General features: G+C 38.3%; 7 protein-coding genes across 12 annotated transcripts; 4 read left to right on the forward strand and 3 right to left on the reverse strand.

The window, feature by feature from the left end:
• Window positions 1–503: 503 nt before the first annotated feature.
• LOC125219345 (propionyl-CoA carboxylase) lies at window positions 504–4,946 on the forward strand. Its single transcript, XM_048121296.2, has 13 exons — window positions 504–591; window positions 684–885; window positions 1,300–1,374; window positions 1,482–1,583; window positions 1,668–1,699; window positions 1,942–2,055; window positions 2,253–2,367; window positions 2,476–2,666; window positions 2,761–2,877; window positions 3,041–3,121; window positions 3,305–3,537; window positions 3,877–3,916; window positions 4,136–4,946. The coding sequence occupies exons 1-13, from the start codon at window positions 538–540 to the stop codon at window positions 4,691–4,693; spliced, it is 1,914 nt and encodes a 637-aa protein (XP_047977253.1). The 5' UTR covers window positions 504–537; the 3' UTR covers window positions 4,694–4,946.
• An 838-nt stretch (window positions 4,947–5,784) lies between these two features.
• On the forward strand, window positions 5,785–9,015 carry LOC125222769 (uncharacterized). Of its 2 annotated transcripts, none has more exons than XM_089062654.1 (5): window positions 5,785–5,973; window positions 6,753–6,821; window positions 6,919–7,025; window positions 7,852–7,886; window positions 8,751–9,015. In XM_089062654.1, exons 2-5 carry the CDS (start codon window positions 6,819–6,821, stop codon window positions 8,816–8,818), a joined length of 213 nt encoding a protein of 70 aa, XP_088918780.1. In that variant the 5' UTR covers window positions 5,785–5,973; window positions 6,753–6,818; the 3' UTR covers window positions 8,819–9,015. The 2 variants fall into 2 exon arrangements, with proteins under 2 accessions (XP_088918780.1, XP_047981522.1); XM_048125565.2 differs by having other exon boundaries at window positions 5,787–5,973; window positions 6,775–6,821.
• Window positions 9,016–9,070: 55 nt separating this feature from the next.
• On the reverse strand, window positions 9,071–10,617 carry LOC125222768 (LIM domain-containing protein PLIM2b-like). 2 transcript variants are annotated; one of them, XM_048125564.2, is made up of 5 exons: window positions 10,382–10,617; window positions 10,203–10,302; window positions 10,089–10,114; window positions 9,729–9,818; window positions 9,071–9,652 (listed from the first exon to the last, which is right to left on the reverse strand). In XM_048125564.2, exons 1-5 carry the CDS (start codon window positions 10,520–10,522, stop codon window positions 9,284–9,286), a joined length of 726 nt encoding a protein of 241 aa, XP_047981521.1. In that variant the 5' UTR covers window positions 10,523–10,617; the 3' UTR covers window positions 9,071–9,283. The 2 variants fall into 2 exon arrangements, with proteins under 2 accessions (XP_047981521.1, XP_047981520.1); XM_048125563.2 differs by having other exon boundaries at window positions 10,089–10,117; window positions 10,382–10,614.
• Window positions 10,618–24,918: 14,301 nt separating this feature from the next.
• On the forward strand, window positions 24,919–33,614 carry LOC125200219 (K(+) efflux antiporter 2, chloroplastic-like). Of its 3 annotated transcripts, none has more exons than XM_089062655.1 (21): window positions 24,919–25,064; window positions 25,612–27,273; window positions 27,484–27,655; window positions 27,780–27,870; window positions 28,205–28,341; window positions 28,445–28,504; window positions 28,591–28,710; window positions 28,801–28,869; window positions 28,990–29,055; window positions 29,324–29,413; window positions 29,639–29,743; window positions 29,871–29,999; window positions 30,301–30,510; window positions 31,220–31,369; window positions 31,685–31,738; window positions 31,839–31,897; window positions 32,466–32,532; window positions 32,616–32,792; window positions 32,980–33,036; window positions 33,120–33,194; window positions 33,320–33,614. In XM_089062655.1, exons 2-21 carry the CDS (start codon window positions 25,688–25,690, stop codon window positions 33,440–33,442), a joined length of 3,597 nt encoding a protein of 1,198 aa, XP_088918781.1. In that variant the 5' UTR covers window positions 24,919–25,064; window positions 25,612–25,687; the 3' UTR covers window positions 33,443–33,614. The 3 variants fall into 3 exon arrangements, with proteins under 3 accessions (XP_088918781.1, XP_088918784.1, XP_088918783.1); XM_089062657.1 differs by lacking the exon at window positions 24,919–25,064 and adding an exon at window positions 25,168–25,192; XM_089062658.1 differs by lacking the exons at window positions 32,466–32,532; window positions 32,616–32,792; window positions 32,980–33,036; window positions 33,120–33,194; window positions 33,320–33,614 and adding an exon at window positions 32,054–32,433.
• Window positions 33,541–42,168, reverse strand: LOC125220056 (phosphomannomutase-like). Its single transcript, XM_089062661.1, has 11 exons — window positions 41,840–42,168; window positions 41,527–41,571; window positions 41,306–41,397; window positions 41,156–41,207; window position 40,940; window positions 35,455–35,489; window positions 35,241–35,296; window positions 35,065–35,164; window positions 34,838–34,933; window positions 34,675–34,764; window positions 33,541–34,574 (listed from the first exon to the last, which is right to left on the reverse strand). The coding sequence occupies exons 1-11, from the start codon at window positions 41,906–41,908 to the stop codon at window positions 34,458–34,460; spliced, it is 753 nt and encodes a 250-aa protein (XP_088918787.1). The 5' UTR covers window positions 41,909–42,168; the 3' UTR covers window positions 33,541–34,457.
• A 132-nt stretch (window positions 42,169–42,300) lies between these two features.
• Window positions 42,301–49,792, reverse strand: LOC125220055 (NAD(P)-binding Rossmann-fold superfamily protein). Of its 2 annotated transcripts, none has more exons than XM_048122175.2 (6): window positions 49,552–49,791; window positions 49,183–49,339; window positions 43,460–43,647; window positions 43,092–43,215; window positions 42,772–42,902; window positions 42,301–42,650 (listed from the first exon to the last, which is right to left on the reverse strand). In XM_048122175.2, exons 1-6 carry the CDS (start codon window positions 49,768–49,770, stop codon window positions 42,507–42,509), a joined length of 963 nt encoding a protein of 320 aa, XP_047978132.1. In that variant the 5' UTR covers window positions 49,771–49,791; the 3' UTR covers window positions 42,301–42,506. The 2 variants fall into 2 exon arrangements, with proteins under 2 accessions (XP_047978132.1, XP_088918786.1); XM_089062660.1 differs by having other exon boundaries at window positions 42,529–42,657; window positions 49,552–49,792.
• Window positions 43,643–45,542, forward strand: LOC148933573 (uncharacterized). Its single transcript, XM_089062659.1, has one exon. It carries the CDS (start codon window positions 44,298–44,300, stop codon window positions 45,540–45,542), a length of 1,245 nt encoding a protein of 414 aa, XP_088918785.1. The 5' UTR covers window positions 43,643–44,297.
• Window positions 49,793–69,712: the final 19,920 nt, after the last annotated feature.

Below are 69,712 nucleotides of genomic sequence, written 5' to 3' on the forward strand. Positions count from 1 at the left end.
GGACAAAAGGTTTAACTAAAACAAAAAGGGAAAGACAATATGCTTTATTTTCTTTATTCAATATGTATATCGATATTTAAATGTACTCCTATAAAATATGTAATGGATATTAATATCTCCGTCTAAAAACATTCTTATTTTTTCATTTAAAGTTAATCTGTATTTATAAAATAGTTCTCAATTGTGAGTCTCATTTTCTATTAATAATTATTCTAACTATTTTTTTCTTTATAGTATCACTTCATTAATTTTATATTAAAAATCATATTATCCATTGATATAATACTAGTATTATTTATTTAAAATAGATATATTACTATTATTTATTAAAGCGTGAAGAAACTTCGACATGCATATTGAGAATCAAATTAAGAAAGATGAAATATTAAAAAAAATACTCCTAATTAGTAATGTGATTAGTTCGTAATGATTGCTAGTGTTGGCATCATTAAATATGGATGAGCTGAGTTGGCATCCTTCCTCGCTTCTATAAGTTCAGCATTCACCATCATACCACCAGCGCACCTTCAACTTCAAATGGCGGAATTCGGAAGCGAAACGCGGGAGTCTCACGACTGCGTAGTCAAATTGGTTAGTTCAACTCTATGATCATCAAATCGTAAACGTAATAGGTAAAATGTTACCGATTTATTCTTTTAATCCGATAATTGCTTCAACTGCAGAGGCGGAACCCGGCGAGGCGTAAGGAGAAGGTAGTGATAGGCTGCGGAGCTGGTTTCTCCGGCGACCGGCCCGCTGCAGCGCTGAAATTGCTTCAGAGAGTGGATGAATTGGACTATCTGGTACTCGAATGCTTGGCGGAACGCACGCTTGCCGACCGGTGCAGAGATGTAAAGTCCGGTGGCCCGGGCTACGATCCTCGCAGTATGTCTAGTTTTACAACTGAATTGTGGCTATTTCTTCATTTTTGCTGGTCAATGTTACTGTAGTTTACTTGTTTACTTTTGTTTTTATCGATAGCGGATGGTGTTGCTTCCAGTTTTTGTAGATCGTGTTTCTGAATCTTCTGACTGTTGTTTATGTGGTTTTCTTTCTATGATGAGTGTATGGAAAATGGTTTAGAACAAATATACAAATAGGAATGCATGATAGTAGAAGAATTCTACTGCCCGTGTAATCGAAACGACTAGTTTTATAATTAGTTGATGACGTCTTTGTGTTTTCGGCTAATAAATGTTCTGGTGAAGTTCATGCATCCACCGAGTTTGTGATGTAATTATTCAATGTATTTAAAAAATTATACAGCGTATATGCTGAAAGTTGTCAACAATTGCGCAGTTTCGGAGTGGATGCAGATGCTTTTACCTCTAGCTGTGGAGAGAGGTGTTCGCATTATTACCAATATGGGTGCTAGTGAGTATTGAGCAGTTTATCATTCACTTCTTATTGAAGTTATTTACTCTGCCATACATACCTGTCTTGGCTAACACAATATTATTTGTGTTTATACTCGTGAGCAGAGTCTCCATATGGTGCTCAAGAAGAGGTTTTACGAGTTGCAAGTGAGCTGGGGATTAGCGTGAAAGTTGGCATCGCTTATCAATCATCTGTTTTAGAAATAGGTAATGATTCTCATGAGAATTTAACTGGATCCTTGAATATCAGTAAATGCTTTATGGTTAACATTTCCTTCGGGATATTCTCAGGAGTGGACAATCGATCGAAGCTTGTTGATGATGTAAGATTCAGAAATCCTTGACTTACACTCCTATTATAGAATGATTTAATTTCAGGAGTTCCCCTGAAATATTAATAACAACTCATAGATGTAATGAGTTTATAACTTTCTCCAAACAAAATTTGGAACCTGTAAGATTGTTCTGGTTGATGTGAAGATGAGCATTTTTGCTTGGAGTAATCAAGACCTGTCTTAGGGCTCCTTTTTCATCTCTAATCTTGAACTGGCGTTGATATGTGCAGGATGTCAGTGTTTATATGGGAGCAGCCCCAATTGTGGAATGTTTGGAGAGGTACACACCAGATGTTCTAATAACTTCACGGGTTGCCGATGCTTCTTTATTCTTAGGTCCAATGGTATAAATTCATATTTCCCTCTTACAAAATTACTTGTTAAGTATCTATTCAGATTTTAATCATGTATTACCCCTTTTCACCTCATGTTTTCTCTCTGTCGGGTGAAATGTGTTCTGTTCCTCTATATCAACCCTTTCCCCCCTAAACTCCAAGTACTTTGTCTTGCCACCTCATGACGAATAGCTTCTGGTATACAGATGTTTGAATTAGGATGGAACTGGGATGAATTTGGGCTTCTTGCACAAGGTACTCTGGCAGGTCACCTTCTGGAATGTGGTTGTCAGCTAACGGGGGGGTATTACATGCATCCAGGTAATAATCTACTTCTGTTTCGTATAGTTTAAAACCTGTGCAATTATAACTGATTTGTGTTACCTTTCTATATCAATTGTAGGCATAACTTTGGTATAACATTTGTAGGTGATAAACATCGGGACATGTCTTTTCAAGATCTCCTTCAAATATCTCTTCCATTTGCAGAAATTACTTCTGATGGTACAGTAAGTGTAGCTAAGGCAGAAGGTACTAAAGGTGTTCTCAGCTGGAGCACTTGTGCCCAACAACTTCTGTACGAAATTGGCGATCCTAGTTCATACATAACCCCTGACGTGGTTAGTTGGTTTATTAAATTTTTGCTACATTTTCTTTGATACCTGGAAAAGGGTAAATTCAACATCAAATGATTAAGACACCCTCGCCGAACAGATAGTAGATCTTCAAGATGTTACATTTCAATCATTGTCAGACAGCAAGGTTCTCTGCTCTGGAGCCAAGCCTTCTACTGGATATCAACCTGAAAAATTATTGCTGCTAAGATCAAAGGTATCTTCCTGCTTCTTACCACTAAAATTAATGGAAAGGATAGCTGGGGAATAAAAAACCGTCATGCATAAGATACATTTTGCATTTTTATGTGTTTTTTCCTGGTGACCATCCCTTTGTTCAGTGACAGTTTAGGTTCAATGCTTGTTCTTCTTGTTCACAGGACATTGGATGGAAAGGCTGGGGAGAAATATCTTATGGTGGTTATGGATGCGTGCAACGAGCTAAAGCTGCTGAGTTTCTGGTACTGTGACACACAATTCTGAAAACTTATCATATGTTTTGAGTTTTTTGCTAATCACATAATCTCGATCTCTTTTTTTCCTGGTAATGTTGAGAATGCAATGAAATTTCCTTTCTAATTTATTATCAGTAGCATCTGATGACACAAGTGTCACCGTAGCTTACTGTAGTTCTCTTGCATCAGGTAAGGGCATGGATGGAAGAATTATATCCTGGTACTAGCATCAATATCGTTTCCTACATTATTGGTCAGGATAGCCTTAAAGCAACCTACACTGGAGATATATTGTCAAAGCCTAGTGAAGATATTAGATTACGAATGGATGGCTTGTTTGAGAAAGAGGAGCATGCACTCCAGTTCACCAAGGAATTCATAGCTTTGTACACCAATGGCCCTGCTGGAGGTGGTGGCATCAGGTATTTCCTCTGTTTACACTTTCTGAAGTTTCCATCAGGTTCTTTTACTGTTTTCAGTTTATATTGGTTAAAGACTGATAGCTTCACCTTAAAATTGGGTTCGTAATGGTAGTTTTTCATCCTAATACCCCCTCTCCCAACTCAATAGAAAAAGCTCGAGCCTTGGAGCTCTCGACTTGCTATAAATGATATAATTTAGCTGTTGTGTATATTATGATCTATTTTACGAAAAATTAAGATGTTTTGTGTACACACACTCACAAGCGCATGCACACGCACACATACATGCGTATAGTTTAGTGTTTGTGGTTTTCTTAACTTTGTTTTCACTTGATGCAGTACTGGAAGCAAGAAAGAGAATTTACTGGAAAAAGAATTGGTACCTCTCTCTCCCTCTCTCCATATGCATACCTGTATATGCGTTCTTGTGCTTTTGCATGCGCTTCTTTGGCAGACTGTAATACACTCATATGCTACATTTGTTTTATTTGTAATCAACGTTTGTCAAGTTATTGGGGAATTTATTTTATGGTGTTTCTTTAAATGAATAACACGATAAAAAATGGGCACATAACCATAGGGTTTGGTCAATATACAGGTGGGACGTGAAAACGTTCATTGGCAAATTTTTGCAGCCCAAAACAACCTAGCTATCTCAACTGATCACAATCCTAGGCGTGCCGTTGCAGAGAAGAAACTGGCTGTGCATGAAAGTACACACGATTCGAGCAAAGATTCAAAAATCACAAGTAGCCAGGTCTGTGCTGCTCCAGCTGGCCAAAAGATCCCCCTCTATGCCATAGCTCACAGCAGAATCGGGGACAAAGGCAACGACCTCAACTTCTCCCTGATCCCACATTATCCCCCGGATATCGAGAGGCTTAAGATGATTGTGACTCCAGAGTGGGTGAAGGAAGTTGTGTCACCCCTCTTAAATCCATCATCCTTCCCTGGTCAAGATGACTTAGAAAGAAGAGACAAGTGGGTTGAACAGCACGTTAAGGTCGAGATCTACGAGGCCAGAGGGATTCACTCGTTGAACGTTGTTGTCCGCAACATCCTGGATGGAGGAGTGAACTGTTCGAGAAGGATCGACAGGCATGGAAAGACGATATCCGACGTCGTGTTATGCCAGCAAGTTGTTCTGCCACCATGATGTTGATATATCATATATATATATATGCAGGCGGGTGTGGCAATGGTGAGAAGAGGCATCTACATCTTTTTAAGACTACTATTAAAGTACTTATCTTTAAATAAATTTTGCTCTCGTTCCATCAAAACATGGAATCTGTGGCCTGTGGGATGGCTTATTTGCATTATACCCTTCTCCAAATATATAAATGTATCCTAGAGCTAAATCTCTACCAGAACTACTATTTCTCTTACAAAAATATCTTTTAAAACCACCCTCTCCCACCCGTAAATTATATAGATCAATAATAAATCCATTATCTTACTGAAATTCACATTTAGCTCCCTCTGTTGATTTGATTAACAAAATAATCTAACTCACTCAAATGTTTAGTTTGAAGACTCGTGATAATAATTCGGCTAGCACTTAATTAACTAATTAGATGATTATATTATCACTTAAAATAATTTATTAATGCAGTGAGATGTTAGATTTTATACAAAGAAAACTCGTGATCTATCACTTTGGGTCTATAAACTCTCTCTTCTCAGGTAGAATCTATTTTCATAATTTTTTTTTTGAATTGGACATAATTTTATAAATTTAGCCTATAAAAATGAAATTATTTGTCGTACTCTAAAATTTTTAAAAACAGAAATGTGTATATATACAACATATTATGTAAATGATTTATTAAGTGTATCCAATATATTACATACATACTACAATATATTCGTGGTACGTGAGTATCAGATTATGATTTAAATTCAAATTTGGAACAAGTAAAAATTTCAGATACTACTAGAGTAATATATTGAAAAACTGAAATGTTTTTTAAAAATGTTTTAAAGATCATGTTACATTGTTACGTGGAGTCAATTGTATTTTTGTATGAAGAAACTTATCTTATAATAAAGGAATAATAACCTACAAAGTACTAAAATCTTACCTATTTTACTAAAATCTGATAATCAATGAACATTCAGTCGGTGGATTATGATTGGATTATGATTTATGACCACATGAAAATCCGAGGTGGATTCGTCGTTTTCAATTGAAATTGAACACGATTTAACTAGAATCAATTTTGAACATGACCTCGTTAATTAAAAAAATCGTCATTGTTAGCAAAATTAGAGAAAAATTGAAAGTCAAGTAAATTTTGAGTAGATTCTTAAATTGGTACAGAACTTTTTCCGTGGCAAAACTTGATCTGTGTGGGGGGTTTCTACATTCAGCTACGAAGAAAAGTTATCTTCAGTCATATAACACTCATAACTGGAACAATTCTTCAAATTCTGGTAATCCCTCTCAGTTTGATTTTGGTCTCTATTACTTCGCTAGAAATCAATTAGATTGCATTAGATTCAAGAATGCTTTCGGGTGAAAATTCCCGTGTATTTGCAAACGATGATCGCTGGATAATTATGCATTTTAATAGTTAGGGTTTTGATCTGCACTGTCTTAAAACCTTAGATCACTTTGCTTTATGAGTTCATTTACTGCCTTTCGCTGCTGCACCGATGTGTTTATCGTCCACAATTTGGAATTTTGCTATCTCGTTTCCGTGTTATTATTTTTTTTTTATATTGGAGGTGTATGTATCCAACGTACGCCTCTTTTGACTCTGAATCCCTGACCGAAATGCAATCTTAAACTCATGCTTGTGTTTGCACTATTAATCCTTTTTCATATTGTGCGAATTTCAATTTTGAAACAGATTCTTTAGTTTTTCCGAAACTATGAGGGTAAGGTGATGTATGAGCTATTTTTGACGAAGAAAGTACTTGAAAATGATATTCTCTCCCATTTTGTGCTAAGGGGTTAGTTGAACTCAGATATTGATGCAAAGCATTTGAAGTTCTCACTTCTTAGTTGTTACTATATCCCAACAGAAGTCAGATGATGGAGTGCTCCAACATTGGCATCGTTTTTAATTGAGTCCAATTATGCATAGTAATTTGTGAATGTACGTAACATAACTAAAAACAAAACTTAAGAAACTAAACAAAAGGGAAAGTAAATCTCATAGACTTATTTATGTAAGAGAACGTTCGCCAACAGTGTACATTTGAAGTAGTGACTGCATCTTGTCTTTGTAGATTAACTGGAAGATTTTGCAGCTGTAAAACGAGGTGATTAAGACATGGTAACACATTTCTGGCTTTGGATACCGTAACTTGATTTGTTCAATGAATTTATTCTCTTGTAAATTTTTACTGATATTCTTGTTAATGAATTTTCAGTCAGCGCTGTTCAATTTCCATTCATTCCTTACAGTTGTTTTGTTAGGCATATGTGCCTGCACATATGTGAAGATACAGTTCCCTGCTCTTCTTGAACAGAGAACAGGGTAAGACCTTGTGGTTCTATATTCTACTTTTCAAAACCGTTAATATATTTTGTTAGTGTGAGGATGTAAATTGTTTGTTTTAAGAAATGAACTTTGAATTTTTTAAATTGGAATTTGAGATGTTTTACATGGAAACTTCGAAAACACAGTAGGGTAGTGTGCTGTATGGGCTATGGACCAACTTGGTTGTAGATATTTTGATTTATTGTACTTAGGTAATTGGTTAAGTGATAAAGCTTCCTGCCAAATCTCCAAGTGATAGATCTTTTTCTAGTTGTCATTTCTGCCTTGTCATGAAAACAATATATATTTTGGCTGAAGTTCATGATAACATGAAACTTGATGATTACCTTGGGGCAACAGTCTTTTTTCTCAAGAGACTAGTCTACATCTTCCTCATTGCAAGAAGCAGGAACTTGTGCTGAAGAATCCTGATAATTGATGATTCAGACAAGATTCGGTGCTTTTTCTGAGCCACAAAATGTCCTAAAGCTAACCAATTGTTTACTATAATTACCAACATTTCATAACCAAGATATGATCATAAGCAGACAGAAGATGTTGATACAATGAGCTGATCTTAATTCCTGACTTGCATGTCTAAGAATACTTGTTTTAGAATTTGGTTCAACTCCTGTTTCATGCACAAAATTATACACCCAAGAAATTTTGCAAGGAAAATCACCATTGTGTAAGTTTGTACCTGCTTGTCTGCTGTGTCTCTTTTCTATGATATGAATTTTCACAATAAAATTCATGGTTACTTATTCAGCCTTTTTATTGAGAAGCCTAATACTTGGATCCTCATTTAAATTCACTCTGGCAGGTTTCGAGGTGTATTCTGGAAGGCTGCTAGAATAGGTATCACTTCCTTAACTGTGATTTGTATTACTATGTTTTTTACATGGCTTTTTTGGTTCATTTTGTATTTAATGATGTCTAGGAGCGTGCACATGATTCTATAGGCAACCTTTAGCAAGCATGACCTGTAGACTGTAGGACGAAACTGCCAGTTTCGGAGAATTACAAACTGATCATCCTTCTTCATTACAAAAGCTTTTCTTCCTGCCTTTTCTAGTAACTGTCACACTGGCAAGTAAACAAAGTTTTCCTTTTAGTTAAACACGTTTAGATTTCATGGTCGAAATTAGATCCATTTGCCAGGATAGATTATGTACAGAACGCTTTCAGCAAGCCATGTAGGATGTAAATGAACAGGTTTTCATGACCAACTAAACTTCTGGCCACTAAACAGTAAACAATTCGTGGAACACAATGCCAGAGCGGAATAATTACATTTTCCTGGGTAGCAATCTTTTATGCTATTTGACCCTATGTAACTTACATATAATGTAAGAGTAACATTTTTAATTGTTGAAGTAATAATAAAAGAAGTTATGTCTTTTATCCTTTACTCCATAGGCTCCACCTTTTACTTGTTATATTAGGAGGCTTGTTTGCTGAGGGGGTACTTATTTTAGGTGAGATATGTTAGATAGATAATAGTAATATAGGCTAATCCACCACATACATTGATGGATCAAACAAATCTGAGCTTGTTTGATCATGTATTCCTTCGAAACTCCAATCTTATAGTATTTGAGTGATTAGTTGGATATATCAAGATGTATGCTGTAAGGATTCTCCATTTCTTGTTTGCTTTTGCTTCTCGTATTTTTGCTTTCTTACGAGCTCTAACTCAGAGGTGGCCAATGCCTGTAACAGGGGAGCGACTGAGTCCTTGGGTGGCTGTTGGATGTTTCACAATGGGCGTGTCTATCATATTCTTCTGAAGAAGATGCATTAGGCTCCAGTGACAATGTTAGATTTTTGAAGTCTTCTTATCATAGTTGAAACTTTTACTGCATTCTCTCTCTGAGTTGCACACTTCACTTGGCTTTCAATCTTGAATCATCTTTCTTGGATCATCAAACATTGAAAACTAATTACGTCTAAATTGAAATTATATGCATGTGTTACATCTCTTAAATTGTGGGACTGGCTTGACAACGTCTCAAATATATTGGTTTTTTAATTAGCAGGCATGCTATTCCAATTGAACAATATATATTGAGGTGTAGAACTTGTCTTATTTCACTATAATATACTACTAGTATACTCCTGCAACTGCATGCGTGCATAAGACTTAACAACATTTATACGTCATACATATATAGACTAGTGCTAACCCATAACCAAAACTCAGAAGAAAAAAGAAAAAGAATAGCTCATATATATATCCAGTGGAAATGAAACATCTAGGATTCCTCTTTTGGCTTGTCAGCATTATCGTCATCCGCCGGTTTGTCCTCGATGGCGGGTTTATCATCATCATCATCTGCAGGTTTGTCCTCGTCGGCAGGTTTATTGTCCTCATCTGCAGGTTTGTCTTCGTCGGCATCTTCGGTAAGGCCGTCGACGTCGATGGCCTCCATGCTGGCGGTCTTCTTGTGTGAGGTGGAATCGAGGACATGCTGGTAATTTCCCTTCTCCATGAATAGCTGCTGGAAGTGGTGCTTGCAGTAGAGCACCCCATCTAGGGCTGCGTAGTTGGAGTGGGTAAGGGGGCAACCCCCATGGGCACACTTGAAGCATGACTTGTGGTATATTTGTTCCTCCATTGTCATCTGCATACATTTACCATCATTTAACTTGTTTCAACACAACTCCTACATATCTATGACTATGTCTGTTATTGAGTACCTTGTCAAGTGGGTAGACAGTCTTGGTGCAGGCAGCACATTTGTCTTGGGTGCCAGAGAACATGGCAGACATCTTGCTGGGTGCCCTTGTCTGTCATCAACAATAATATCAACATTTTTGCACACATCTTCATTCACAATTACATATATCTATACTGGGAGTGGTTCAGTTGAGAACTATCTTAAAATTAGAACTTGAAAACTTATCAGTTGGAAGCACTAAACATTTTAGTTGGTGATACAAACCATATTAGTTGGCTGGAGCATATATGCTTTCTGCTACCAACTAATGATAAGTTCTGAAATTCTAATTTTAAGATAGTTTTGAAATGATAGAGATATACTACATATAAAATCTTACAAGTGAATTTTCTCTGTCTCCTTTTCCTGCTGCGTGAATGAATAAATGAATCATCAGCAAATTATGGAGAAGATGCAATAGTAGAAGTATAAAAGGTACATTGAGATTTCAGACCAGTTTGAAAATTCTTGCTGAAATTTCCAGACTCCTTGAAAAGCTGTTCAAAATGAGTCTTGCAGTAGAGTACGCCATCCATGGATGAGTAGTTGCTCATCTGTGAGAGATACAATTGTATCAAGAATCATAGAGAGAGATATGTATATATGGAGTACTCCTACAATATAAATACATACAACAAGGGTGCCCTTGCAGTGGCTGCATTTGAAGCAGGCTTTGTGGTAGTTGGCGCCATCAGCAGACAAGAGATCGACGAAATAAACAGTCTTGTCGCAGGCCTTGCATTTATCCTGAGTTCCTGTGAATGATGATGCCATGGATTAATTAATTAAGGCAAGGCCTATTCTATCAAGAGCTGGGAATTTAGGCATTAAATGGGAATCTGATTCAAATTATGTAAAGAAATTCCTGGTTCCCAAACCACACACATGCTTTTATACCCACCTAATTATTCTATTTCTTGTGGTGGAATGTTGATTGGACATCCCATAATCCAGGGAAATGGATGGAGCTTGCTACTCATGGTAGTTACTCTTTCTTTCATTTTTCCACTCTTTATGTAATTAAATTATTGTATTTATGAGTACTTTTTTGACATAATGAGATTAATTATCCTCATACCATATGATCAATACAATGGTTAATATGTATCAATATATATAACCGTAGGTTCAAATGATATGGTTAGTATCAATTTACATGAGCATAGGTTCAAATGAGATCTTTGTGAGAACTTGATAACCATAATAATCCGGGGAAATTACACCATACATACCAAAAATTTCATCAATGTTTCAATTGAGTACAAAATGTTTTAAGTTAAACGTAAATCATACAAAATGTTTTAATTAGGGGTGGGTAAACGGTTTTCGGTTATTCAATTAACCGAGAACTGAACCGAAACCGGTCGGTTATCGGTTCGGTACCGGTTTTACGTTTTGCTCCAAATTGGTTATCGGTTATAACCCGATAATCGTCGATTATAACTGATAACCGAATTAAATTCAATTTTAATTTCAATTATATGTTTATTTAACACTAAAAGAAATTATAATTTACTTTCAAACTTTGTCACAATGGAAGAAATTGTAATTTATACTCCCTCCGTCCCGGATAATTCGGGTCACTTTGACCGGGCACGGGTTTTAAGAATTGTAATGAAAAGTGGGTTGAAAAAGTTAGTGGAATGTGAGCCCTACCTTTATATATTAGTTTTATAATAAAACGTGAGTAGGAATGAGTCAGTGGAATATGAGGTCCACTACCAAAAATGGTATGAAGTGACAAATTATGTGGGACGAACCGAAATGGAAAACTGGGACGAATTATCTGGGATGGAGGGAGTATCTAAATTTTGTCAAAGTCTCGTATTGAAATGTCAAAAAAGTTCATTTTAATTTGTGTCACTATCCATGATAGTATTATACTTATAAATGTATATATCTCAAAGTCAATAAAGTGCTTAAGCATTAGTTTTATTTAAAAAAAAGAATATCCCTTCACTTATTATTGGAGAATTTTTTTTAAATTATAGATCATGCAAATTTTAAGTCTTTTAAAGCGCCTAAACAATTTATGTATTACTTGTAAATAGGAGTATAATAATAATAATAATAATAATAATAATAATAATAATAATAATAATAATAATAATAATAAAAAAAGTAGATGAAAAGTTAAAAGTTAAAACCATAAACAATTTTAATTTCAATTATATTTTAATTAATAATAGAAGAAATTGTAATTTACTTCCAAATTTTATCAAAGTCTCATATTGTAATATCAAAAAAGTCTATTTTAATTTGTGTTACTATTAGTTATACTTATAATATCTCAAAGCTTATAAAGTTTCTAGATATTAGTATTTTATAAATAAGATCTCTCAGATTCAATAAAGTGGTAAAACATTACTACTATTTTAAAAATAGGACTTGGAAAAAAGTTTTTATATTTTAGATTATTAAAAGTTAAGTCTTTTAAAGTGCATAAACAATTTATGTATTACTTGCAAATAGAAATATAATAATAATAAAAAAATAAAAAAATTAGAGGAAAAGTAAAAACCATAAATAATTTTCATTTCAATTCGGTCAGTTCGGTTATAACCGATAACCGATCGGTTCTAACCGAGTCGGTTAATTAAGTAACTGAACTTGAGATCGGGTCGGTTCCGATTAGTTTTTTAATAAAATTTTGGGGTCGGTTAACCGACCGAATAACCACCCCTAGTTTGAATAGAGTTTCAAATTAATACATTATGTATCGTCCTCTTAACACAGTTAGCTTTTTCACTGTCAATCATCCTACTACAGATTCTAGGCCATAAAAGTGATATTCAAATTAAAAAGGCAATGTAGCCACAAGGTCATTAGTACTAGCTGCCACTCCAGAAACGAGGACGCCGAAGGAAACAGAGGGAGGCTAATGGAGGAGAGAGAGGAAAGAAGCCTATATTATTTCGCTAATTTCACAAGAGATCTTCATTGCATAAAGACTAAGTTTCTCAAGATGTGGAATATGTGAGCTCTCTGTTATCCAGGGTACTAAATGACACCATTTGAGTTCCAAGAATTCAAGCTTCTGAAGAAGATATTCCTATTCATATTATCATAACTCCGATGGGACTCTAGCTAGTTTATCCATAGACTTAAGATTTCCAACTTCTCCAGCAATTGCTACCAATTCCTTTATGTTGGGGATATCCAAGTTCAAGCCGGCTTAGCTGAAGTAGATCGCAATCAGCCTCGACACCGTCGGCCATGATTTTGTTTTAGTCGCGAGGGAATGTGATAGGGATCCAACCAATTACCAAAGCCCAGACGTGCCCATAACCCAGGGGACTGACGAGAGTGATCAGCCAAGAAGAGGGAGACGCAAAGAAAGGTTAAGCCCGGTTCAAGCGAGGAAGGATCGACCCCGAAGGAATGCGCCCCGGCCCATGAAGTTCAAGGACTTCACGACATGCTAGCTTTAGGATTTACTTATTTCCATATTTTGTTATTTTTTTTGCTTTCCTTATTTTTGGAACAATTGCCTAGTTTAGATATTATTAAATCTTTTCGGGTTTTCTTCTTGATTCTTTCCCGAATCGTAAGTCGAATCAAGCAGGGTCCGAACTCTATATATAGAGTTCATTAGAGAGTCAAAAGACATCGAGAAATAAGAAATAAAACTCTTTTCCTCGAAACCCTAGTTCTCTTAAACCCTAGCTGCTGCTGGGTATTCTTTTTTTTTTTCCCTTCAATTCACGACAAACAGGTGCTCCATCCCCTTCGATCAGACCTTAGGGTCTATCAATTTGGTGCTTTCATTGTGTCCTCTTCTCCCATCGTAGTTATGTCGTCCTCGGGCACAAATCCAACCGGCGATGACGAGACCCAGCCGAGAAGCTACACGAATGAAGAACTGACGGAACACCTATTCGATATGAAAATCCGTTACGCCAACTTCGACAAGAAGTTGTCGTCCAACCAATTCGATCTTGAGGCGTTCACGCGCCGTCAGGAATCGACAAATCGCAAGATCGAGGAGAGCCTGGCGTTACTGATCGACGCGAGCCTTCAAAACCGGCCGCCTGACCCTACGCGACCGCAACACGCGGCCAAGGGCTGGCGCCTCCCTCCATCCATCGTCCAACCACCGGAGGGCGTCGAGCCGGACATCATTAAGCGTGTCAAACCAGAGGCACCGCGATTCAACGGCGAACATGCAGCGGATTGGATCCGAGGTATTCAGCGATATTACAATTTTCATTACACGCCTCTTAAGGATCGTTTGCACCTCTCGACCTATCTGTTCGACCACCCGGCAACTAGTTGGTTGACTTATTGGGAAGATAATTGCAAGCACAAATCGTGGGAACAATTCCTATTAGCTGTCAAACAACGTTTCGACCCAGATTTGTATGTGGATCATGTAGGGTGCCTGGCGGAGCTGCGCCAGACATCGTCAGTGGAATCCTACCAATCAGCCTTTGAAGAGATAATGCAGAAGACTACCAACGTAGGTGAATCGACACTGATTTCCCTATTCATAGCAGGGTTGCAAGAACCGGTTAAGCATGAGCTGCTGACAACACGACCGGTGTCTTTGGAGGAGACTTTTGCGCTGGCTCAGCGCTCGGCAGCAGGCCACAAATTAGCGACGCAGAAGCAACCCAACAACAGGCCCAACTGGACCGAAAAGGATAACCGGCCGCGACAGCCCCAACAACAAGCTCTAAACGTGCAGCCGCAGCCTCGGCAGAACCAAAGCAACAATCTGAGACCAAATATCCCGGTGGTGAAGATATCAGCGGCACACCGAGCCGAATGTAATCGCCTAGGGTTGTGCTACTGGTGCCCGGAGAAATATACCAGAGAACACGTCTGCCAAAAGAAATTTTATGCGCTAATTGGGGCTGATGATGACGACGAATTGCTCGTCGATGACCCCACCTATGAAAACGAAGATGATGGGGAGAATATGGTGATTACTGGTGATGTGTCCTGCATCAACGTCATCGGACCGAAGCTGCGACCCCGATCTCTACAGTTGCTTGGCCATATTCGTGATTCTGCGGTGTCCGTACTGATTGATGGTGGCAGTACCCATAACTTCATCAAGCCCACCATCGCTGAACAGCTAAGTCTCCCAATTCAATCTGTAACTCCTTTTCGAGTATTTGTTGGCAATGGCGCGTCTATGCGCTGCAATTATGCTTGCTTGAAAACTCCTATATCATTGCATGGCCACGATTTCGACATCGATCTATTTATTTTACAGGTGGAGGGCCCTGATGTTATCTTGGGCGTTCAATGGCTACAGGACCTCGGGAAAGTTTCCATTGATTTCAGAGATCGCACTATTGAATTTAATTGGAGGAACAAACAGATTTTGCTAAAGGGCGAGGATGCACGCCCTAGAGAAATCTCAGTCCACGGCTTGTTTTCACTCATTGGGTCTGACCGAGAGTGCGAGTTATTTGAAGTAATCCAGACTACCACCGAGAATGAGGCGTACCCAACTACACCGAGCCCTCTCCATCCGAACACTGAACTAGCTTCGGTCCTGGAGTCCTTTGGCGCGGTGTTCGCTGTACCTGATGGCTTACCTCCACCCCGGATATGGGACCATAAAATCCATCTACCTGAAGGAACCCGGCCGGTTAATGTCCGCCCATACCGATATCCTTATTTTCAGAAAACGGAAATCGAGCGGCAGGTGAAAGAAATGCTACTGCAGGGGGTCATTCGGCCGAGCACTAGCCCCTTCTCATCCCCCGTCTTATTAGTTCGCAAAAAGGATGGGTCTTTCCGGTTCTGCGTTGACTACAGAGCGCTGAATGCAACCACCACTCCGGATCAATTTCCGATCCCCACGGCAGATGAACTTTTTGATGAGCTTAACAAAGCTAGAATTTTCTCCAAGTTGGACCTGCGTTCGGGATACCACCAGATCCGCATGCATGTGGCGGATATTCACAAGACGGCATTTCGCACACACGATGGGCATTTCGAATTCTTGGTGATGCCTTTCGGACTAACGAACGCACCGTCCACTTTCCAGGCAGCAATGAATAGTATTTTTCGCCCTTTTCTCCGTAAGTTCGTGATCGTCTTTTTCGATGATATATTGGTGTATAGTGAGACGATGGATGCCCACACAGGCCACCTCAAGACTGTTATGGGTATCCTGCAGGAGAATTGTTTTTTTATTAAAATGTCCAAGTGTGCTTTTGGAGTGGATACTATTGATTATTTGGGCCACATAATTGCGGCAGGCGAGCTACGCGCGGATCCTGGAAAAATTGAAGCGATGACGGCATGGCCGACCCCGAAATCAGTGAAACAGTTGAGAGGATTTTTGGGTCTCACAGGATATTATCGTCGCTTTGTGAAAAATTACTCGATCATTGCAGCCCCCCTTACTGACTTGTTGAAGAAAGGGGAATTCATTTGGTCTCCAATGGCGGAGGAGAGTTTTGCAGCTCTTAAAAAAGCTATGACGGAGGCCCCGGTGCTCCACTTGCCGGACTTCGATGCATTATTTATTGTGGAGACGGACGCGTCAGATTCAGGTGTAGGGGCGGTATTGTTGCAAAAGGAACATCCTTTAGCGTTTTTTAGCAAGAAGTTGGGTCCAAGACGTCGCGTAGCGTCAACCTATCATAAAGAGTTGTACGCGATTGTCGAGGCGGTTCAGAAGTGGCAGCAGTACTTGTTGGGGCGCGAATTTGTAATCCGGAGCGACCAACGTAGCCTGAAAGACTTGCTGTTACAGATCGTGCAGACACCAGATCAGCAATTCTACATCCGGAAGTTGATGGGATTCAAGTTCAGAATTGAGTACAAATCGGGAGCCTCGAACCGCGTGGCCGACGCTTTGTCACGTCGCGAGCACGAGCTGCTGCCTACGGAATCCAATCTGCTCGCTCTATTTGCGCGACCTCTCCCTGCTATTTTGGAGACTATTCGGAATGAAAACTTCCGCCTCACTGATCTGTTGAGCCTCCACGAGGCTGTTTCGTCCGGGTCGGCTCCTCCGCACGTCGCTGCAGCAGATGGTCTGCTATTCTTCAAACGACGGTTATACCTTAGCCGTGAATCTGCAGTCCGTTTAGACATTTTGGCAGAGTGTCATGGAACAAAGGCCGCCGGCCATCCAGGCGAGAAACGGACATTCGCACGCGTAGCTTCTTCGTTTTATTGGCCTGGAATGCGTGATGACGTTCGTCGTTATGTAGCAGCCTGTGCAGTCTGTCAAGCTACCAAATATGTCACCGATCGACCGTCGGGTTTAATTCAGCCCTTGCCGATCCCAGACTCGGTATGGGCAGCTGCTTCTATGGATTTTATAGTCGGCCTCCCTCCTTCTCATGGTCACACAGCTATTATGGTGGTCGTAGACCGTTTATCGAAGTATGCACATTTTGGCGCCCTCCCGACGAGTTTTGATGCTCCGAAGGTGGCAAAGCTTTTTGTTAATACAGTTGTGAAGCTACATGGTTTTCCCGACAAGCTGCTATCAGACAGAGACTCAATTTTCATGAGTGAATTTTGGAAGGAATTACTGACATTGAGCGGCACAAAGCTACAATTCACGACCGCCTACCACCCGCAGACGGACGGTCAATCGGAGGTAACCAATCGCGCTCTCGAGCAATATCTTAGGGCGTTTACTTATGAGCAGCCTCGGAAGTGGTTCGAGTTTTTGCCATGGGCTGAATTGGCAATGAATTGCAGTGAGAATGTAAGTATTGGGAAGTCCCCTTTTCGTGCCCTTTATGGGAGAGATCCACCGAACATTTTTGCCACGCCGGCGGGTCCTGCTGGTAACGCGGAGGTACGTGCAAACTTAGGGGAACGGACTGCCCTCATGCGAGAATTAAAGGGGAACTTGGCTCGGGCACAAAGGTGTATGGCGGAGGCGGCTAATAAGCATCGTCGCCATGTCGAATTCGACGTTGGTGATAAGGTATTGTTACGCTTACAGCCTTACCGTCAAATTTCAGTGGGACGCCCTATTTCTGCCAAATTAAGTCGTCGCTATTATGGACCGTTTGCAATCACCGAGCGGATTGGTAAGGTGGCATACAAGTTGCAGCTCCCTCTTGAGAGCCGCATCCACGACGTGTTCCACGTCTCGCTGCTCAAACCATTCGTGCCTCCCTTGTCAGACACAATACACCATCAGCTGCCGTCAGATTTCCGACAAAGTCAGCCAGTTGATTCTCCCATTGCAGCAATGGCGGAAAGAACTGTACTTGTCGACGGACTGCCACAATGCCAGTGGCTTACTCATTGGTCTTCGGATACTTCAGCCCCATCATGGGTCCCTAAGGAGCAGCTACTGCAGCATTTCCCAACACTCCGTCTTGAGGTCAAGCCGGTTGTTAACTGGGAGGGAGTTGATAGGGATCCAACCAATTACCAAAGCCCAGACGTGCCCATAACCCAGGGGACTGACGAGAGTGATCAGCCAAGAAGAGGGAGACGCAAAGAAAGGTTAAGCCCGGTTCAAGCGAGGAAGGATCGACCCCGAAGGAATGCGCCCCGGCCCATGAAGTTCAAGGACTTCACGACATACTAGCTTTAGGATTTACTTATTTCCATATTTTGTTATTTTTTTTGCTTTCCTTATTTTTGGAACAATTGCCTAGTTTAGATATTATTAAATCTTTTCGGGTTTTCTTCTTGATTCTTTCCCGAATCGTAAGTCGAATCAAGCAGGGTCCGAACTCTATATATAGAGTTCATTAGAGAGTCAAAAGACATCGAGAAATAAGAAATAAAACTCTTTTCCTCGAAACCCTAGTTCTCTTAAACCCTAGCTGCTGCTGGGTATTCTTTTTTTTTTTCCTTCAATTCACGACAAACAGGTGCTCCATCCCCTTCGATCAGACCTTAGGGTCTATCAGAATGCGGGGAGGTGGAATGGCTGCTGGTGAAGGTGAAAGGTAGAGGCCTGATCATATAGATAAGGGGTACACCGAAGGTAGGGACTTTTGTGATGCATTGTGGATGGAATTCTTGATCACCCGGCATCCGAAGGTAGGGACTTTTGTGATGCATTGTGGTGACGGAGGTTTTGAGGATTGGAGTTTTTGTTGGGAATAAAAGTGACGGGGGGCGGGAGTGGGCAGGGAGGCGGTTGGTTATGGCGAGGAATCGGCTGCTGAGATGAAAAGGAGAGGGGCTGAATATAGACAATTTTTCCATATGAAAATGCCATTACCTAACTTTTCCTTCAATAATTATGCTCTTATGGCATTAAATATATAGTAGGATGATAGCTAGTGAAAAAAAAAAACTAACGGTGTTAGTGATAATAATGAAACATAATGTATTAACTTGAAACTCTATTCAAACATTTTGTATAATTTATGTTAAAACATAGGTGAAACACAGATTGTATTAATTTGAAACTCTATTCAAACTTTTTATATGTAAGGCGTAATTTCCCTTAATAATCCTTGAATCCTAAATATTTGTAGTGGATGAACATAGTCATTGGTTCGAATTCAAGAGGCAACATAATTTTCATATTAGCATGCGAATTCATTGAAGGTTAAATGAATAGGAGTACATAATTATCTATGAAAGAGAAAAAATCATTTTCAATATTTTAGTGATGAAGAATTAGTATGGACTATGGATGCAACTCGTTGCTAAATGAATGTAACACTTCGATCATCTCGGTTGGAAAAAAATTTCAATTTCTTTAATATACCAATTATTTTCATTTTTGAATCAATGGATTGACTTTGTACATTCAACACTGTTTTCCAATTATTTATAAGACGAGTTGAATTCTCAATATACTAGATGATAGAGAAACATCTTGCTAACTGAACTAAATTTCGTTATCAACTATTCAACTCCATATTTTAAATTTAAGTTGTAGGGCTTGAAGTTAATAAACACATATAAATACGTTTTCTATATGGAACGAGATCCTCTACAGTGGAGGAAATCACAGCATTTGGTGCTGTGGTTGAAACGCACAATTTTGTGTATGAAACGCAAATAATGCGATGTCCTTTTTATTCTTTTTTATATAATATGTTTATCAGACCTTTAAATCTTTAATCTTTCATGCTATTTTATTTCTCTTATATATATAAGCATAGTTTTGCTTTCTGACGTATTATTCAATATATACTAGTACTTTATTTCTTTTTTTATATGTTTTATAATTTTATTTATTATATTCACATTAGATATTAAGTGTATGTATGTAAAAAATAAAAATATTAAACAAAATATATGATTACATAACATGCATAATATTATACTCCCTCTGTCCACGAATATGAGTCTCGTTTTTTCATTTTTGTCCATCCGTGAATAGGAGTCCCGATTCATAATTACTATAAATGGTAAAGAGACCCGACATTCCACTAACTCACTCCACTCAGATATCATTTAAAATTTATATATACAAGTGAGACTCATATTCCACTAACTTTCTTCCACCCACTTTTCTTAACATTTTTTAAAACTCGTGTCGAATAGGAATGAGACTCATATTTGCAGACACACAGAGACAGATGTAGTATATATATATATATATATATAGGGATGTGTTAAGATGACAACACTTATTATAATGACATCATACCACCATTCTCGACCCTTGGATCTGGAAATCGGGCGATTGTAAAGTTGCCATGTGGCAGCAGATTTTATTTAATTTTAATCATGAAAAATTCACTAGGGGTAAATTTGGAACTCTCCTTCCCAGATCATTTACACGGCAGCAACAATCACACAATTTTTCATTCCAGAATCACCAAATCAAACTCCAATTTTCATCCAATTCTGGGAAATTTTACGTGATTCAATTGCGCATTTCATCTCCAATTTAACTCAATCCATTCCATATGAATCTGCTCCAATTTCACTCCATATGAATCTGCTCCAATTTCTCTCCACACGAATCTGCTCCAATTTCACTCCATAAAAATTTGCCCAATCCATTCCATACGAATCTGCTCAATCCGTTCCAATTCCACTCAATTTTTGATTTACTGAATCTCGTTCATCTGATATGGCCGACGACTCTATTCTCAATTTTATCCATAATTTTGTGCATAATTTTGGAGCATATTGTTAATTGAAATCGTTGAATTTTGTGAATTTCGTTCTGCAAGTCGTGATCTGTAATTGAACTCCATGAGTTTTGATGTGTAATTGAACTCCGTGAATTTACTAAGTAATTGAACTCTCCGATTTGTAGTAGTTTACTTTGTGTATTCTCCTTTGGTTTCTGTGAATCTCTTCTTGGTTCTTTCTTTTTTGCTGCTGATTTCATAAATTTTGTTGTTTTGCTGTTGGTTTCAGTTTTGGTCACAAATTTTTTCCAGTTTTATTGAATATTGCAGTGTTACCATGGTGATATTGCAGTTTACATGTTCTGTTAATAATTTTTGTTCATGTTGTAGTTTAAAGAAACAATTGCAGATTAATTATTAATTTTTATATTATTGTTCTCAGGTTGCATTCCATTTTAGTAATTAGTGTTTGTTGACGAGAATAATTTTATTTGTGTCGAGGTTGCAGTGCATCCAATAACTAAAGGTTTGGCAAAGTGATTCTAAAAGCCGTTTGGTGTCCGCGAAGGAGAAGGCTATTAAGTTGAACAACAAACCATTGCGTTGTTGTAAAAATTGTGGAGAATTAGGTTACCGTGACTCTAGGAACTACGACCGACAAAAGGGAAAATAAAATTATTAGTTCATTTTTTTCATACCCATATTGCAGTCTTATACATTGTATATTGCAGTATTAGTATCACCATATTGCAGTCTTATATGTTGTATATTGCAGTATTAGTTTCGTCATATTGCAGTCTTATATGTTGTATATTGTAGTATTAGTATCGCTATATTATTGTCTTATATTATACATTGTATATTGCAGTATTAGTATCGTCATATTACAGTCATACGTTGTATATTGCAGTATTAGTATCGCCATATTGCTGTCTTATACATTGTATATTGCAGTATTAGTATCGCCATATTGCAGTCTTAATGTAACGATTGTCGACTACACTATTTGCTTCAATCTATTATTTCCAGAAGGATTAATTATTAATTTTATACTATTTGTTTTCAGGTTGCCTTCCATTTCAGTAATAAGTGTAACTTCAATCCTTTTTAATTACAAATTTTTACATTATCATATTGCTGTGTTGTTTAATGAATGTTGCACTGTTACCAAGACAATACTGCAATTTACATATTATTGATGAGAACAACTTAGTATGTGTTGAGATTGCAGCACACGACTATATGAGTTGCAATGCACTTAATAACAATATGATGTATAATGTTGAGACGTATTCTTTACCTATATTTAATATCAAGCATGAAACATTTTATAAGTAACTGACATCAAAACAACTACGCAAAAAAAGTTAAATCAAATTAAAACTGCAAAATTACATGTTTCAGTACTAAGTTCATTCACACAGCCAAGATTTCATTCATGTTCAGAAAAGCCAGGAGTTAATTTATTGTTCATGGTTTCTTGTACTCCGCAACCATCTTCTCAACATCTATCGGTCATCTCTTTTTTACCTCCTCGAACTGATGTAAGACAATTCTCAACACACAGCCAAGGGCCTATTCTTGTTGCAGGACCTTTAATCTGAACAGCAGGACATTTACCCCCTTGTTTAGCTTTACCAGAACTACAAAAAAAAGAAGATTGTTTCAATACTGCATTATTCTAAATGATGCACTGTAATATATAACAAGCAATACAGTAATATAACATGCAAAACTGCAAGATGATGCATTATCCTTAAAGGCCCACTGCAATATATAACAAACAAGACAACATTATTCTAAATGTTGCACTGCAATATATAACAAGCAATATAACAAGACAATATATAACAAGCAATACAACAAGATGATGATGCATTATTCTAAATGGCCCACTGCATTATTCCAAATGGCCCATTGCAATATATAACAACCAAGAATACATTATTCTAAATGTTGCACTGCAATATATAACAAGCAATACAACAATATAACTTGCAAAACTGCAAGACGATGATGCATTATTCTAAATGACCCACTGCAATATATAACAAATAAGACTGCATTATTCTAAATGATGCACTGCAATATATAACAAGCAATACTGCAAGATGTATCACAATACCTTCACCTCCTGGTCCTCTTAGTTCTTCATCGATATTCATTCTATTGCTTGTTTCACCTTCCACTTCCTCCTCATTCATATTCTGATGATAAGTTCTGGTTTCTGCTTCACGTATATACCTTCTAGACTCTTCCTCTTCTGCCTCTGATCTTATTCTTTTTCGTGCCATTTAATTTGTCTTGCACTGCATTAAACCAATAATATCAATCAAATATCGTCCACCAATTAAGCAACATCCAAAAAATGAACCATATACAATAAAGCAACATACAAAATGAAGTAGATACAACAAAATCATCCACAAAATGAATCATGCAATAACATAATTAACACCACTTTTATAAATTAATACAACCAAATCAGCAATTGACCCAAATCATACAGTAACATAATTAACCCCACTATTATAATTAACACCACTTTTTTACATTAATACAACCAAGTCATCACCACAAAATGAATCATACAGTAACATAATGAATCATACAACCAATCAGAAACTAGCAACCACAGAAGCATAAAATTGACCCAAATTCCATATACTAGAAGCAAATCAGCAATTCAGATTTCAAATGCAGACACAACTTGAGCTAGAGAACTTGCAGACAAGCTATTTAAAGAAGAAATCCAAGGAATTTTGAGCTGTAGATTGCACAGGGTGTAAACTATTTATTTTCAATTCACTTCAGGTACAACAACACTTAATCCAATAGAAAAAAATCACAATAGTCGATCACAATGTGTCAAAAAACCTTTATTTCACCACTGCATGGAGCAAATCATCATACAATTGCAAAAATCACCAATAGATGGAGCAAAGAGCTACACAATTGAGAAAATCACCAAAAACACCCATTAAAACTGAACTCGCGACTATAAAAAACTTTCATATCACCAATGCATCTCTGAAAATCGATATCCAGAAAAAAAAACCATACCGCCGTCCGAAATCGAGTTTTCCATCGGAAACGTTGCTTCAGTTCGCCGTCGAAGTGAGTCTTAATCATCGTCGAAGTGAGGGTTAATCGCTGTCGAAGTGAGGGTTAATCGCTGACTCACGGTGTAGAGGCGGAGGCGGCGTGAACTTGTGAATTTAGGGTTTCTCGTAGTGAATCAGCGGTTGAGAGAGGGGGGGGGGGGGGGGGGGAGAGAGAGAGAGACAGATTTAGAGGCAGAGGCCGCGAGATTCGGAGGCGGCGGGATTCAGAGTAATCGCTATCGGAGAGTCAGGGAGAGAGAAGAGTCGGGGAGAGAGAGAGATGGATTTGGAGAGTGATGTTATTTTTGGGGGATATCCCCAATTTGATTCTATATGAAATGACTAAACTGCCCCTGACTGCAATTTCGTATACACTAGACAGCAATCTCAATTCTGTTCGCGAAATTCAATCTTGAGCGTTGGATTTTCGGATCTAAGAGTGTATATTTCGTATGATTATTAAAATTGGTAAGCATTTTAATTTATAGATCTAACTATATTTTAAAGTATTTTGAATTTTTAAATAAAAATATTACATATATACAAGATATAATATCTAAGTTATACTTAATATACATTATACAATATAGTATAATAAAAAGATACATATTAAATATATTATATAAAAAACGAATAAGAAAAGACATGCAACACTTTGTAATAAAAATGACATAGCATTATTTGTGTTTCATACACAAAATTGTGCGTTTCAACCACAACACCAAATGCTGTGATTTCCTCCACTGCATAGGATCTCATCCCTTTCTATATACTAGTAGTACTAATTAGTATATCTCGAACCTTTTAATAATTGATTCGAGTTCGGTATGGTAGTTATTAGTAGTTTAAAAATAAACACTAAAAAAAATCATATTTTACCTCATTATTTTAAAATTTATATTGTGAGTTGAACACTATGTCGAGACTAATCGTTTGTCGAAAAATAATGAAAAAAGAGGAAAATGTGACTTACTAAAAAGAGATTTAACGGGCTCCACAAACTTATTATCGACTATTTATCCAAAAAATAAATAAATATACAAATATCCGAAATATAAATTCTTGTTCACTAACCTGCCGTCAAACTAGCCGTTCGCGTAAGGCAAATCTCGTAACTGCGAACTAAAAATCGTTATCATTTCCGTCAACGTCTCCTCGTCTTTTCTTTCCAACTCCATTTTCACTCAGCCGGATGCTGAGCCGCTGAGGGTATTCTTAACGGTCAGTTCTTCTCTACATTTCTCCTACTCACTGCGTGTTTCGAGTTTCCTAAGCGTTCCTCACTTTTTTTTTTTGGATTGTTTTGTTATGCATGTTGAGTAATAGAAATTATTGATTTAATATTTGGGGTATGAATGCATTTTTTCTGCGTTTAATTATGATGATTTTTTTTCGGAGTTGATTTGCCATCAAGTGTTCGATGCTAGGTCACTGAGAGATGTGCCAGAAGTAAAATATGGAAATTAAAAAAAAAAAATCTGTGATTGATTGGTGTGATCATGATAGAGGTGAATCGGTGATCAACATCTCTATGCATAATATCATTATGTGTATGCCTGCATTATACTAGTGTATACTTGGATGTGGTGTGCAAAGTGTTTGCGTGCATAGATGGAGGATATATTGGGAGATTGCTGACATTGCAATTTATGTGTTTTTTACACTGTATTTGGGTGCTCACATGCAAAGCCATATTTCACAATCATAATTTCTCTCAAGTTTTAATGCTGAAATTCTTTTGTTTGGTGTATATGTTTGACAATTTCAGGTTGATCCGAAGCCTGTGAGTTTCTGGTTCGTGAAGGTTGTGTTGATGCACACTTATTTCGTCTGAATTAGGAGTCATGGAGGTTGCATGTAGCCTATCATCTACAAGTGTAATTTATGGAGGTGAAATTGCAAGTGGCAGGGCAGTGGAGTGCTTGAATTTTTCTACAGGTTTGGGGCATAATAGAGGTTTTCACTACAAATTGTTTGGAGATTCAGGACTTGTCTTGGGAGCAAATTCACCGAAGAGGTTGAAGAAGAAGAAGAGTTGTTACTGTGCCAACTCTTACGTTCCTAGTGAAGGGAATTATCTGTTGCAATGCTTTAGCTTTAACAAGTCTTCCATTAATAACAACACCAATTTCAAAATTTTGAAGCATGTGGGACTGTCATATTGTCAGAAAAATGATTCGGTGGCTTATATAAATGGAAATAGTGGAGATGTTGAAAGCACTGAAAGTAGAAACGATGACAGTAGCCTTGCTGCTAGTGAGCGATCAGGGGAGGCAAAAGGAGAAATTGGGTCTCCTAGTGTGGATGAATTAAGAGATTTATTGCAAAAAGCACTGAAAGATTTGGAAATTGCGCGACATAACAGTATAGTATATGAGGAAAAAGCCCAGAGGATATCAGAAGCTGCGATAGCGTCGAAGGATGAAGCTACTAATGCTTGGATTGACGTAAATAATGCTCTCCAGGACATCCAAGTGGTAATAAATGAAGAGGCTATTGCTCAAGAAGGTGTCCAAAAGGCTGCATTAGCTCTTTCTTTTGCTGAAGCAAGACTCCAGGTGCTCTTGGATTCAATCAAAATAGATACTGGAAACAACAGCTTACCTAATGTAAAAGAAGTCGATTCTGGATATGAAGGTGGAGCTGAAGAATTCAATCAAGAGGAAGCACTCTTGGCAGCGCAGGAGGACATACAAGAGTGTAAAGATCATTTAGCAAATTGTGAGGCTGAGCTAGAAAGGGTTCAAAGCAGAAAAGCAGAGCTGCAAAAGGAAGTAGATAGGTTGAATGAGGTAGCAGAACTAGCTCAAATCAATTCTTCTAAAGCAGAGGAAAAAGTGGCCAATATAATGCTTTTAGCAGAGCAAGCTGTTGCGCATGAACTTCTGGCTGCACAGTGTGTCGACGATGCTGAGATTGCACTGCAGAGGGCAGAGAAGAACCTTGCCCTTTCCAATATCAATATTGCAGATTCTATGGTTGAGGGAACTATCTCGAAAGAGGCATCTCAAGTAATATCTGCAGATGGCGCTGTTGAGGGAGACTTGAATCTGCCACTTGAAGCTTCAGAAGTACTTGAAACATCTCCAGATGGCCAGTTAGAGGAACAGACTTTCCTGGATGATACTGTTAGTGACAAAGAGAATGGAAAAATAAGTTTCTCTAAGGATACTGAAACTGAGCCTGAGAAACTAAAAACTATACTCAGCAAGGTACAGGAAGCGCAGAAAGAAACAACAAGGGATGGTTCCCCTTTAAATGCTCCAAAAGCATTTGTAAAGAAATCATCGCGGTTCTTTTCTGCTTCTTTTTTCTCTTTTTCTGCAGATGAGGAAGAGTTCTCACCAGCTTCAGTTTTCCGTGGTCTTGTGGAGTCTGCTCGGAAGCAATTGCCAAAGCTCGTACTTGGGTCAATACTTGTTGGAGCAGGGTATGCTTTCTCCTTTCCCTGGAGATTTTTGGTGGCTTCTGCAATCTGCGTACTCACCTAGTTAATTGAACAAATGAAAAATAGTAGTACTAAATATCTGAAAATGTATAAGCTTATAGTAATTCATTCTAATGGAAACTGGGTCTCTTCTGATTTTTGTTTATTGAAAAGCATGATGCTTCACAAAAAAATTGCTGATGTTCATTGCAGAATTGCCTATTATAACCATCGTGGTGAAAAGGTAGCTCAGTTTTTTCAGCAGCCTGGCATCATTGCCACTAGTATTGATGAAGTATCAACTACCACAAGACCCTTGGTCAGAAATATAAGAAAGCTTCCAAATGAAATAAAGAAGCTCATGGATTTTCTTCCTCATCAAGAGGCAAGACTCCCCTTCTCTATTTCTCTCATATTGTTTTTAGATAAAACCTGTCATTCCCATGTTACTGTGATTTTATATCGCTATGTTTCAATTTCTTAATCCCAACATCTCTTATCTTCTTCAGATAAATGAGGAGGAAGCTTCCCTGTTTGATATGTTGTGGTTGCTACTTGCAAGTGTTATATTTGTGCCTATTTTCCAAAAAATTCCTGGAGGTAAGTGGCATTTGTGCATTTGTACCCTAACGCCTGAGGTTGTGATGAAAAAAGGGATTAATTTCATCAGTATGTCAAATAGTTAATCTTCACGCAGACAATTCATTTAATAGGAAATACTGTTTCAGTTAAAGTTCTTTCCTGGCACCTCGGCTTTATTAGCAAATGCCTAATAGTCTATAGTATGAATTAGATATATTTATGCTCAGGACATATTTTCTATGTTTGAGTTTATATTTACCTTTTCTCTCTTTTCACATGTGAGAGCTTTTTTGCTGGTGTAGATTGTATGCAATTAATTATAGTACTTGAATCTTCTCCATTGAAATTTTAGGCAGCCCTGTTCTTGGATATTTGGCTGCTGGAATCTTAATTGGACCTTATGGTCTCTCTATTATACGTAATGTTCATGAAACTAAGGCAATAGCAGAATTTGGAGTTGTCTTCTTACTGTTTAATATCGGCCTTGAGGTAGAGCACCATGCCAATTTTGGATTTTTCAGATTTATTTATAATTCATAATTAACCTGTATGGCTATATCCATGTGACCTTTAACTCATTGTTTTCTGGCAGCTCTCTGTTGAGAGACTAAGTTCCATGAAGAAATATGTTTTTGGACTGGGTTCTGCTCAGGTGACTTGACACTGTATAACTTTCAATCTGAAGTAGGATAAAGCCCAAGCATGTCATTTCATTTTAATGTGCCTGAATAAATACAGGTCTTGGTGACAGCTGTGGTTATTGGCTTACTTGCTCGTTATGCTTCTGGGCTGCCTGGTCCAGCTGCAATTGTCATTGGCAATGGCCTTGCGCTGTCTTCAACTGCTGTAGTCCTTCAGGTAGGCATCCTTTGATCTTTTATCTATTTTTGTGAGTGTTTTGAGGTATCAGTGCCAAATGCTGAAAGAATATATGTGGCACATATCCAGGTTTTGCAGGAACGTGGGGAGAGCACATCACGCCATGGGCGTGCTACATTTTCTGTATTACTCTTCCAGGTACAGCATACTACTCTGTAGGTTTAGTATCTATTTCCTGTTATGTCTGATTACTCCACCATTCATGTGATTTTTTTCATAGAGCTTGGCACCTACTTACGTAATTTCTTTCTATTCTAGGATTTGGCTGTGGTGGTTTTGCTTATTCTGATACCCCTGATTTCACCAACATCTTCCAAAGGAGGGGTAAACATTTTGGATTCTGTTATTTTCATCTTATCCTAACAAAGAATTTTATGACATGATAACCCATTTGGGTAAATATTTTATTCTTTCATCATTGCCATTCAAATTAAAGTTAGGTCGTCATATGCTATATTGTTTGACAAGTACCACACTTTGTTTAACTCTCGTGTTTGTTTATTTTACTGTGATAGCTTAAACATCATTCTAAGTTTCTAACTAACAATGCTGGTGATGTGGTTATGATAATATATACCTTCATGGTTTTCAGGTTGGTTTCCAGGCCATTGCAGAAGCTCTTGGGATTGCTGCTGTAAAGGCAGTTGTTGCCATCTCTGTCATAATAGCTGGAGGACGCCTGGTAATTTATGATTCTTTAGGGCATGGGCGAACCATTCCCTGTTCATGATGGTGGAGTTTGTCCAGTCAACTGAAGTCATATTGATAAAAATTCCGGTTAAGCTTGCTGCTAAAGCGGGCAGGATGTTCTACATGTTACAAGCCATACTGAGCTTTGTTCCTGCTGTATGATGTTAGGTCATTTATCACTTGAAAAAATGACTTCCAGTTTTTCTTCCTTGTGCAGCTGCTTCGCCCAATTTATAAACAAATTGCAGAGAATCAAAATGCAGAAATATTTTCAGCAAATACTCTTTTTGTTATTCTGGGGACTAGTCTACTAACTGCCAGGGTAGGAGAACTCATGTTACTCATATTTTTTTTTTCTGACATGTTATTACTTATGGTTGTGGCTCATCATTATCATAGTATTTCTTGCATACTATTTTTAATGTATTTGATGCATTATCTGAACACAGGCTGGTCTTTCCATGGCTTTAGGAGCATTTTTAGCAGGCTTGCTACTGGCAGAAACAGAATTCTCATTGCAGGTTGAATCTGATATTGCTCCATACCGTGGACTTCTCTTAGGTCTCTTCTTCATGACGGTAAATTCCCATATTTAAGTGATTGTAGTCATCGTTTTGATACAGTTCACAACCCTTTGTTAGCGTGTGTGTGTCTTCCCTCTCTCTTCTATTTTTTCAGTTTATGAAGTCTTTATAAATGCATTCCATTGTCTATTAAACTCTTTATTTCCTTAGTCTGTTGCTTCCAGAGTTTATATTCCGCGTAATTTCACCTTTGAATATTATATGCTTCATTTGATTGTGTTTTGTTTGTTAAATAGTGACTATTGCTACTGTTCCTCTCTCATATATCTCTTACAAAAATGCTGATTCCTTACAGGTTGGGATGTCCATTGATCCAAAACTTCTATTTTCGAATTTCCCAGTTATTACTGGAATATTAGCGCTTCTAATTGTTGGGAAAACCATTTTGGTTGCAATTATTGGTAGACTTTTTGGCATCTCAATTGTATCAGCAGTAAGAGTTGGTCTCCTACTAGCACCTGGTGGAGAATTTGCATTTGTGGCTTTTGGTGAAGCTGTCAATCAGGTTCTCTAACAAATTTTACTTGTTTGCGTAATCTACTGCTTAGTATGATATATTTTCTTCTTAGAGAGTTCATTAACACCTTGTTATATCTCACATGTTAACTTTCTGCCTGTTGGTTGAGATCCAAATATACTATGACTTCTAGACGTTGTGTTAGATTGAAGGTAAAACAATCACAAAGAAATAGCACAAAGTCGATCTGAATTCTATGAAAGAGATAAACAATCTAAGAAGGAGAGAGTCTTCTTTCATTAATTATCAGGAGTAAGCTTCCTGAAAAAGTTCATCCGCTTCAGTAGCTTCCTGGATAAGTCTTCTAGAATTAAAATGCATTCTAAGACCACAAAAGGAACCAGCGCTCAGTAACATTAATAGATAATAAAATAGAACTATGCCTTGCCCAATGACCAAGCCTACTCTTTGCCGTTCGTGCATAGACCACGGCTGCTGTTGTATAACATATTGGCGTAGAAATTCCAAGTTAACTAGTACTATTTTTGAAACAACAATAAGTACTTCCTTTATTTTTTCTGGTTGAGCTGCACCATAACCTCCTTATGATTTTCAAGTTAAAGGTTAGGCTTCGTTAGAATATCCACTTGCCATAGGTCATTAGAACTCAAAAGTTAACAAGCATTTGGAATGTGTGAATAAGTATTTCAACACAGTACTATGAAGCAACTCTGAAATGGTTTGGCCTATTTTCCAGGGTATAATGTCTCCACAGTTGTCTTCATTGCTGTTTCTCGTGGTTGGGATATCAATGGCCCTAACTCCTTGGTTGGCTGCTGGAGGACAATTTATAGCCTCTCGCTTTGAGCAGCATGATGTTCGAAGTCTATTGCCCGCTGAAAGTGAGGTGAACTACAAAGATCTCCTGCATGGATTAAGTGTCTTGAGTTCACGGCCATGCTGCCATTGTTATCTTCTCTAAGTGTTTCATACTGTACAGTCCTTTCCCATTATCAACATTTTCCTATTCAAATATGGCATTAACGGATACCTATACTATTCTTGTAATTTAGGAAGATATAACTGCCAAATGGGTGATTTGAACATACTTTGATTCCTTTTAACAGTTAAGGAAAGGGATTTAGTATTCAGATGAGAGTATGTAGCTTTTCTTGGCTATCTTGGTACCTTTTTCTAATTTCTATTTTTCGAACCTTTCCAGACTGATGACTTGCAAGATCATATTATTTTATGTGGTTTCGGACGAGTCGGCGAGGTATTTTCTGATCTTCAGTTCATAGTATGAACTGCCTTAATTATCATTATAAACTATGAAATTATCATCTGGTATGTCTGATTTCAGTTTGAAATTACAGATTATCGCCCAGCTTCTTTCAGAACGGTTGATTCCATTTGTTGCACTTGATGTCAATGGGTATTACTCTTATCTTTAAGTGTTACGGTTTGAATAGTTTAGAAGTTATAAAGTTCTATGTTCTAATGTCATGACCAACTTTAGAGCATGATAGCCTTAGATAGTTGCAATGCATAATTCTCTCAAGTCTTAACCAAAGTTCTACCATTTTGGCAGAGTATGATATCCGTACATAGTAGCAACTCACCATGATTCTTGGATTAGCCTGGCATGGGTGGTGCTCATTTTTGGAATTCATTACATTTGCTTCTTGAAGGTCATGAACATATTTTATGTTGCAGTCACATCATGTCACAACCTTTTGGTCGTTTTTGAAGTTAGGTTATTTGGTTTAGCAACTAGGCCGTCTTCCAAGTGCCAAGAAACATAAAAGTGGATCTCGAACATCTAGAAGTCTCATCCAAAGTGACTTCTACATTTTTATAAAGGGATACTTGGGTAACTGTTGAGTTTCATTTCATGTAACATAGGAAAAGACAATATTTGATTTCTGATACAAATGGATGAGTAGGCTTTCTCTGTTTATCAGCACTTAAATATAATAAATATTCAACTTTAATCATTTCAGCGATCGAGTTGCATATGGACGCGCACTTGACCTTCCTGTTTACTTTGGTGATGCCGGTAGTCGAGAGGTGATTAAAATGATCAGAATTTTAATCACGGTTCTTCAAGAAATGAAGGAAATCTTCTTACTAGCTTTGATTTCTTGTTTTAGGTCCTCCATAAAATTGGTGCTGAAAGAGCATGTGCTGCAGCAATAACCTTAGACAGTCCAGGAGCAAATTATAGAACTGTTTGGGCTTTGAGCAAGTATTTTCCCAACGTTAAAACATTCGTCCGTGCTCATGACGTCAATCATGGAGTCAACTTGGAAAAAGCTGGTGCAACAGCGGTATTCTTCTTTCATTTCTTGAGTGGTCTCCTTTCTATTGAATAATTCACTTGAGCAGTCTATACGTACATGTATTTATGGAGTATTGATAAGGATCTACCATTATTGGTAGTACTTTGTTCCTGTGCATAATTTATTTAAAAGATCCAAGCTTTCTTTCGATTAAGTTACTCTCAACAAAATTCAGGTTGTTCCTGAGACGTTGGAACCTAGTTTGCAGTTAGCAGCTGCTGTTCTTGCACAAGTAAGTAGTTTAACCATAAGCCTGTCTCTCTCTCTCTATCTCTCTAGTTCATCAGTTAGTTGATAATGACTATGTTGTTGCAGGCAAAATTGCCAGCCTCGGAGATAGCAGCTACTATTGATGAGTTTAGATCCCACCACCTGTCCGAGCTTACAGAGGTAAGCAGATTTCAAACATCTATGCATCTTTCATCACGCTATTAGGTCTGATCGTGCATGTGGTGTGCGTATTGGGGGCGTTTGTGGAAGAACACTGATGATCAAACATGTTTCCCTATGTACAGCTTTGTGAAGCCAGTGGCAGCTCTCTTGGTTATGGATTTTCCAAAACAATGAGCAAACCTAAATCTCAGCCCTCTGACTCTTCAGACGACAGCCAAATCTCTGAAGGGTCAATACCAATATAAGGGGGTTTCTTACGTTTCCTCCACAAGGTAAAAAAATGCAATTTTTACCCATGATGTGTAAATTTATAAAGCAACCACCCACCAAATCGAATCAGAAATACTCATCAAAATACAAGTTTTCACCAACCAATGAATTACATCATTGCATTTGAGTATAAGGAGTTCATGATTATCAGACACTGTTGCTACATAGCCTACATTTATCAAACCTACAAACAAATCACGATGATGAATACTTGAATGGATTGCAACAACTATGAAAGCTTGTTAAAAGACTCGGAAATGGCCTACAGACATGTTCAGACGATAAATACCATTGAAATCTGATGTTAAAAATACTAGTGAGTTCGTGGGAATTGAGCAAGTTGAACCTTCAATAATGCAGGGGGCATAATCTGTCACTCATACAAATCTGTCACTCATACAATAAGTGTACAATGTCTGATAATATAGAAAAGAAGAATCTGTATATCCTGGCGCTTTGCACTTGCAGCTGGTAGAACTTCAAGTTCTGGGTTTTCTCCGAGGTCCACGAATCTCAAAAGCTCACAGAACTTTAAGTGTTGGAAATCAGGGGCCATCCACCTTGCTAGCTCAGGAAGAGTTTCGTACACTGATTTATTATGTCCTCGGGGCTAGTAACTGGTATCAAGTTTCAAAAATACGATTTCACATCATAAGGGGAGGGATTTGCAGAAAAATGTTTTCGTACTCGCAGCTGGTAGAACTTCAAGTTCTGGGTTTTCTCCGAGGTCCACGAATCTCAAAAGCTCACAGAACTTTAAGTGTTGGAAAATCAGGGGCCATCCACCTTGCTAGCTCAGGCAGAGTTTCGTACACTGATTTATTATGTCCTCGGGGCTAGTAACTGGTATCAAGTTTCAAAAATACGATTTCACATCATAAGGGGAGGGATTTGCAGAAAAAAAGCATGCTAAAAAAAATCATGGTTGCAACCACATATTCATCTATACATTCTAGTTTAGTTCAAAACGAATCGAGACTTGCATAAGCCTCAATTTCGAGGCAGTAGATATATTGATTGAATCGCGACACTAGGAATGATAAAAATGCACTCACCCGTGTGGCCATTGGTCCTCTCCGACTCAAATATCTCATAGTCATTTCCTCCCTATCATTGATCACAAAAATACTTATAGAACCAATAACAGGATAGATTTTAAAATTAGGAGCAAGGAAAAACCAGATCAGTTTCTACTTGTATAGACAACCTTGTAGGTCTTGTCTCCGAAGAAGTGAACTTCTTGAAACTCTTCCAGGTATTTCAAGCAATATGTTTTATCCCAGCCTTGGAGAAAAACCTGCCGGAAACATTTTGCTCAGGTACACACTACATTTAATGGAAATATAGCAAACACAGATGAAATTGCTTACATCAAAACTGATTTGTCCACCAATGGAAAATGTTAGGTTATACTGCGCAAACTTCTCACGGAGCACAGACACCATTTTGGGGCGAACGTTGTGAATCTGATTACATTTATGAACTCAATTCTGTTAAAAGTAAATGAAATGAAAAGTTCTAGTGACAAAATTCAAGTGTCTCTCAAGTTCCAGTTAAGATAAAGACATGGTCCTTCCCCTGTATGTACAACTCATACCTTATCATACTTTTCAAACTCATCTCGTTCTTCCTGACTGCAGTTTCTTCCAATGGGAAATACATTAAGCATACCATTTCGGAATTCAATAAATGTTCCCCTAGAGTAAAAGAAAATGGAGCTAAGATTTCTATTAGATATGATCAGGTGCATATGAGAGCTTTATTTTTACTTACCTTTTAATGGGGATGTCCAAGTCAGCTATGTAGTGGAGAGAGAAGTTAATCAATTCCTGTAATATTACTGACAACACATTAAATGATTTCCAACAAGAAATTGTATTGACATGTCTGGGTTTGGAGAGGTCAGACATTCACTGTAACACCCTTCAATAAGGGGAAATATGCCTAATTTAGTATCCAATATGCAAAGAAGGTGGCAGGTTCTAACCTTGAGCTTTTCTTCTCCAAGAAATGACTTCAAGCCTGCATGGCATATATGAAGTCATCAAAATGAGAAGTTTAATGTGAATCAAATAGTATATCTTTATTCTCGTTACTTTACGTGATTTATATGGTTTGATGCTCGCAAAAGTATGTTTTATGGTGTAGGAAGCAGAATGGATGGTGAAATGGGACATGGAATGAAGCTCGGATTGAGAACAAAGTCATTGGAAAAAGTCATGCAAAATAACCAATTTGACACTTGCCAATTTGACAGTCTGCCCTGTGTCGCGAGTCCAGAATATGCTCAAAATCAGCCACCCGGCCAGGTGATTTTCATGCCCAATAATTCACCCGGCCGGGTACGAAGACACAATAACTGCCGAATTCAGTTTTCAAATAGTTTGGAGACAGTTTTGGGAGGATTATTGAGATATTCTGAGACACGAAAAGAGAGAGGAAAAGAGAGAAAGAGGAGGAAGAAGAGAAGGATGAAATTCTGGCCAACATTCTGACGATCCGTCTCCAAATCTCAATTCCACTCAACGAGAACATACTTCCTATGGTTTTCATTGTGACTTTTACCATGTGTTTGGGCTAAACTCTCAATGTTGCTCCAAGTTGTGATTTAGGCTTGTTTGAATGCTTCTACACCATTGAATCCACGTTTTGACATCGTTGATGTGTTTAATGTTAGATTCAATCACTTTAGAGACCTTTATCGTTATAGAGGTTTAATCCTTGTTTATCGTCTCTTTAATATAGACTTGGATGGACTAATCAATTGATATGTTGTTGAATTTGAATTGTTCAGAGGATAATTTGACAACAGATTAGGTAAGTTTATATAGTAGATGATATGTTATTCCTGCGCTTCCGCTGGAATTTAATATCTTTAAAAATTAGTTCATGGAACAAGTGTTCGTCGCAAACATGTTCAGTGCACGCGATTAGATTGATTAATTAATCCCAAAATATGTGCTTTTGATGTAGGAGTAGAATGATTCAATTCTAATGAGCAACTTGGAGTGACATGTCTTTCCGTTTGTGAAATCTTTTTGTTTTTATTCGTTTGTTTAATTTTGTCAACATCTTTCAAAACCAAAAATCAAACATTTGTTATGTTTTTATAAGTATAAACATTCTTTCACCTCCTTGTGGATCGACACTTGAAATATTACTTACGACAGCTAATTTATTAAACTTGATATATTGTGTAAACCGGATAAGATACTCTAAAATATGTATCAAGTTTTGGCGCCGTTGCCGGGGATGCAATAGGTTGTTTAATACTCCCTCCGTCCCAAGATATTAGACCCTTATTCCTTTTTGGGGTGTCCCAACATATTTGAGTCATTTCTATTTATGGTAAAAATTTACTTTACTACCAACTCCACTTACACCACTAAACAACATCTCCTAAATCCTGTCCCCAAAAGAAAGGGCTTTAATATCTTGGGACGGAGGGAGTACTTTTTATTTTGTTAGGTACTTACTTCGTGTTGTTGAGGGTGTAGCCATCAACCACGTCCGGATTTGAAGACGAAGGAGTGTATATTTTAGGTGATATTTTTCTAATTCTTAGTTTAGTAATTAGGTAGTTTAGTTTACACTCAAGCACACACGTGTTATAGGACTCACCCCGGAGTTGTCGAGAGGTCTCGCTTTCGATAGTAGTCTCGCTTTCGATAGTAGTTTAATATATTTTGTGTTTGTGCTTGGTTTCTTTTTAGTTGTGCAGGTTTTTGTAATCATAAAAAAAAAAACTTGTGAATGCTCACTAGATCAAGGGCTACACCGCCGTTTAATCAACTCACATATCATAGAAGAGTACCGAGAGGGTTGGAAATAGAGAACTATCCGGGCTATCTAAAGTCCAGCTAGAGAGAATCCTATATTCAGCTCAAGTTTAGAAAGTAATAGTGAGACATAATCAGAAGCAGAATCGATGGTTGAGCTGAGAATGAGTACAATGATGCCCCAACACATGTGGGAAGGTTTGGATATATCCTTAGATCGGGAGTTGAACACCCGAGGGAGTTTGCCTACGCAAATGACAATGTCAACATTCCACCTCACTATATCAGTTTGGTGAATAGAGGAAACCTTTTCCATGGTTGTGATGATGAAGATCCAATGAGCCATCGGAATATCTTCTATGAGTTACAGACCACCAAATGTGGAGCATCATCGAATCAGAGAGCTTTATTCCCTTTTTCATTGAGAGAGAAAGCAATCTTTGTTTATAGTCGTTGGCTCGACTTTCTTTCACTCTCTACTTCTATCCATGCTCCAATAGGCGGTTCTCCACTTTCTCTTACTTGATCACCACTTTCTCACCATATACTCGAAATATGAGCATATTTGTCTTAGTCTCAATCACAATATCACCGGTTGCTAAAAAGGCTTACCAAAGAGGATAGGCATGCCCTTGTCCTCTTCCATCTCTAGGACAATAAAGTTGACCGGGAGTACAAATTTGTCCACCTTCACCAAGACATCCTCGATGATCCCTTTTGGCTTAATAATTGAATGATCCTCCAAGTAAAGGCCAATATCGATTGGTTTAATCCTTGCTTCAAGGCCGATTGACCTCGCAGTTTTTAAAGCCATCAATGATATTCCCGAGCCTTGATCAAGTAGATACTTTGGGAATTTCTTATCTCCCACCTCACACGGGATCACACAACTTCCAGAGTCTCTTCTTTTAGCCGGTATCTTCCCCTTCACAAACTGTGAGCAAATGCGCTCAATATCACAACATCATCATCTTGTATCTTCTCCTCCTTCGCAATAAGATCCTTGAAAAACTTGGAGAATTTAGGAAAGTGTAGGAACAGATCCACCAAGGACACATCTACATTAACTTTCCTAATGATATTCATCATCCAATTGAGTCCTTTCTCTTGAATTATTTTCTCTCTTATTCTTCTCGATTGGGAAAGGTGGTGGTAGGATACAATCCGGGAAATTGAATAGACTCTTAGGATCCATTGCCGGACTCAACGGCTTCTTCTTCTTTGTATCACATTGACTTGCATCTTCTTTTTCTTGTCGACCATCTCTAGCTTCTGCAGTGGCCCACTCACTCCCCTCATCCGCCCCTGCGTGCGAGGTTTGTGAGCCTAACAACTTGTCCGCCCCTGCATGCAAGATGTTTCGGCCTCTATATCACTTGCTCTCCAAGTCTCTCTAACTCTTTCCCACTTCTCAATGTGACTGCTTTGCATTGCTCATTAATCTTCGGGTTTGTTATCGTGGTGCTTGGAATAGCTCCTCGGGGTCTGGTTTGCGCAGCCGTTGCAAGTTGGCCTCTCATCATCTCCAAGTTCTTCTTTGTGGCATCAATGTGGCCAAACTTCTCATTAACTTTTTCTTTAAAATAATCATTCTCTTTTTGACTCTTAGTCATGAAGGAGTAAATCTGCGCAACTTGATTATCACTTGATGGCTTTTTCTCAAACCCCGGGGGTTGGGCATTGCCCCTCCATTGATTACTCGCAGTGTTGCTAGGACCAGCTTGATTCCAATGTGCTTGCTGAGGTCTTCAATTCTGCTGATTGTATTGAGGTCCTTGGTTGTAGCCTTGCCAATTATCCTCAATATAATTCACATCTTCCACAGAGGTCCTTGCAGACTTGGACATTGATCTGTATAATGACCTCCTTGACATACCCCACACTTCATCGCTGTTGCAGCTTGTGATTGAGGAGTCAATTGCAAGGACTTGACAACTTTTGTCATTGAAGACATTTGAGTACTAAAGTCGGCCAATTGAGCCTCAATTGCTGTCAATCTTTTTGCTTCCTTGATAGCACCAAATGTATCTCCTGCTCTCTCCGTTGTCAGTCTTGGATTATGCCAATTTCTCTGATTGTTCGCCAACCCCTGGAATAAAGCTCTCACTTCATCATGAGTCAAATCATCCAAGTTCTCACTTGAACCTGCAGTAACCAAGCCCGTGCCTTCATGATTGAGTCCTTTGTAGAATTTCACAAGGTCATGCCCCGAAGCTAGTCTGTGACTTGGTCATTTCCTTAACAATTCTGTAAATCTCTAACAAGCTTCGCCAAATGACTCATCATATTTTTGCCGGAATGATGTGATTGCTTCTCTCAACTTTTCGATCTTCATTGAAGAGTTATATTCCAAAAGGAACTTTGACTTCAACTTTCAAATGTTGCTATGTTGTAGCCCGGTAATGAGTCATGCCATTCTCTAGCTTTCTCTCTCAACGAAAAAATGAATTAAGTTATCTTGATGCTCTACATTTGGTGGTCTGTGAGAATTTGTCAACTCATAGTAGGCATTTAGATGGCTCATTGGATCTTCATCATCACGACCATGGAAAAGGTTTCCTCCATTCACCAAACGGATATAGTAAGGTGGAATGTTAACATTGTCATTTGCGCAGGTAAACTCCCCCGTGTGTTCAACTCCCGAACTAAGGATATCTCCAAACCTTCCCACAGGTGGTGGGGCATCATTGTACTCATTCTCAGCCATCGATTCTGCTTTTGATTCTGTTTCACTATTACTTTCTGAACTTGAGCTAAATATATGATTCTCTCTAGCTGGACTTAGATAGCTCGAATAATTCTCTATTTCCAACCCTCTCGGTACTCTTCTATGATATATGAGCTGATTAAACGGCGGTGTACCCCTTATCTAGTGAGCATTCACAAGATTTTTTTTTTAAACAATTACAAAAACTTGCACAACAAAAAAGAAACCAAGCACAAACACAAAATATATTACACTACTACCGAAAGCGAGACCTCTCGACAACTCCGAGATAAGTCCTATAACACGTGTGTGCTTGAGTGTAAACTAAACTACCTAATTACTAAACTAAGAGTTAGAAAAATATCACCTAAAATATACACTCCTTCGTCTTCAAGTCCGGACTTTGTTGATCATGTTGTAAGTTTTAGGTGGTGTTCTACAAAAGTGTAGAGATTTTCAGATTCGATGTTATGTATAAGTGTTGAGAATAAAGTTCTTAGAAAGGGAAAGACGGCCTCCAAATTGTAAAAGTCAAGGCTTTTGAAAAATAAAAAGAAAAAAAAGAGAAAAAGAGTGAATAAAGTTAGAACTTCTATTGCTTGTTGAAGATATAATCTTGTCTAGAAAAGATGTCAAGTTTGGTGGAGTGAAAGTGTGGGTTGTAAAATGTTGTATTTTGTTTGATTCATTGGAAGAAAGTGGTAGAAGTAAAGAATTTGACACTCAAAGATGTAGTTTTTTTGAGCTACTATCCATATTTATCCTTACCTTATCCCTAGCCCTATTACAACCTTTGAATAAAGATCTTAGACTTTATTGTTAATGCATTATGGGTGTTTTGTAAATGACTTGGAGTGACATGTCTTTCCGTGTGTGAAATCTTTCTGTTTTATTCGTTTGTTTTAATTTTGTCAACATCTTTCAAAACTAAAAATCAAACATTTGTTATGTTTTTATAAGTATATTGTGTAAACCGGATAAGATACTCTAAAATACGCATCAAAGCTAGCAATATGAAAATGTACGAACTGCTTCAATTCTTATTATTTAGGGGGAGGATATCAATAATTTCAGCAGCGAGCAGATATAAAAAAACACACATGTATTCCTAACTAATTTCGTTTTTTGCAGGAAGGAAGATGAAGAATGGTTCTCCCACCCTTCTTTCGACAGAGATGATATGTTTGAGGCTTAGACAATACCTGTGTTCCGATTAATTTTCCATCCTTGTAAGCAACTAGGCCGCTCTCAGCAGTCTTCAGTAACTGCATAGAATGAAGAAACCGTATCTCTACAATTAGTTTATTAAAATCATGTGAAGATGATCTGCAATTCGGGATCAGGATCTAAGTAATGGAGTATTTAAGTCTAGGTGACCTGTTTTTCCAAGCTGCTCTGCTATCTTAACAAAATCAGACCCTCCAACAACGCCAATAGCTACTACCTGAGAAGAGATAAGTGCAAAGTTTGAACCACATTGTCTTGTTAATTGTTATCCTCTACATATAAGCCTCCAACGAAACATCACTCAACAACGAACTTTCACACACCCTGTCAATGAAAAATGAAGTACCTTTCTAAGGTCCCGCATGAACTCTAACATCTTAGGAGTAGCCCCCTGCAGTTGGAAACACTAAATCAACTCATAACCGCCATAGTAGCATGTAAATGGACCAGAACAAATAGATGCAAACTGTAAGAGCCCAATAAGTTAGTATTCCTCTTTCAGAGTTAAATGGGAACATAAAGCTAACTAATTTGTAGTAGAATATTAACTTATGAAGGTTCTAGCCAAAATTGAGATAGTGCAGCTTCAATTATATCCACATTATATAGAAACTGGAAAGTAGAACAAACACAAAAAAGAAAAAAACAGTTATACACACCTTTCTGGGAGCGGTAAGCGTGCCATCGACATCAAAAAGGGCAATCACGCCAGGTCTCCTTACAGCCATAATTAATTTAAACTTTTCCTACTGCAATTCAAAATCCGATGCTTTCAACTTCCGAAATTCAATCACATTGATTGTTACACAAAAACCTGGAGTAAATTTAAAAAGAGCAAATTTGATGACCTTGGCGAATGAAGCAACACGCAGTGAGATCCGAGGTCAGTGAACAGAGAATTTCAGAGATCTGAAAAGGGGTGGCAGTTGCACATGGAAGTGGCAAGTCTTTTTTTTTTTTTTTAATTATTATCATCAATGTAAAGCGCTTTTATTTTATTTATTACCAATTTATGAATATAAACTAACACGCTATTTCAACTACTATTTCAACTTTCGTATGCATTTGCATCATAAATTGTTTGTCTTGTAAATTTACATTAATTTGCAAAAGAAAATGATTGTCCTCGTGCCACTCCATACGTTGCTTATTCAATGAAAACAATCTAAAATCAAGCCTTGCATACAAGATTTGTTTAGAGGTAGTCATTTTAGAGTTGATATATTTGCACGAAACAACGTAGAAAAAACATCAAAAAGAAAAAATCAAGGCTTGGCTTGTACGAACATGGTAGAATACTTTTGTGAATTCTCAAGCTAACTTCAATTATGGCTTCACTGAACTTTTAGCTTCAGCTTCAAGAGTCAATCTGACGCCTTCTGCAAAACATGTCGGAGAAATACCTGTCGTCTGAACCAGCTTGGTGATATCCATGGAAATATCACAAGGCGACTTCACACCGCGATCAACCTGCATACTCCAAAGTTAAGATGGACGAGAGAGAGAGTCCTAAGATCCCCATGAATTAAGTGCTGAATTTCTCTTATATCATCAAACTGATTGAAGAAGAAAACACATTCTAGAAACATACTGATGAAGCCGAAACTTGTTTGATCAATGAGGTACTATATCCCCTGGCATGCGCAACAGCCTCAGCCATTTGAACCCGTGACACCCTATCAGGTCCACCAACATTCAGAAGCAGCTGCACTTGTTTAGTCTCTGCACAACATTATCAATCAAAATTTGAAGCTCAAGCATGATAAGAGTAAAATTGATACATAAAAAAAAAAAAAAAAAAAAAAAAAAGTAAAATTGATACATTTTCCCAGCAGGAAAGCAGCTCTATTCTGAAAACATTTACTACTAAACAAAGAAACTAAACTAAGTTCCAAAACCAACTCCACTAACCTGTGATCCATTGGTTTGTCAGTATTTGTACGGAAGCAACAAGATCCTTCACAAAGATAGGGCAGCGGAATTCATCATGAAAGAAATCCATTGGCTCTCCCTTAGCAAGAACACTATCCATCCACTGCACAAAAATACATAATAAGATCCTTCACATTGATGGCATAAGAAATGACTCTAATGAAACTCATTAAGAAAGCAGAACCAGTAAATAAAGGCATCACCTTGCTTTCAAAAGCAAGTCAGCCACTAGCAAGAATTTTATTTCTGAATGGATGTGTAGAAATGATTGTGAGATTACAATGAAGTTTTAAGTGCTAATGAAGATAAAAGAAGTAAAAGATAGTATTAGCAGTGTCTGTATGAACCTGGATTGGAAGTGATTTGGGAACAGGAGAGACGGTTTGCGGTCCATAAATTATACTGCTTCTCAAAATTGCATAGTTTTGGCAGTGTGCAGATATGTACTGCTCTGCTTCGACTTTAGATTTACCATAAACATTAACAGGAACCGTCTCATCTTCTTCCTTATAGAATGATTTGGTTCCTTCATAAACTGCAGAAAATTCACATCATTTTATCTGAGCTTGGATCCTTTTTATCTATTTTACTGCTATCAGATCTATGAAAATGGTGATAACTACAAAAAGTTAAAACTAAATTCAATCTTGAGGTGTTTCAAAGCATGTGAACTTGGCAATGCTATTAGATTGAAGCATTGGGCACAGCCTTTTAAGTCAAATAATAAACATCGAAAATGGATCATAAGGCGCACGAAGCAAGAGATCAACACAACCTAAAATATACTCCGTATAACAAAACAGCAAAGAGAATGCAATAATTACAAACTAAGACAAATGAGGTAGTAGTAGTAGTACCTAATGTTAGAATGAAGATCTCACAAAATCAGGAAATAACGTGTGATTGATTTGGGAGTATATTTGAGAATATATCATGCCAAAGATAGAGTATCTTTAATTGTAAAATTAGGTTTACCTTGTGTAGATATTTCCTAGCCTATAAATATATAGTCTCTGTATCATATTATTCATTGAATACAAGAATGATTTCTCCTACTCATATTTATCATGGCCTCAGAGCAGAAACACGATCCTAGGCTCAGAGAAATTTCATCATAGCCAATACCAATTCTCGACCGTTTCAGCCAAAATCAAGCCCAGATAAACCGAACCCTACATCAAAATCATGTCAGACACAGAAGAAGATACCAAAATAAATCCAGAACAGACAAAGAGTTTGAGGAACAGCAAAGGCATCACCGTAGCCTTCAAGTTGAATGGAAGGAATTACCCCCTATGGTCTCGACTGATGAAGGTCAAGATAGGGGGCAGAGGGGCGTATCCATACATCCGAAACGATCCCCCAGAAGCAGGGAGCAAGGGATTCGACGAGTGGGAGGAGAACGATCTCGTTGTGTTCTCATGGATCGTCGACAACATTGAAAACGAAATCGTCGCCGACTTCGCGCATCATCTGACATCGAAGGCTCTATGGGACAATCTCGCGGTCACGTTTGAGAACAAGGCGGATCGTTACCTCATTTACGACCTGGAAGAAAAAGCAATCAACATCAAACAAGGCAGTCTCGATCTAGAGACGTATTACCGAAGAATTCACGGATTGTGGATCAACATAGATCGTTGCCAGAAACAACCTATCAACTGCTGTGATAAAGGCATCGATCAATTTCGAACCCATTCGAACGACAAGCGTCTGATTAAGTTCTTAACCGGATTGAATCAAGAGTATGACTCGATTCGGCGAGACATTCTGAAGGAAGATCCACCCCCATCAGTGGAAGCGGCATATGGGAGGGTGAAGACGGAGGCGGCTCGACGGAGCATCATGCCACCGGCGTCGTTCTCACCCACCGGAGAAGCCAGCGGCGGTAACGCCGATTCATCATTTGGGGGAGAAATCGGTCACGGACTCGCAGCCATCGGACAAGGCCTCGTCGCCCAGAATCAGCGTCCACCACACCGCGGCGCACCACCGCGCCCCACCGCAACCAGCCGGCCAGGAAATCAACGCCCCGATACATCAAAATTATGGTGTTCCCACTGCGGGAAGCAAAAACATACGTGGGAAACGTGCTTTAAACGTGTGGGATATCCAGAATGGTGGGAAGAACGGCAGAGGGCGAGGTCGGCGCAGGCGAAACTGGCCGTAGGGGTGAACGGAGATGGAACCCCGCGGCGGGCTGACACCGGAGTTCAGGGGGAATCAAACGGACCAGTGACGGAGAATCAATTGACCGGCGGCAACATCAGGGGCGCTGGCAATTTCGCCGAGAGGGCAGGAGTTTCAGGCGGAAGTTTTCGAACCCTAATTCAGTTTTTAATAAATCCTACTTTCTACCCCCAGGGTTTAGAAAATATCAAAAGGGACCCCATGCTATTAGATCTTGGCCCCCTGATTATTCGAAATTAGAAATTGAACCCCAGGCTGTGCAGAAAATTCGAAATTGCCCCAATTATATGTCTACCAATAAATTTGCACCCCTACTAGAAAATTCCGCTGCATTTCATGTTTATAGTAATACTGATAAATGTTCGAAGGGATGGATATTTGACTGTGGGGCAACCGATACCATGACTCCAGACATAGATGACTTTATTATCTTTAATGATGTCACGAAATCATATATTAAGACTGCAAATGGGGAGTTGATTACTGTTGAGGGATCTGGCACTATTGAAATTTCACCTACACTCCGACTCACGAATTGTTTATATGTCCCCACTTTGTCTCAGAGACTTATGTCTATTAGTCATGTGACTAAGGAGTTAAATTGTACGCTTCTAATGCATCCTGATTTTTGCATTTTACAGGATATTCCGACGAGGAGGATTCTTGGGCGTGGCACTGAGAAAAGAGGACTCTACTACGTGGACGAGATAGCTCAACATGGCAGTGCAATGCTGGCTCACGGATCCACGAAACAGGAAATTTGGCTCTGGCACCGAAGACTAGGACACCCTTCTCCTGATTATTTTAAATTGCTTTATCTGAACCTTTCAATTCCTTCTGATTTTTCTTGTGAAACTTGTGTTTTGGCCAAGAGCCACAGACAGTCATTTAAACCTACAAATACTCGTATGAAATCCATGTTTTCTTTAGTACACTCTGATGTTTGGGGTCCTGCACCCGTTATTGGTGGGAATGGTTTTCGTTATTTTGTGATTTTTGTTGATGATTGTACGAGAATGACATGGATTTACTTTCTAAAAAATAAGTCTGACGTGTTTGATAGATTCACCTCCTTTTTTAAATTAATCCAAACACAATATCATACCACTATCAAAACCCTTAGGTCAGATAATGGGAGGGAGTTTGTTAACAGTGCTATGACCCAATTTTGCAAAGAAAAGGGTGTAATCCACCAAACCTCTTGTGCCTACACTCCCGAACAGAATGGGGTAGCTGAACGGAAAAATCGAACAATCCTAGAAATGACCCGAGCCATAATGATCGAATCAAAAGTCCCCACATATTTTTGGCCAGTCTATATACCTCATTAACCGTCTCCCAACCAAAACCCTAAACATGAAAACCCCCCTTGATGTCCTATCCAAACAAGCCAAAATACCTGACCATCTAAACCTACAGCCCAAAGTCTTTGGATGTACTGTCTACACCCATATTCCAAAACATGAACGAACCAAATTGTCCCCGTGTGCAACCAAATGTGTCTTTGTGGGGTATGGGACAAACCAGAAAGGTTACAGATGTTTTGATCCTTCCACCCGAAAAATCACCACCACTATGAACTGCAATTTCTTAGAAACTGAATTTTTCTACCACACCCACCTTAGTAGTCAGGGGGAGAGAGGTCCAGATAATTCTAAACCCGAGGACTATCTAAGTTGGGTTGTGCCATTGCCAAACTCCTCGATTGAGGATTCAACAGATCCAGTGATAGTCACTGCTACCGAGCAGGTCTCGCCGACGATTGAGCCGCCGCCTCATCCGCCCCCAAGTAATCAGCCTCCGACGATATCCGAGGTAATTTCTGAACCAAACACTGTTGAAAGTTCAGTTATCCCTGACCCAGTTGATACAGAACCCCGAGAGGAAAACAACGCCGTGGATGGAGACACCGGAAAATATGTGCTTCCTTACAGAATTACAAGAGGAATTCCACCAAAAAGGTACTCCCCTAAAAAGATAGGGAAGAAAAGCCGCTATGGAGTGGCAAACTTTGTGCAAGGGAATCTCACCAAAATGGCACGAGCCTTTGAGGCTGCACTGTACGAAGAAGAAGAAATCCCACAATCAGCCGAGGAGGCAATGAAACATAAGAAGTGGAGGGAAGCCATGCTCACTGAGATGAGGGCACTCATGAAAAACAACACGTGGGTTAAGAGCAAGCTACTAGAGGGAGTCAAGACAGTCGGCTGTAGGTGGGTGTTCACAATAAAAAGAAGACCAGATGGAACAGTAGAGAGGTATAAGGCACAGCTTGTGGCGAAAGGATATACCCAGACATATGGCGTGGATTATGCTGAAACGTTCTCACCTGTTGCTAAGATTAATACCGTGAGGGTGTTGTTCTCAATTGCTGCTAATAAGGATTGGCCACTTCATCAGTTTGATGTGACTAATGCTTTCCTACACGGGGAATTGCCAAAACCTGTATTTATGGAACCACCGCCAGGGTTCACGGGAGAGTTCCGTGATGGAGAAGTTTGTCAACTCAAGAAGACACTGTACGGCTTGAAACAGTCCCCGCGAGCATGGTTTGGGAGATTCACAGAGGTGATGAAGAAGTACGAGTACAAACAGAGTAATTCTGATCATACTTTGTTTATCAAGAAAAAAGGAGGAAAAATTACGTGTCTGATTATATATGTGGACGACATGATCATTACTGGGGATGATGAAGAGGAGATTGCAGAGCTGAGGAAGAATCTATTTCACGAGTTCGAGATGAAAGATCTAGGCCTTCTTAAGTACTTCTTGGGGATAGAGATACTAAGATCTAAAAGTGGAATCTTCATAAACCAAAGGAAGTATATACTTGATCTGCTAACAGAGATAGGGATGCTCGATTGCAAACCGACGGACACTCCGATGGTGCAAAATCATGGATTACAAAAGAAAAGGCAAGACTGGCAGACAGGGGGAGATATCAGAGACTAGTGGGAAAATTGATCTACCTATCTCACACAAGACCGGATATTGCATATGCAGTTGGAGTAGTGAGTCAATTTATGCATGCACCACAAGAGGAGCATTGGGAAGCAGTTTTGAGGATCGTCAGATATTTGAAAGGAACAGCCGAACATGGGCTCACGTTTGGAAAACATGGACACATGGAGATACATGGTTTTACTGATGCAGATTGGGCGGGAAATCCGAATGACAGGAAATCCACTGCCGGGTACTTTACCTTTGTAGGAGGTAATCTTGTGACATGGAGAAGTAAGAAACAGAAGGTAGTAGCACTCTCTAGTGCTGAAGCTGAATTCAGAGGAATCAAAAGTGGACTAACAGAAATTTTGTGGCTACGAAGACTTATGACCGAGTTGGACCTTCGATCGACCCTTCCGTGCAGACTGTTCTGTGATAACAAGGCAGCTATTAGTATTTCTGAAAATCCGGTGCAACACGATAGAACAAAACATGTGGAAGTAGATCGGCATTTCATAAAGGAAAATCTCGAGGCAAAGGTGGTGGAAATGCCTTATGTCAAGTCTGAAGATCAACTGGCAGACATCTTGACAAAAGCAGTAAACTCAAAGTCGTTTCAAGAAGTACTGTGCAAGCTAAGCATCGGGAATCCCATGACTTAGCTTGAGGGGGAGTGTTAGAATGAAGATCTCACAAAATCAGGAAATAACGTGTGATTGATTTGGGAGTATATTTGAGAATATATCATGCCAAAGATAGAGTATCTTTAATTGTAAAATTAGGTTTACCTTGTGTAGATATTTCCTAGCCTATAAATATATAGTCTCTGTATCATATTATTCATTGAATACAAGAATGATTTCTCCTACTCATATTTATCACCTAAGATAGTTTCATACTACATGAAAAAGAGCAGGAAAGCACAATATGACTTAACCTTGGTCAGTAGACAAATGAATGAGCAGACAGCTCTTTCCAAAGCTCGATAACCATTTCACAAGACCAGTTGGCACATTTATCGACATTGCAGCTTCCGGATCCATCTCACAGACGCGAGGGACAGATAGAGCAGCACAATTGATCACCACATCAGGCTGAAAACCAATTCAGTAATTACTCTTTATATAAAAGAGGTCAAAGTTTTGAGAGAGACGATAATCCAATTACAACTTGTTCTTTCAAAATAATCACTTCATATAGATCACTAATTTAGGAACTGCGGAAGCAAACAACAAATAAATTGAAATACTAGTAGTTTGCTGAATGTAAAGCATTAGCTAGTCATGAATTTGGGGGGAATAAAAACCTGAGCGAAGGGGTGGGAGATGGCATCGAGGCCGTGGCAGGTGCGTAAATCGAGGGGGAAAGAAAGAGCATGAGGAATGGCATTGAGTAGCGGTTGAGGAGGAGCAGAGTGGTGCGTGAAAGCCAGATCAAGTTGAGAATCTGCATCGGCAAATGATTGCAGGAGGTGCTGCCCCAGGTAGCCTGTGCCTCCCACTATCAGCACTCGCTTCTTGCTCATCTCAGATTTTTCATGTCTAATCAAATCAAAAGGAGAGGGTTAGTAGTGCAAGATAAGTCGCTATACGGTATTAGCAATTTTATTTAAATGTTTTGGCGATTGAGGAATTTGATACGTTTAATCCAAGTTTAGTTGCATCAGAGGAAAAAAAAATTATTTCATATTGGTTATAAAACAATGGAGTTAGATCACTTGCATCGGTGCCCAATGCTAAGGCGGGGCGCCGTGCCAACCGCGCAGCAAGCAGCCGACCGAACGTTAGGTCGCGACCGATCTCTCGCCCGATCCATCGGGCGTGAGATCGGGCGCCCATTGCTACACAACGCCCGAGCCCGATCTCGGAAAAAAATTTAATAAAAAATCAATTTCTAATTATAAAAACCGATTTTTAATTCTAAAAAATCAATTTTTATATTAAAAAATCATTTTTTAACTTGAAATAAAAAACTATAATTTCACAACGATCCATACTAAAAGGTGGATCCATGAATTAGTGAAAGAATATATTTTGTAGAATATAATCCTCCATACTAAATCCTCCATACTAAATGAGCAAGTTTTGCATTGCTAGAGTTAACCTTTTATAGATAGGTTTTCAACTCCAACTTTCATTGTGACTTCGATGTGGGACAAATGGTAGTTTTATAGATAGGTTTTCAACTCCAAATATCTTTGTGATTTCGATGTGGGACAATTAGTTTTACACTTAAAAGAGAGTTTTTTGTTGCTTTATGTAAATAATTGTTTGATTTCAATACATAATCTATGTTTAGCTTAATGGTAAATGTATATTGTAAAATTATAGATGTTGTGTGTTCAAGCCCCAAACTCAACATATTCTTTTTATTTTGACCTTTATTATTATACTTTTCCCATTTTATTCGATTAATGTAAGTGTTTTATTTAAATTTATTGTGTTCTATAATAGTGTATTTATATTTTTCTAATTTTTATTTGATTAAAATTAAATATGAAATTTATAAATTCTTTTTTTAAAATTAAGTAATGCATGATTTTCATTTAATTTAGTATTTAACTTTTCTATTTATAATATGTGAAAATATAAAAAAAAATAACATTAAAATTGAAATGAAAAATGGATAAGAGATAGGGCATCCACTAGGACTCCACCATTGCACAAAGATAGGGCATGCTGATGTGGCAACCACTAGGGCTCCCACTAGGGCATCCATTGTGGATGCTCTTAAAAAAATCAAAATATATTAAAAATTCGATTTTCAATTATAAAAAAATATTTTCCCACTTCCCAATAAAATATATCCGTTTTTTCTCCACTTTTAATTCATTTTTCATTATTTTTATCCCAAAATTCACATTACATCTATAAATACCCTAGTTTTCACACAAATTTTATACACAATTCTCTCTAAATTCTCTCACCAATTGTCTCTAAATTCTCTCATCAATTCTCATCTAAATTCTCACTCTTTCACTCTTGCATAAAATGTCCGCCTCTGGCGATCACCCCTCTGACTCCCGCGGATGGAACCACGAATGATTCGGCTCATCGCCATTCCCTACTCCGAAAATGGATTTCTCGCCCCACTTCAAACCCAAGGTTCGTATATTTCGGGTGGCTACCGGCCTTACCCGGTGGACGAGCAAGATGCCACCGAGGGGCTATACGGGTGGACCCCCCAACGTCCGCACCCCGTACACTCCGTAGGAGATGGAGTAGTTATTCAAAGCATATTTGGAAATCTCTGAAGATGCGGAAACCGACACGAACCAAACCGGGGACAGGTTTTGGTGGCGCGTCTCTCGCCGGTACAATGCCAACCGACCGGATGGAACCATCGAGCGCAGTGAGAGTATGATGCGCAATGCCATCGGAAGAGCCAATGATGAAATCCAAAAGTCCCAAGTGTATTACCTCCAAGAACAACGATCGGCGGGGAGCGACACGGGCGAGGTTGAAATCATCACGGCCACCATGTCGACCTACCATTCAGTTCAGTACAAACCATTCAAGCATCTCAACGCTTGGCAGGATGCGTGCCATCATTCGAAGTAGAAGTGAGGTGTCGCATCCTCCTCGAGCTCCTCCAGCAAACGGTCGAGGTCGGTATCCCTATCCGACGCCGGCGAGGATGAGGTGGCTTGCCAGCTTACCGGAGCTCACTTGGGTAGCCCCGACGCCGGCCCGAGCAGTTTCCAACACCGGCCGCAAGGAAGGAAACAGGCGCACCGCGACCTCCCACTCCTGCTCCCTTTGTGCCGCCTCCACCCCCACCAACTCGTTGTGGGTCCTTTTGGGTCAAATCAATATGGCCGATACATCTCGGATGACTGCCGAGCAACTTGATTCACATCACGCAATGATACGAGCTCTCCGAGCTCAATTGGGGATACCGCCATCGGGCTAGTCTTCTTTAAATTTCCACGGATGTATTTTTTAGGATTTAATTATGTAATTTTTAAGTTGTAGGATTTTAATTATGTATTTTTTTTAGGATTTTAATTATGTATTTTGTAATTTTTTAGTAATTTGTAATAGTATTTTAGGTATTTTTAATGCATTTTAATATTGTGGAAATATTTTTATTTAAATTGAATAATAGAATGGTGCGACCCTTGAGCATGTTCTTGCGGAAGAGCAAGAGTAAAAAATGAATAAATGTGGAGTCCGGTAAGCCCACATCCATGCTCTTGTACTACTACTCTAACAATGGATATACTCCATTTTGTAGTACTATTCAAGAAGTCTCGAGAGAGTAAACAAGTGTTCAAACTAAAAAATGTCGAAGATGAGATATAGTTGCATTGAATGTTACAAGGTTGATTTCAACCTAGATACAGTAGTTATTATGATTTTCATCGACTTATAAAAACCTATGTAATCTCGAGTAGTTGGCTACTTTCAAAATTCATAGGATTGTGATAATCGACGATGAGAGTGGCCACCCAAGCAGAAGCAGCTGCCATTTTGTTTTGGAAATTTGAATAGCATTATTACTATTGAGAGCATCCGCATCACCATTTCGATGCGGGCTTGGACTCGTCTCAGCGAGACGAGCCAGCATCGAGATAGCGATGCAACCCTCGCGTCGCGTCGCGTGTCCCTCCGCCTCGATGAAGCTAGCGAGCTCTGGCGCGAGGCGTGACGCCCACTCGCCGGCCCGCGAGTGGACGTCGTCATGCTGACGCAATAAATAATTTTTTAAAAAAAAAATCGATTTTACAAAAAAAATTAAAAATTAAAATTTTAAAACGGTAAGATCACTATTTGAATTTAAATTTATTTTTCTTTTTCTATTCTATAAACACTCCCATTACCTCTTTCATTTCATCACTATCATATCATCTCTCTTTCCTCTCCAATTTCTGCAAAATTGTCCGGTGATGGAAACTCCGGCGGCGAGGGCGGCTACGACTTGAACACGTTTGTCTGTCAACTGGGGGGCATGTACAATGTTTTGGGTGCTTTCGGTTTGTCGCCGGGCACCCAAGGCTCGTCGACGCCGGCGTACCAAACACCATTTTTTCCAATTGATGCATACTATCGTCCCTCCGTCCCGAGGTATGGGCATACGCAGGGATTATCCCAAATTAGGGAGAATATTCCGGAGGAATACACTCCGGAAAACCTTCCGACCGGAGCTAGAAGAGGAGGACGAGGAGGTGGAAGCTCCGCCAGTCGTGGATTCGGAAAAGAGGAGGAAGACTAGGCGGTGGAGGACGTAGGCCGTCATCCATACAGCTCCGCGGAGACGATGGCTCTATTCCACGCTTGGATTAGCACGTTGTACGATCCCATCGTCGGGAATCAACAATCCCGCAAGTGTTTTTGGGATAAGGTCACCGATGTATACAACGAGCGAAAGCCGAGTGGGACCTTCAGCCACAATATGAAGATGCTTCGCAGCCATTTTGAGCGAGCCAACAAAGATATCAAATATTTTGTGGGATCTACAAGCATGAAGCGGAGAATTACCGAAGCGGAGCCAGTGGAGCTGCCATTCTGAGAGCGGCTTTGCCAGTCTTTAAAGCAGACACCGGCAAAGATTTCAAATTTGCCGATGTTTGGCAGTCGGTTAAAGAGCTTGATAGGTGGGCTGGCGGTGTCCAGTCCAGCACGGGCTCGAGCTCGAAACGCACAAAGCACACGACGTGTGGTCAATACTCGTCTAGTGAGGGCGGGGAAGGCAACGCCTCACAAGAGGTTGAGTTCCCAACATCCGATGCAGGGGGCTTCTCCGGCACACGACGTCGGTCGCAAGGGAACAAGGCGGCGAAGGCGGCTAGAGCTCGCGCAGAGGGGCCGAGGAGAATCAAGTCAGGCGGGCTCCCAAGGCACGCCCCGCCTTCCCTAATGTCTATGTACTTCACCGCCACGATGGCTGACACTCCCGCATGACGCCTGACCAATATCAAGCCCATTTTGCCGGCATTGCGTATCTGGCAAGACAACTTGGTATTCTGCCTCAAACGGGTGCACCGCCTTCGGGGGATGATTCCTCGACAAGGGATTCTTGATGCTGGAAAGGTTATGATAAGGCTAATTTCATGCATCGGTTATGTGGTGAAAAACACTTTATTTTACTGGGTCTAACGCAGTTTTTAAGCCAGGTGTGTGAAGGAATCGCTAGATCCAGGAAGAGCTGGAAGCAATGGACTAGCGAAGAAAACGAAGGAAAGTGAGCAGAGTTGAAGAGAAAAAAAATGGCTGGACGAAGGGAGTCAATAGCTGAGGGCAACAAAGACCATTCATACCTCGCTGGACCCACTTCTACACCTATATATAGAGGAGCATGCAACACACGCCAGATATATGATTTGGCTCTCAGCTCACACACTCACACACACACTTGGAAAAAATGGGAATTCTGGGGTAGTTAAGGGTTTCTAGGGGTTCATCTTCGGCGAAAGTTAGTGGTAACACCGTCCTCACGGAGGGCGAAGAAACAAACAGTTTACATTCAGTTTTTTGCACTTTTATTCCGTCGAACTTCAACGTTTTGGAAGTCGATTTGGTTGTTTGCTATTACTGTTATCTATGCATTTGGTTTATGTCATGATGGTGTTTATTTAGTGTTGATTTATGTTGATTCTGAGTTTTTTTTTGTTTGAGGTTTTATTTCGGCAGTTGAATGTTACTCTCTGTTTTGGATAATTATGTGCTTGATCTGGGAAATAGGTTGTGGATCTGTGTTGTTGTTGATCGGTGGTTGTTTGGCGAATCTGTAGCTATGGATATACTTTTGGTCGGAGTTTGTTTCGGATGCTTGGATCCGGAGTGGATTTAGCATCCGAGGTTGGATCTGAACAGGGGAATCAAGTTGTGCATGGATTTCGAACTTTTTGCTCCTTTTCATTTTACTTCGTCTAGTAGCCGTGGATCTGCCGTAGTTTTAATTTTTCTTCGTTTAATTGCTTTAAATTTCAGTCTGCTTCGTTTTCGATCCACGTTCCGTCTCTGTTTCTACTGAAATTTTTATGCAAATTGTTGGAGAAGATGATGTCGCTGTTAGTTAGTACTTTAGTTAGTTGTTTTCCAGCTTTTCATCCGTACTTTACCTATTCAGCAAATGGTCCCCACCGTCAATTCATTTCCCAGGTCTAGGTAATTTAGAAAATAGTTTCTTAGATCTAGTGATTGTCTCGTTTTCCAGTTATATGCATGATTTCTGTTCTGCCTAGATCTAGCTGTTAGCGTAGCAGATTTCACTCCAAGTTTAGTTTAATTTCCTCAACCAAAAAATGCGTGGCAGCAGCCAACCCAAAAATAGTCCTGAATCCTTGAGCATGTTTGATTGCGCATTCATCTCTGTGGGATCGATCCCTACTTCCCTGTGCTAATTTTAGTATACGTGGTTGAGGGTTTTGAAGCGATATTCTGTGTGTCCGACGACCGAGATCTTCCAACGATCCGTGAGTTCCTAGACCCTGTGATCTAGTGGATTCGCTGGACCTAGGAGACTTGTTATTCCTTTCTGTGCACACAGTCTAAACAAAAGAAAGTAGCAGCAGCTTCAGGTTAGTAATCAAAGCTCGTTTTGTAGTGGGTTAGTGGCAGCCAAAGATCGTCTGAAGGTAAGCTTTAGGCAACACATTGGTGATGGAAGAGAAACGCCCATTTATGGGGGAAATTGGTGGCCGAGTGTCGATAAACTCCATCTAATCTCATGTAGAGACGATCGATTTCGTGATGCTACGATGTCAGATTTGTTCTTTGAGGGGGCACATGTATGGAATGAAGCGGTTGTGAGAGCTGTGTTTAACGAAGAAGAAACTGAGCAGCTGTTGAGCATCCCGCTGGCCCGGAGCTCTAGAGAAGGTGCATTATTTTGGTGTCCGGAGCGGAAAGGCTTTTTCTCGGTACGATCAGCATATAAGTTTTTATGCGAAGGTTCCGTTGAAGTGGCGACAAACTCGTTGGTATGGGATAAGCTATGGAAACTAAAAGTGCCACCTAAAGTGAAGATCTTTTTATGGAAGGCATGTAGAAATTTCCTCCCAACGAGGGACCGATTGAGACAGCGCCAGATGGAGGTTTAGAGATTTGCCCGGTATGCAACTTTGAGCCAGAGACTGTTATCCATTGCCTTATTTCTTGTGGTCTTGCGCGTGACTGTTGGCAGAGGCTAGGGGTTCCGTTAATATTGCTAGGTGAGTGGGGGTTTATTGATTAGTTGAAAAAAATAGTGAGTGGTGATTTAGAGGTGGAGATTGAAGAAGTAAGAATAGTGCTATGGCAGTTATGGTTTAATAGAAACAAAATCATATGGCGAAATGAGAATGGGTCGGCTGCAGGAATTATTGGTGCAGCCCGTAACTGTCTGGCTTGGAGAGAAGCTCAGGTTCAAAATGACATTGGTGCATAGAGGGAGAGACTTCACTTGGAGGAAAAATGGGTGAAGCCGCGAAATGGTGTGCTAAAATGCAACATAGATGCTGCTGTATTTGAGAGCCAAAGAAAAGTTGGTTGTGGGGCGGTTGTTCGAGATTTTGAAGGGACGGTGGTAGTGGCGATGTGTGGACAGGTGGGAAGGATGGCCGGCGCATCTATAGCCGAGCTCCTTAGCTTGAGAGAGGTGTTGAGTTGGATAAAAAGAGAGGGATGGAAGGAGATAGAGTTTGAGATGGATGCCCAAACGGTAGTACTCGCAGTGACAAGTTTACGGATATAATTAAGTTGATTTCTAAAAGTCCCTTGCCTGATTGTAGGAGTGCAAGACTCTTACCAAGTGGACATAAAAGGTCAAAAATGTCCATTGATTTCGGTCCATCATGTAACCAGTTCGTTACCAGGTACAATAATTATAAATTCAAGTTAATATATGGTAAACCTTGTCACGTGCCTCAATTTAATCGATCTTTTCTTATATTAGTAAACCTCTTTAATATATTCATATGAATTGACTTTTTTTTACTGTCATAATCATTGTTGTATTGTGTAATACTCTAGGCATTCTATAATTGGCTCTTTAGATTGAGTTGAATATTTTCGGCTAAATAATTTGAAATGTAGCTCTGGTATTGACCTTGTAAGTTTATATTTTTTAAGTGCTTCGGATGACATTGTCAAAATGTGGGAACTGCATAATGAGGGCCGGTATGTATGAAATTTGAACTGAACCATTTTTCTCTTATTTTATCTTAAGTTTTGAACTAAACCATTTTTCTCTTATTTCAACAACTTATAGACCTACAACACACCTCTTAGGACGTACTAATGTAAAATTCCACATGTTTTAGAATGAAACGTGTTTATTGTTTGCGCTTGTGTCAGTGCCAACAGAAATGTAAAACACATGTATTCACTTTTCTACTTTATATAGTAGTACTAGTTCTTATCATGAAAACTCCATATATTTTAGAATGATAGGGAACCTCCTCACAATTATATTTTCAGTTAAATTTTAGATGTAATGTCTTCCTCCATATGTTTTAGAATGATAGGGAACCTCCTCATAAATTACTAATTATATTTTCTGTTAAATTTGTCTTCTGATTTTGTTGGTGCATAAAACTTTATTACCTTGAATGCTAACATGATTTTTTGCAAGGTTTAATGTTGGCATATCATAATTGCAATAATTTTTTTTTTCTGTGCCTAAAGGAGTTGGCCAATGCTTTGCCTAGGACGTGCACTACTAACTATTACAGATTTATTTTACGAGAGAAATATTTACAAAGAGAGTGGAATTCTCAGCACATGAGATAGTGTGTGGAAGTGTAAGATAATGCAAGTCCTCCTCCACTAAGGTAATTGGCCTTAAATAAGGCAAATTCCAGATTTGAAATGCTTCTTCAATTGAGCTGAATGGAAGAAACGTCATTGCCAACATCATTTAAAGTGAGTCATTCTTCCACTTTTCCTTAGAGAAAAAAGATTCTTCTGATATTTTAAAAGTTGATCAGTAAATTGTCAGCAATAATTTATGCTGTCATTATCAAGGTGAGAATCGTAATCTTTCTCTCTACAATTTTAATTTTCCTAATTACCTCCTGTATCACAGATAAGATTTCAATTTCATATCGAAATGATCCACAATTTTTTATATCTTTTCGAAGGCAATTCAATTCACATTTCCATTGGGAAATATAAATTTTTTGTGTGTGAATTTCGCAACTAAAATTACAATTTTTTGAGGAAATTAATATTTCATCAATCATGAAAAATATTAAATTATGCTATCATAATAGCATTAATAATTTTTATTCTTTGCTCACACCTGTAAATTACTTAACAGTTGTAGGGTCCTCGTATTATCATAGAGTTCTGCTAAAGATAAGCAGCGTTTTCTATATTCAAAACAAGCTTCTTCTAGGTAGATTAGCTCAGATTCATATCTTTTAATGGTTAATTTTAGGAGACGAATTTCGTTCCCATCTCCCTCTACCTTGCTTGGTCCACTCATTAGAGTGGTATCAGCCACGTTTAGTGGCAAGGTACGTAATAAACAATGTAATATAATTTTAATTTATTGCTTTTTACTATTTTTTTGTTTTATATCTTTGGTTCTACTTGTTTATTTAGTATTGTTGTACCCTTTCATCCTTTCTTTTTCCGGTCTTCTGCCTCGAGAACTTATTCCTTGAGAAAACGGCTTTGGCCACTCGTCGTGTAGCCTGAATAGCATCCTTTTGAGCGACGAAGGCGTTGCTGGATGTTGGCATAAATCGTTGACTGTTTATCAAGCCATGAATTCTTTAAGCAGAATATTGTTGAAAAAACAGGATATTAAAGGGAGCAGTGCCTCTAATTCTAGTAACAGTAATAAAAAAATTATAATTTCACAAAACTATGAAAGGTCCATCCAAAACTGGAAAATACCAGAACATAGTTCCGTTTATAAACGGAAAGGCACGTTTGAACCATCCTGTGATTATATCATAAAAACAGTTGAGCAATCTATCCCATTGGGGATGAGATTCAAATTGGTCTTATCAGAGAATCTTATCAAAGAACAAAGAAAAATTTTAAGTTCCTTCATCTAGGTCTTGTTCAAATTGGTCTAAAACCAGCTACTAGAAAAGGTTTAAATACCTCCGCTATCAATTGTGTTAGAGATAAAAGACATCTTCGATTTCATGATTCTCTTCTAGGAATTGTAGAATCAAGTCTCTGTGAAGGACCAATTTATTTTAGTTGCTTCCCAGACTTTGTTCTATCTTTAAAAGATAGAACGCTTATGCATGCTTTATGTCTAGATATTGAAACAGAAGGTTTTAATATGATGAAAGAAGCAGAAAGTGTTATTCTAGAATACAATATAAGGTTATGACCACAACTTTTCCAAGAGTTAAAGAAATCCCTTATAGGGAAGAAGGACAGACGACTCTGTTGTCACTAATTTAGAGAAAAGTAATCTTAAAGTCCCAAAGATTGTTACTTAGGATCAGGTTAAACTGCCTGACAAATGGGTTCTTGCGAACGCCATTGAACCTGTTAAACAAGAAGATAGAGAGTTAGAAGAAATAATTGAAAACACAGATGGAGATGTTGAGATAAAGTTCTCAAATAATAGAATAGCTCGCTTATATATAAGAGAAGCTAGTAGATATTCTACATCTTCTGTTCTTGTGACAAATTATGAAAACTTTCATATTAGAGGAACAATCTTTTCTTCTTCAGGAATTAATCATCCTGAGTATGAGGTTGACATCCCTTCATCCAGTGCTTCCAAAAGAAATTCACCCACTCCTTCTGATATGGGTTGGAGTGATTACTCCATTAATGATGTCCTTACAATGGATGAAGATCTTCTAGAAGAAAAAGCTCTAAAATCGTCTAATTCTGAAGAAAATTTTGTTAAACGAAAATGATTTTATTTAAAAAATGAAAAAAGCCAAGAAAAATGGATTAGTCTTTATAAAAAATTCTTTAAAAAGGATAATAGTTTTCTTGACTTTTTTGAGTTTCTTGGAAAATTCTATGCTCTTCAGAAAAGAAAATTTCCCGATTTTGAGGATAAAAATTTTGTTCCAACTATTAATTCTTCCTACAAGCAATTTATGACCGTCTCAGGAAAAGCTTTTAAAAGTATCCATCCTCCTGAAATAAACTTTTCTTTCAAACATGATGAGGAAGATGTTTTAGCTGCTCCTTATAGAAAAGGACAAGGGGGAAAATATGAAGATGTGATTTCGCAAAACAATTATACAAATTTATATCTTAAAACTGTAGGAGAACAATTGAGCAGAATAGAGAAAATCTCAGAAACTCCTTTAGAAAAGGTCTCTGCCTCGGAGATTAAAAGAGACAACAAGGGTTTATTTAAACCTATGTCTTCTGAAAAGTTAAAATTAAAAGTCATTCCAAATTCTTCTTCAGAAATGATTGAAGAATTGGCAAAGAGACTTAAAGGTCTAAACATAGAAGAAAATAATTGTGCTCCTCTAAATCAAGAGGAAGGTTTGATGTCAGAATCAGATCAAGAGGATCAAAGCAATGATGCTTCAAGTTAAACAGACGAAATCTATTGATGACCAGATAGATCAATTTAAAAATCTTGTTATACAAGAAAAAACTCCTAATGACCCATTTGAAGTCAATAAAATATCGGCTTCTTATAAGAAGAGAATGGTTTACAATATTCATGTAAAACCCTATTATCATAGACCAACGCCAGTTGACATGCAACTAGAACAAGTTGCAGAATATAACGCATGTTCTTATGATGGAAAGTCCATTAATGAATGGAATATAGATGGATTATCTGAAAACCAAATTCAAGCAGTCATTAATTATATGACTATGTATGCTTCGGCCTGTAGAGTTAATGGTACATATGATAGGACGATTGCTCAGGCAATTGTTCAAGGGTTTACTGGCCAACTAAAAGGTTGGTGGGATTTTTGTTTTAATGAAGCAACCAAACAACAGATTCTATCTGTTGTTAAAATAGGAAACAGGAATGACACTCTCGTCAATATTCTAATAGTGTAAACACGCTATTATACACCATTGCTAAACACTTTATAGGAGAAGCGTCTTTACAACTTGATAAAACTCAAGAACAATTGATGAATCTTAGATGTCATAATCTCTCTCAATACAAGTGGTATAAAGATGTTTTCTTCTCCAAAGTTTTTACCAGGGAAGATTACCATCAGGATTTCTGGAAGGAAAAATTCTTATCGGGATTACCACATTTCTTTGCTGAAAGGGTCCGAAACAGGATTAAGCAAAAGAATAATGGGAAATTCCCTACCATATTTATACATATGGAGATTTATCTTCAGATATAATTTCTGAAGGGATTAATATATGTAGTGAGATAAAACTACACAAGCAAGTACAAACAGAAAAGGTACTTGGGAAAAAGATTATTGGTGATTTCTGTGAACAAATTGGTTTGCAGCCCATTAATCAAGATAACTCTAAAAGAGTAAAGAGAAAAGAAAGATAGAAAATCCTATAGAAAGCCCAAAAGAAAGAAAAAAATACAAAAACTCATCTTTTAATAAAGATAGAGTTTATTCTTCCAAAAAGAGTAAAACTCAAGATTGCTACAAATGCCATAGGCCAGGACATTACGCTAATAAGTGTAAAATGAAAAAGAAAATAAATAGTTTATCTATTGATGAAGGATTAAAAAAATCTTTAGAAAAAATTCTCCTATCTATCTGATTCTAATGAAGAAGATAATTTAAAGATTTTAGCTATAAATGATGAAGATGAAGACTTCATCTTCATCTGAATATTCTATCTCAAGCGATACAGATTGTGATGGTCATTGTGATTATTACAAAACTCTCTGTAAAGCCAATGGTTTGTGTTCTAACCAAAGAAGAAACTTTCATTCTTGATATTATTGATCAAATCAGTGATCAGGATAAAAGAAGAAAGGCTCTTCAAAAATACATGGATAATTATAATCCTGAAAAAATCAAGATCGAGGAACCCGAACCAGAAGCTTATAGTCTAAAAGAAATACTTGGGAGAGTTAAAAACTCCAGTAAAGGAAAAGAATTAAGCCAAAATGATTTGGCCCAAGAAGTAAAACTCTTAAACGAGAACTTACAAATCTAAAAAATAGAGTTTCACTGTTAGAACTTAGTCAGCAAAATAAGTCTGACTCTGATTCAGAAAATGAAGAAGCTGAAACTTCAGAAAAATCTAGGTTCCTTAGTCTTTGTTAATGTTATTAACAGGGTAATTACTGATAAATGGTATATTCAAATTACTGTTATTGTTAATAAAGAGTATCTTGTTATTGCTAGAGCTATGGTCGACTCGGGCGTTGATTTCAATTGTATCAATGAAGGATTAATTCCCTCACGATACTTTTCAAAAACTTCGGAAACCCTGAACACAGCTAATGGGAAAAGGCTAAGTGTAGATTACAAACTAGAAAATGCTGTTGTTTGTAATGATGGAGTTTGTCTTGAAATGCCATTTATAATGGTAAAAGATTTATCTCACGATATTATTCTTGGTAATCCTTTTCTACACATGCTTTATCCAATTCAAAGCATTGATGAAAAAGGAATTACAAGTTCTGTAAATTCACAGAAAATTACTTTCAAATTTATAACTCAACCTCGTTATCACGAGATTGACGTTATTCATAAAAGGATTAAAAGAAAAGAAAATATTTTAAATTCTTTATCTCAAGAATTAAACTATAAAAAATTAGCCGAAAATTTAAAACAACCTGCTATTCTAAATAAAATAAAACAGTTTCAAAGCTTTATTGAAAAAACTGTTTGTTCAAATATCCCGAATGCATTTTGGGAAAGGAAGAAACATATTGTTCATCTTCCTTATGAACTAGATTTTAAGGAAAACTCAATTCCTACTAAAGCCAGGCCTATTGCCATGGGTCCAAGGCATACAGAAATATGCAAAAAGGAAATTGATGAGTTATTACTCAAGAAATTAATTAGGCCTTCCTATAGTCCTTGGAGTTGCCCAGCATTTTATGTTGAGAATGCTGCAGAACTCGAAAGAGGAGTTCCTAGGCTTGTTATTAATTATAAGCCACTAAATAAAGCTCTTAGATGGATCAGGTATCCCATCCCAAATAAGAGAGACTTACTTAATAGGCTTTATTCTGCCAAATTACTGTCGAAATTCGACATGAAGTCTGGATTCTGGCAAGTTCAAATTGCCGAAGAAGACAGATATAAGACGGCTTTCACCGTTCCTTTCGAACATTACGAATGGAATGTGATGCCTTTTGGGCTTAAAATTGCTCCATTATTTTGAAACCATTCACCCAATTTTGTATTTGCTATATTGATGATGTGCTAATTTTCTCTAAATCGATTGATCAACACTTCAAGCACCTTAAAGCCTTTATCAATGTTGTTGTCTATAATGGCCTTGTGGTGTCTGCCAAGAAAGTAAAACTCTTTCAAACGGAAATAAAATTTCTGTCACATTATTAAAGAAGGGACTATCTTCCCAATAGATAGGTCTATTTGTTTTGCAGAAAAATTTCCCAATGAATTAAAAGATAAAAATCAACTTCATAGGTTTTTAGGAAGCCTCAATTATGTTATTGATTTCTATAAAAATTTGGCCTTTAATGCAAAACCCTTACTTCTACTAGCTTCTCTTATATTTAAGCGAGCTATTCTATTATTTGAGAACTTTATCTCAACATCTCCATCCGTGTTTTCAATTATTTCTTCTAACTCTCTATCTTCCTGTTTAACAGGTTCAATGGCATTCTCAAGAACCCATTTGTCAGGTAGTTTAACCTGAACCCAAGTAACAGTCTTTGGGACTTTAAGATTACATTTTTCTAAATTAGTGACAAACAGAGTCGTCTGTCCTTCTTCCCTATAAGACATTTCTTTAACTCTTGGAAAAATTGTGGTCATAACCTTATATTGTGTTCTATATAATAGAATAACACTTTCAGCTTCTTTCATCATATTGAAACCTTCTGTTTTAATATCTAGACATAAAGCATGCATAAGCGTTCTATCTTTTAAAGATAGAACAAAGCCTGAGAAGCAGCTAAAATAAATTGGTCCTTCACAGAGACTTGATTCTACAATTCCTAGAAGAGAAACATGAAATCGAAGATGTCTTTTATCTCTAACACAAATGATAGCGGAGGTATTTAAACCTCTTCTAGTAGCTGGTTTTAGACCAATTTGAACAAGTCCTAGATGAAGGAACTTAAAAATTTTTCTTTGTTTTTTGATAAGATTCTCTAACAGGAGTTGAAACGAATTGAATCTCATCCCCAAAGGATAGATTGCTCAACTGTTTTTATAATATAATCACAGGATGGTTCAAACGTCCATTTATATACGGAACTATGTTATGGTATTTTCCAGTTTTGGATGGACCTTTCATAGTTTTGTGAAATTATAATTTCTTTATCACTGTTACTAGAATTAGAGGCACTGCTCCCTTTAATATCCTGTTTTTTCAACAATATTCTGCTTAAAGAATTCATGGCTTGATAAACGGTCAACGATTTATGCCAACATCCAGCAACGCCTTCGTCGCTCAAAAGGATGCTATTCAGGCTACACGACGAGTGGCCAAAGCCGTTTTCTCAAGGAATAAGTTCTCGAGGCAGAAGACCGGAAAAAGAAAGGATGAAAGGGTACAACAATACTAAATAAACAAGTAAGAACCAAAGATATAAAACAAAAAAATAGTAAAAAGCAATAAATTAAAATTATATTACATTGTTTATTACGTACCTTGCCACTAAACGTGGCTGATACCACTCTAATGAGTGGACCAAGCAAGGTAGAGGGAGATGGGAACGAAATTCGTCTCCTAAAATTAACCATTAAAAGATATGAATCTGAGCTTATCTACCTAGAAGAAGCTTGTTTTGAATATAGAAAACGCTGCTTATCTTTAGCAGAACTCTGTGATAATACGAGGACCCTACAACTGTTAAGTAATTTACAGGTGTGAGCAAAGAATAAAAATTATTAATGCTATTATGATAGCATAATTTAATATTTTTCATGATTGATGAAATATTAATTTCCTCAAAAAATTGTAATTTTAGTTGCGAAATTCACACACAAAAAATTTATATTTCCCAATGGAAATGTGAATTGAATTGCCTTCGAAAAGATATAAAAAATTGTGGATCATTTCGATATGAAATTGAAATCTTATGTGTCATACAGGAGGTAATTATGAAAATTAAAATTGCAGAGAGAAAGATTACGATTCTCACCTTGATAATGACAGCATAAATTATTGCTGACAATTTACTGATCAAATTTTAAATATCAGAAGAATCTTTTTTCTCTAAGGAAAAGTGGAAGAATGACTCACTTTAAATGACGTTGGTAATGACGTTTCTACCATTCAGCTCAATTGAAGAAGCATTTCAAATCCGGAATTTTCCTTATTTAAGGCCAACTACCTTAGTGGAGGAGGACTCGCATTATCTTACACTTCCACACACTATCTCATGTGTTGAAAATTCCAATCTCTTTGTAAATATTTCTCTGTAAAATAAATCTGTAATAGTTAGTAGCTTCCACAACTCCTCAGTTGTATCTCCATCTCCCTCTACCTTGCTTGGTCCGCTCATCTTCGGCGTGCAGAGTTAATGGTACAGATGATAGGACGATTGCTCAGGCAATTGTTCAAGGGTTTACTGGCCAACTAAAAGGTTGGTGGGATTTTTGTTTTAATAAAGCAACCAAATTAAAATAGAAAACAGGAATGACACTCTTGTCAATATTCCTGAATTTGCATACAATCAGGGAAGCCATTGTAGATTGGTACTATGATCGAAGTTCCATTCGAGAAGTAGACACTCAACATGAGTCACCGCAAGATTGTTCCATTCATTCCTTTGTTCCGAGGCTGTTCAACAAACACTCTCTTACATCACTGCTTAATAATAGATTGAGTTTTATTTTCCGTTTTTTTTGTTTTGTATTCCTAAACTTATTTTTTATACACATGCATGTTTGTATTATGTTCAAATATGCAATTGACAGCAATGCGAACAAGAATCGAAAACAAGAATACCAAACACCAATTTACGTGGTTCAGCCAATGCGGCCTGCATCCACGGGAGAACTCAGACAAAATTGTATTGATGAAGAAACAAGGGTTTACAGATGCATACAACCACAGAAACTACACAATCAACACCACTCAATCTAGCCTATCACAACTGAAATGCAGCAGCTGAATGACTAACCAATATGAGCAACGATCATTGAGCGAGCTGCACCCACGATCACCAAGAACTTCCCTCTTTCTTGATCGATGAACCTCTGAGCTCTCTCCACAATGAATCCTCAAATTTGATTTCTAATTTCTGTTACAACCGATGCAAAACTGACTGTTGAGCTTTTTATATCACAAGGCTTTTATCCCCTGTGCTGCAGCTCACCTACACCCTTCTCAATTTAACTAATATCAAAAGATGTTGAGAGACTATTTCTTAACAAATCTCCACCTCGTATCCAACATCAACACCTGTTGTCATAGTCCTCCAAAACCCTGTTCTACTACTTCCTTAGAACATTCACCAACTCCAAGCAATATGTAAACTTAGAAGCTGGTACCACCTTGGTTAGAGCATCTGCCGGATTGTGCTCAGTGCCTATTTTTCTGACCTCTATCATCTGTTGTGAAAAGTCTGATGCTTCGATAGTGAAATCGCACTGCTACTATCACAATTCACAACCACCTTCTTCTGCCTGATCCTAAGGTCTTCCATAATACCCTTCAGCCAAAAACTTTCTTTTACAGCATCAGTCAAAGCAATATACTCTGCCTCCGTTGTAGATAGAGCAACAACAGATTGCAGATTAGACTTCCATGTGACTGCAGACCTAAAGAGAGTAAATATGTATCCAGTTTGAGACTTCCTACTGTCTCTATTTGATGCATAATCTGAATCGCAGTATCCCACAAGGCTATCCATTGTTTGATCCTCAAATCCTCTATATATGATCCCATACTCAGAACTTCCCTTCAGATATCTCAACATCCACTTTAAAGCTTGCCAATGCACCTTCCCTGGATTGCTCATGTATCTCTGCTTGTCAAGCTCACAGCATGAGCAAGGTCAGGCCGTGTGCAAATCATTACATACATCACACTTCCAATGATGTTAGCATAAGGTATCTTCCTCATCAATTCCTGCTCTTCCTTTGACTTAGGACACTGATTTGCAGATAACTGAAACTGCTGCCCCAAAGGTGTTGAGACTATTCTGGATTCACTCATCTGGAACTTCTTGAGTAACTTATCAATATAATGCTGCTGACTTAACCAAAGGACTCTTTTCTTCCTGTCTCTTATGATATCAATGCCTAAGATCCTCTTAGCTTCACCCAAATCCTTCATTTCAAATCTGCATTTGAGATCATACTTGACTTTCTCAATTTCATTGATATCTGATCCAGTAACTAGCATATCATCCACGTATAGGCGCAAGAAAGCTACTGATTTCTCATCTCTCTTCTTCATATATACACAGCTGTCATATTTGGACTTTCAAAACCAATTTTCCTCATATGCTTATCAAATTGTAGATTCCACTGCCTACTTGATTGCTTAAGGCCATAAATGCTTCTTTTTAATAAGCAAACATTTCCCTCATCTCCTGGTTTAATAAAACCCTCTGGTTGCTCCATGAATATACTCTCCTCAAGTTCACCATGTAAGAATGCTGTCTTTACATCTAGCTGGTGTAATTCCCAGTCATTCTTTGCAACCATTGCCATAAGAAGTCTGATGCTGCTATGCTTCACCACCGGAGAAAATATTTCATTATAGTCAATGCCTTCTCTCTGATTGTATCCTTTAGCCACTAATCTGGCTTTATATCTAATTCTATCTCCATCTGATGCCTCCACCTTCTTCTTAAAGATCCACTTGCATCCAATAAGTTTCTGCATCACTTTTCTGGTCACAAGAACCCATGTCTTGTTTTTCAGCAATGAATCTAATTCTTCTTGCATTGCTTTTATCCACCTGTCTTTCTCTCTGGATCTAACTGCTTCTTTATAGGTTCCAGGTTCACTAGACTCCACTTCTTCAGCTGCACAAAATGCATAATACACCAAACTTGCATTGCTATATCTTGCCGGCCTTTTTACATTCTACCTTCTTTCTCTATCTCTTGCCAATCTGTAGTTGTCAAGGTTAGTTTCCTCTGTGGTAGTCTCTTCATCATCACTGATCTCATAGACAAGTTCTTCAGTTTCTGGTACATTAGCATTTTAATCTGCCTCCACATCATCAGAACTCCTTAATAGCTCCATCTCAACTGGAGCATTCGAGCTAGATGCCTGCTCACTGATCTCTCTGCATCTTTATAAGGCATTTCTTTCTCTCTAAAAATCACATCTCTGCTAATTACCACCTTTTGATTCCCTGGCTCCATTGACCAGAGCCTATAGCCCTTCACTCCCTTTTGATACCCCAAAAGTACACACTTAAGAGCCCTTGGCTCTAGCTTTCCCTGCTTGATGTGAGAGTAAGCCCTGCAGCCAAAAGGTCTCAACATTGTATAATTTCCATGATGTCCAAACCATCTATAATTTGGGGTTTCATTATTGATTGATGCAGCAGGGCATTTATTCATCAGTGTCACTGCTGTGGATGCTGCCTCTCCCCAGAATTTGTGAGGCATTCCAGATGAAATCAGCATGCACCTCACTCTTTCAAGGATGGTTTCAATGGAACTCTAAACCATTGTCCGTTCTAAGACATTTCAGCTTAGAACCTTTCTCCACCTCAACCTCTATACACCATTCTCTGAACTTGCTAAATGCCTCAGATTTTTCTTTCATGATGTATAACCAAACTCTTCTAGAGTAATCATCCACAATTGACAAGAAGTATCTACCTCCTCCCACTGATAAAGTTTGAGCAGGCCCCCATATATCGCTGTGGGCATACTCAAGCACTGATGTAGAGCTGTGCTTTCCACTAGGATAAACCAGTTTCTTACTCTTTCCCAACCTTCACACTCTCTGGATGTCATCTTTGAGTCAGATTCAATGACTCCTTTCTTGATAAGCTGATTCACTCCATCCATTGAAACATGCCCAAGCCTGAGATGCCATATATCTCCATCCATCTTCTTCACCAGGTTTAGATCATCAGATATAACCTCAGCATCTAAGTAGTACAAGCTGTGCCATCTCTTAGCTGTTAATACAACTTCTGATCCCTTAAGTACCTTCATCTGGCCATTAGAACATAGAAAAGAGTACTCCTTTCCTTCAAGTGCCCCCAAAGATATCAGATTCCTTTTTATGTCTGGAATATATCTGACTTCTGTCAAAATCATTGCTGATCCATCTTTCAATCTGAGTCTGATATTCCCCATTCCTCTCACATTGCAAATCTGATTATTTTCTAGTAGAACTGATCCAGTAGATTGCTGTAAATCATGAAACCACTCCAACTTAGGGCACATGTGGAAGCTGCAAGCACTATCCATTATCCATTGTTCATTGATGTCCATGTCTGCAACATTTAGAGCATGAGCAGTTTCTACAG

This window comes from Salvia hispanica, chromosome 1 (assembly GCF_029641045.1).
Source record: "Salvia hispanica isolate PSC_SH4W2 chromosome 1, Shi_PSC_v1, whole genome shotgun sequence".
Classification (NCBI taxonomy): Eukaryota; Viridiplantae; Streptophyta; class Magnoliopsida; order Lamiales; family Lamiaceae; genus Salvia; species Salvia hispanica.

Coding starts and splice junctions, on each gene's coding strand:
- LOC125200219 (XM_089062655.1), top strand. CDS start 25,688: ATGGAGGTTGCATGTAGCCTATCATCTACAAGTGTAATTTATGGAGGT. Junction 27,871..28,204: donor TTTCCAAAAAATTCCTGGAG/GTAAGTGGCATT, acceptor TTGAAATTTTAG/GCAGCCCTGTTCTTGGATAT. Junction 29,744..29,870: donor CTAGTCTACTAACTGCCAGG/GTAGGAGAACTC, acceptor ATCTGAACACAG/GCTGGTCTTTCCATGGCTTT.
- LOC148933573 (XM_089062659.1), top strand. CDS start 44,298: ATGTCAGACACAGAAGAAGATACCAAAATAAATCCAGAACAGACAAAG.
- LOC125220056 (XM_089062661.1), bottom strand. CDS start 41,908: ATGGCTGTAAGGAGACCTGGCGTGATTGCCCTTTTTGATGTCGATGGC. Junction 34,934..35,064: donor AGTTTGAAAAGTATGATAAG/GTATGAGTTGTA, acceptor AAATGTAATCAG/ATTCACAACGTTCGCCCCAA. Junction 34,575..34,674: donor TCGGAGACAAGACCTACAAG/GTTGTCTATACA, acceptor GATCAATGATAG/GGAGGAAATGACTATGAGAT.
- LOC125222769 (XM_089062654.1), top strand. Junction 7,026..7,851: donor CTTCTTGAACAGAGAACAGG/GTAAGACCTTGT, acceptor TCACTCTGGCAG/GTTTCGAGGTGTATTCTGGA. Junction 7,887..8,750: donor CTGGAAGGCTGCTAGAATAG/GTATCACTTCCT, acceptor TGCCTGTAACAG/GGGAGCGACTGAGTCCTTGG.
- LOC125220055 (XM_048122175.2), bottom strand. CDS start 49,770: ATGAGCAAGAAGCGAGTGCTGATAGTGGGAGGCACAGGCTACCTGGGG. Junction 49,340..49,551: donor TCTCCCACCCCTTCGCTCAG/GTTTTTATTCCC, acceptor ATTGGTTTTCAG/CCTGATGTGGTGATCAATTG. Junction 43,648..49,182: donor TCATTTGTCTACTGACCAAG/GTTAAGTCATAT, acceptor AATTTTCTGCAG/TTTATGAAGGAACCAAATCA.
- LOC125222768 (XM_048125563.2), bottom strand. CDS start 10,522: ATGGCATCATCATTCACAGGAACTCAGGATAAATGCAAGGCCTGCGAC. Junction 10,118..10,202: donor CAGCAAGAATTTTCAAACTG/GTCTGAAATCTC, acceptor TCATTCACGCAG/CAGGAAAAGGAGACAGAGAA. Junction 9,819..10,088: donor GAGACAGAGAAAATTCACTT/GTAAGATTTTAT, acceptor TGTTGATGACAG/ACAAGGGCACCCAGCAAGAT.
- LOC125219345 (XM_048121296.2), top strand. CDS start 538: ATGGCGGAATTCGGAAGCGAAACGCGGGAGTCTCACGACTGCGTAGTC. Junction 886..1,299: donor CCCGGGCTACGATCCTCGCA/GTATGTCTAGTT, acceptor ACAATTGCGCAG/TTTCGGAGTGGATGCAGATG. Junction 1,584..1,667: donor ATCATCTGTTTTAGAAATAG/GTAATGATTCTC, acceptor GGATATTCTCAG/GAGTGGACAATCGATCGAAG.